Source organism: Cajanus cajan, chromosome 7 (assembly GCF_000230855.2).
Source record: "Cajanus cajan strain Asha chromosome 7, NIPB_CcT2T_4, whole genome shotgun sequence".
NCBI classification, from domain to species: Eukaryota; Viridiplantae; Streptophyta; class Magnoliopsida; order Fabales; family Fabaceae; genus Cajanus; species Cajanus cajan.
The window spans coordinates 6,717,519-6,789,607 of record NC_138523.1 but is presented as its reverse complement, the minus strand read 5'-3'; the positions used below and the strand labels follow the sequence as shown (position 1 = coordinate 6,789,607).

General features: G+C 32.8%; 3 protein-coding genes across 4 annotated transcripts; all 3 read left to right on the top strand.

Moving 5' to 3' along the window:
• The first annotated feature begins 8,136 nt into the window (after positions 1–8,136).
• On the top strand, positions 8,137–12,464 carry LOC114916892 (myosin-7-like). Of its 2 annotated transcripts, none has more exons than XM_083060468.1 (9): positions 8,137–8,847; positions 8,946–9,032; positions 9,130–9,265; positions 9,353–9,495; positions 9,575–9,721; positions 9,836–9,937; positions 10,259–10,316; positions 10,402–10,503; positions 11,153–12,464. In XM_083060468.1, the coding sequence occupies exons 3-9, from the start codon at positions 9,158–9,160 to the stop codon at positions 11,390–11,392; spliced, it is 900 nt and encodes a 299-aa protein (XP_082916594.1). In that variant the 5' UTR covers positions 8,137–8,847; positions 8,946–9,032; positions 9,130–9,157; the 3' UTR covers positions 11,393–12,464. The 2 variants fall into 2 exon arrangements, with proteins under 2 accessions (XP_082916594.1, XP_082916595.1); XM_083060469.1 differs by having other exon boundaries at positions 8,946–9,036.
• Positions 12,465–38,120: 25,656 nt separating this feature from the next.
• On the top strand, positions 38,121–38,423 carry LOC145949785 (putative lipid-transfer protein DIR1). The gene has a single exon (XM_083060666.1). It carries the CDS (start codon positions 38,121–38,123, stop codon positions 38,421–38,423), a length of 303 nt encoding a protein of 100 aa, XP_082916792.1.
• Positions 38,424–57,236: 18,813 nt separating this feature from the next.
• Positions 57,237–57,539, top strand: LOC145949784 (putative lipid-transfer protein DIR1). Its single transcript, XM_083060665.1, has one exon. The coding sequence runs from the start codon at positions 57,237–57,239 to the stop codon at positions 57,537–57,539; it is 303 nt and encodes a 100-aa protein (XP_082916791.1).
• The last annotated feature ends 14,550 nt before the right edge of the window (positions 57,540–72,089 follow it).

Below are 72,089 nucleotides of genomic sequence, written 5' to 3'. Positions count from 1 at the left end.
TATTATAGTGAGCTTTTCAAAATGAGAAAACACAATATAAATAATTGATTATTACAAGTGGATAATCAATTATTTTGAGTGACAAATTCAAATTCTTGATTTTTCAATTTTAAAACCAATTTAAAAATCTTTTCATCATCAATCACCATCTAATAAGAAATATATGACTAAGTTACTCACAATGCACAAAGAAAACATGCCTAACAAAGCATAAACACACATCAATACAATTTGCACTCTCTTAAACATGAGAGAAACTTTTTGTAATCATCAAAACATAAACTAAGTCTTCATTTTGAGCTTGCTCAACAACATCATCACAATCAAAGCCAATCAAAAGGTTACTGAAAAATGTTATGTTGAAAGCTTGAAGGTAGCTCCTACCAAAGTTGTTGAAGAAACAACTTCCCCCTCAATGACGACTCATGTTGAGACTATCAATTTGGTCAATTTAGATCCTTGAGTAAATATGCAAGATTACAGATCGAATCCCACTAATAAGCTTATTGAGTTCTAGATTGGAAAACAACCAAATCAATGCACTAAGATTAAAAATCATCTAGATCCAGACCTTAAAGGTAAAACCATGGCAATAATTATTGAAAATTCTTATCTTTTTGTTTGGTGTAGTGCGAATATGCCTGAGATTGATCCCAACTTCATTTTGTCACAAGTTGGCAATTTGTAAAGAAACTAAACCAATAACATTTTAAAGAAGGAATATAGGAGGAAAATGTAAAGAAGTAGTCAAAGTAGAAACAAATTATTAGACGCCAAATTTATCAGGGAAGTGAAATATATAACTTGGTTGGCTAATGTTCTAATGGTAAAGAAGTTAAATGCAAAATGACGCTTGTGTGTTGATTACACAGATTTGTAGATGGTGTTTCAGGCTTTTCCATTTTTTGTTTCTTGATACTTATTCTGGCTATAACCAAATTATGATATATCCTTCAAATGAAGAAAACACATCTTTTATCATTAATCAAGCAAACTTTTGCTATCGAGTTATGTCTTTTGGCCTTAAGAATGTTGGAGATACTTACCAAATGTTGATGGATAAGGTATTTAGCAATCAAATTGAGAGGCATGTTGAAGTATATGTCAACGACATGGTCATTAAGACAAAGTCTGCTAAAGAACATGTTGATAATTTGACCAACAACTCAAGAAACACAACAAGAGGTTGAATTCAGAAAAATATGTTTTCAGGGTTCAAGGTAGGATGTTTCTGAGATTCATGCTTACTTGCATAGGAATTGAAGCAAAATTAGACAAGTGTGAAATTTTAATAAAATGAAGAGTCCATAATGTCTCAAAGAGGTACAAATGTTGGTAGGAAGACTTTCCTGACTATCTCGGTTTATTTCCAAAATGGCAATAAAAGCTAAACCAATTTTCAATTTATTAAAAAAGCCTAAAGATTTTCATTGGTATGACCGATATGAGCAAGCCTTTTTTGACTTCAAATTTTTTATCAAGTCCTCCAATCTTAACCAAGCCAAATCACTAGGTCAACCTTTTGTTATATTTAGGAGTTATTGAAGAGAAAAAAGATAAACACTAAAAGAAGGTGTTGAATAGTGTAGTAACTCGTACATTTTGTAGTGAAGTAGTAACTCTAGTTAGATGGATTGTAAAAACCAGTCATATAGAACACTAGATATTTTTATACCTATTCATCTCAACCACCGAAACTATGTCAAGTTCTCAATCTAACTAGATTGAGTTCTGCTATCTTTAAATAAACATACAAGTATTCTTTTAAGAAGTCACTTCTGGCTCAACCCTAAGTATTCTTGGACTTGCCTCTTCAAGCAACTAGCCAAGTATTCTTTTAACAACAAGCCTCTCTAGGCTCAAGAATCAAGTATTCTTTTACAGTTAATCCTTTCCAAGCTCAAAAAGGTATTCCTTTTTAGATAAGTCTCTCTAGGCTCAACCTTATAGTAATGGTTAAGAAGGTTACACAAGTGTTATGTTTGTCTCACTTAGACCTTATACAACTAGTACAAAGCAATGAAAATTTTCAAGAAAGAACCAATTTACAAAGAATATGTTTCTATACAAAGTATATGTATCACTTAAAAATATTGTTTCTTTCCTTCTTGTGCTTTGAATCTTCTTATATAGTAGCTTAGGAAAGTTGACAATTGCAACACTTTGAGTTCATCTCACAAGTTTGTTTCATTTGTCTTCATCGTCTTTAATCTTGATGGTAGGTGATTGTTTGGTTTAATTAATGCAAACATTAATTGTATAACACCGAATGGTACCTCTTATCTTATCAATAAGGCTGCTTATCATCTTTTCATACCAAATAGAGCTTGTAGAGATAATGTCAGCATATTAGAATAACAATAGTGACTTTATCTTTTTTTCTCCGTGATTTTAGAGATCTTTGTCCTTGGTCTTGACCAAAGTACAATCTTGTTCTCCTTAACAGTTTTGTGAGTTTGGATATGATCTTCTAGTTCGATCTATTAAGGAAGGAAGCATTCAAAAGTCTATGTCATTAGTCTCAATAAATAGTAAACATTTAATATATATGAGACAGGCTATATGCTTTGCTTAATTTACAACATCTCGTAGATGATCTATGTCTTATACTTCATCTAATAAGTTTTTTAAAGATGTTTTTGCGGACATTGTCTCTTTATAAAAACTTTTTGTTTGTTAGTATTAAAACCCTAAGTTCAAGGGATCCATGATTATCTTTCGCCTTAACAAGTTTCCTTTGATTGTGCACAAATCTTTAAGGAACTTTGCATATTTAGGTATATGTTGGATGGCATCAAGGAGAGGAGTGTTGACTTCAACCTTCCTAAAGGTCTCTAATAGCTCATTATCTAGCTCAAATCTCTTTGGAAAAAGGAAGTGGAATCTATTTTTGCATGGTTGTTGGATTTTATTGAACTAGAATCAGGTTTTGCTACAAAGTTTTGTTGCTACATTTGGTTATGCATTATAGTATCTATAAATCACAACCAACTTACTCCAAATTCTACAAAGAGTTTAAAGAACAAGTTTAACATTTGTATCTTGATAGAATTGTGAAATTGGTGGAACATAGTCTGACTGTCCCACTATTCCATGTATTCATTTACCAAACCTTATTTAGTAATCATCTGAAAAGAATTTATGAGCATTTAATACAAAAGATACATTTTTAGAAGAAAGACCATATGTTAAAAAGCATATAATAATTAAAATAACATAGATCGACAAAATTCACCCCTAATATAAATTTATTGAGTGGTGTAATGGCTGATAAAAATTACATTGATATCATTTGACACTAGTGTAATTTTTATCAACTATTTCACAACTCAATAAGGATCAATTAAATAATTATTTTTCAAAACTCTATGTTAGATTTAAAATTCTTTACTCCTAGATCATATATAAAAAAATTCATATTAATCTAAAATGATTTGATACCCCATTCATATAGATAAAAAAAATGACATAATATATACATTTTAAAATATACTAAAATATGAACAATTTGATCACCTTCAAATTATTTTCAATTTTACTAAAATTTGAACATACAAGATAATTTAAAGTTATAATTTAATGATTATATTGACAATATTCACAACTAATAGAAAGCTATTGAGTAGTCTAATAGTTGGTAAAAGTTACATTGGTGTCATTTGATGGATCAAACGATGAAATCTATGTAACTTTTAAAGACTGTTACTCCATTCAATAACATTCAATTAATTATTAATTTTCAAAATTCAGCATTAGGTTAAAAGTTTGTTACTCCTTTATCATATATATAAAATTTCATATTAATCTAAAATGATTTCATACATTATCTATATAGGTCAAAATTGACGTAATATATACATTTCAAAATATACTAAAATATTTACAATTTGATCACTTTGAAATAACTTTTTCAATTTCAACAAAATTTGATAAACATAGAAGAGAATATGAAGTTATAATTCAACAATTAGATCGACAAAATTCACGTCTAATATAAAATTATTTAGTGGTTTAATAGTTGGTAAAAATTATATCGATGTCATTTAACTTGTCCCCTATAAGGAAAAAAATCGAATTACATTAGTGTAACTTTTACTAATTATTATATTACTTAATAATGTTCAATTAAATCATTATTTTTTAAAATTTACCATTGGATTGAAAGTTACTTATTCTTATATCATATATACAAAATTTTATATTAATCTAATATAATTTAATATTTCATTATTATACATCAAAATTGAAGTAATATATACATTTTAAAATATACTAAAATATGAAAAATTTTATCACCTTCAAATTATTGTTCAATTTTAATAAAATTTGACATATATATAGAAGGTAACACAAAATTATAATTTAATTTTTGGATTGACAAATTCATGCCTTATATAAAGTAATTGAATGGTGTAATAATTGGTAAAAGTTATATAAGTATCATTTGATTCCTTCCTAAGGAAATGATCAAATGACATCTAAGTAACTTTTATTAACTATTATACACCACTGAAAAAGGTTCAATTAAATAAATATTTTTCAAAACTCACTCTTAAATTGAAAGTTCCTGACTTCTATATCATATATACAAAATTTCATATTAATCTAAAATAATTTGATAGCTTATTCATATAAATCAAAATTAAAGTGATATATGTATTTCAAAATATACTAAAATATGAACAATTTGATCACCTTTAAATTGTTCAATTTTAACAAAATTTAACATAAACATACAAGATAATATGAAGTTATAATTTAATTTTCGGATTAACAAAATTCATACCTAATATATAGTTATTGAGTGATGTAACTGTTGGTAAAAGTTACACTGTAATCATTTGATCCCTCTCCTATATTGTGAGGGATCAAATGACACCTATGTAACTTTTATGAACTATTATAACACATAATGATGTTCAATGAGCTAACTATTTCTCAAAATTTACTATTTGATTGAAAGTTCATTATTGCTACATCATATATACAAAAAAAAAATATTAATCCAAGATTATTTTATATATCATTCATATAAATTAAAATCAATGTAATATATACATTTTAGGATATATTAAAATATGATAAATTTGATTACCTCCAAATTGTTATTTAATTTATCAAAATTGGATATAAGAATATAAAATAATTTATTTAATCCACACACACACCCACACACACTCACTCACTCACTCACACACACACACACACACACACATATATATATATATATATATATATATATATATATATATATATATATATACACTTTAATTTTAATTTAAAATATAAATTATTTTTATTTCAAATTCTTGACGTCTAATATCAAACCTTACAAAAAATTCCAAATTCCAAGTTCCTTATATGTTGCTCACAATGACAAGGACGTTATATGACAAATAAATGATCACACACAATTCCACGGTTCATAAAATGTGCGCCCAAAGTTCTAAGATTTCAATGGCGCGTGGGACCACCACCTCACAAGTGACAAGTGACAACAAATAGATCAAATGGTCTTAGCACGTTATTTTACTAATTGACCAAAGACTTATATTACATTTATAATCTACTAAATTTAGGGTATATATTTATTTGTTCTTTAAATTTAAAATTGTATTTTTTCTTAAAAATATAAAAAAATTATTATTTTGTTTTTTTAATTCTAAAATTTATTCTTTTTGTACCTATAACTTTAAAATTATTGTTTTAGTAACTAATATTATAACTTATAGTAACAAATTGAGGGTGATTAAAATAATATTCTTTTTAATATTTTTAGGATTTTTTTTGTTATATACAAGTTTAGATTAGGATAAGATACAACTATATGCAAGGTCAAAGTTAACCATTAACCTCTTTGAGAATTTTTAATGGAATTACGAATTATCTACCTCATCCCTATTGTAGATCCACATGTAAGGGTATATAACACAAGGGAAATCAAATTCAATCTCGAGTTCTAGTTAGTAGGAGTGGAAGGATTTAACTACTTGTGTTACTCTAGCGAGACCGATATTTTAAAGACTAAAAATACAGGTTTTATATTTAAGAAACTGAAGCAATATTTTTTTTTCCAAATAACAAATTATAGAGAATAAAATTACAAATTTTAAATTTAAGAAATTAAATAAATATAAATCCCAAACATTTATAAATGTTCTTATTGTTACATTGGCTATTTGGTGTAGATGGAAGAGATACCTACAATTATGTTCGCGTATGTGATTCTTTTCTCATATTTATAAGGAAGTCAACGCTTGTGTTGATATTATTGATATTTGTTGTTAGGCGTGTTCATTGCATTAAGAATTTAATTGATTATTTTGAACAATAATCGATTATTCAAGAACCTCATTTTTGAAATAATTGATTATTTTGTTGAATAATCAATTATTACAGCAACTGTTCCTCAGGTAATTGAAAAATAGAGAAAATAATCCATAACTACTTGAAATAACCAATTATCTTAAGTGTAAACTTAATATCTTGATTTTTCATACCATTTCTCTTTACAATTCAATTTTAGCACATGTCTCAATCATCAATCATCATCTAGATAGAGATAAAATGCTAAGTTACATACTGTCGAAACCTGAAAAATTCTGATATATGCCCACAGATGGTTTGGACCTCTTTTTTGAAGATCTCATTGGTTAGGGAATTCTTGAAAACCAGATTAATCCCTAATCAATGGTTTTTATAAATGTTCGAAGGAGTCGCCACCGATATTTTACTCAAAACATCAAAAAAAGAAAAGATTTTGAAAAGTCAATTATGGCCTTCATAGTCAGAATTGGGTCTGGGGTCACGTGTAAGGAAGGTATTAGACACCCTATAATGTGACACCCTCTACCTCAACATATATAATAATTATAAAAACATCTTCTTGAGTTAAATAAATCTTTAGAATTAAAACAATGGTTCCATTAACATAAAAGTAGAGAATTCACATTCGTAAACTTAAAACATGGTCAAATGCAAAATTTATAGGAAAATGAAACATGAGTTTTTCCAAAGCAAAATAACAATAATGAAATCCTAAACTAAGCCTAGTTATGCCCCGATGTCACATATCCTATCAAAGCATGCCCAACTGAAGCCTAAGCCTCATCACCAACATCCTCATGCTGATGATCACCTACAACACAATTTAAAAACATACAAAGAACAACAAGGGAGTGAGAAACATCTCACTCAATTTCAGGTGTAAAAATAACAGTTAGGAAACACACACATAAATCATAACAAGCACAACCATAGCTACACATTAATCAGGTGCAAATTCAAATTATACATACAACAATAACACATGCACAGTCATTCATCATGTAATGATGTCATGGACTCGACTCATAAATGCATGCATGTGGCGCCAGTCACGTGTCTTATAATCACATATCACGTGGTATGCTTCCAAAGCAACATACCTGGAGTAGTCTAGGAGTACATGTCATCTCAACCGTGCAGTCTCAACTAGAAGGATGTACTACTAGGGTCTCATCGGGATAGCCAAGCCGTGCAAGATACGTCCCATGCACACAAACGGCCAGAACAAGGTCTTTTAAACCGCACTATCCCCTAGGACTCCTCCAAGATGTTTCACACTTGGAGGGCCTTCCCTAACAATGTACTCCATATCGTACCCTGTCACATAAATGCATATGATGCATGTCACACATTCACAAACTCATGGACTCATCACTTTACTTCTCATGGAATTTCATGTCTTATCTCATTTCATCACTTTAATTCATATCAAAACTTATCTAATTTTGAAATCAAACACATATTTACACTCAACATCACACAAGGAATGCAACAGAACATTCATAAAGCAAAATAAAAAACTTTCATAAAGTGTCTGTTCCTATCAGGCAAGGGATTGGGGGCTAGTCCTGCTACCCAACAATTATTCCCACACCCCCGAGCGAGGTTTCTCACTCCCCCCTTACCTGGATAAGCAGAAGATAAAGCTAGAGCAGAATCTAGTTGATCTCTTTCTCTCGGTTCTCCTTGGTCTTCAAAGAGCGTGTCAAGGAGCAGTGCCTGAGTATGCAATTTATAGACGTCAAAAGTGGCTAGATCGGCCTGTTTCGAATCCTTAATGGTCCTTTCTGGATTTATTCGTCATGTGTCAACACTACTACAAAAAGCGCATTTTACATCGCCATATTTACATCGGTTCACCAAAAACCAATGTAAAAAATATATGCGGTGGCAATCTTGTAAATAAATACAAAATATGAGCATATTTACATCGGTTGTTCCTAAAACCGATGTAAATATGAAGTATTCTACATCGGTTTCCTTTTAACCGATGTAGAAGGGATGAGCAATAGTGACTTTGGCGCCTCTCAACACTTTTTCCTTTCTCTCGTCTTCGACCAAACCCATCTTTAGCGCCTCCGCAAACCCTAACCCTCGACCCTTCCTTCTCTAACCTTCCGTGATTTCTTGAAATCAATGGCCAAAGGCACTGATTCTGACGAGTTCGTCTTGCTCTCTAGGGTTCGCTCTGGCCTCAAGCGTGAGTTTGCCTATGCCATGAAGGCCCAGTCCGAGATCTACGCTGGCTCCTTGGGCCAGACGCGGGCCAGCAAGAACCATCTTGACCCACCGCTTCAGCTCGTAAGCGCTCCAGGAAGGCCGAGGAGACCAAGCCCCCCGAGGATGCCGCCATGAGCGAGGAAGAGGCCAAGAGCGACGTCGTTGATCTTCAGAGCGATGATGAACCCAAGATTCATGCCGGAGAGTCTACGCCAATGTCGGTTTGCGAAGAAATTGAAGGAACTTCTTGCTACGGGGATTCTTGAGGGATTGCCAGTGAGGTACAAGAAGGGGACGAAGGTATTGTTTGTTTGGTTCTTTTGATTGTCTTGGTTTTAGATTTGAATTGGGAGTTTCTGCTTGATATGTGAGTTTCATGTGTTTGAGGATTTTTGTAGGCACGGAAGCCTGGAGAATCAGCGCTTCAAGGAGTGATTCGTGACTCTGGGGTTTTTTGCTTTTGTGAGATTTGTAAGGGGGTTGAAGTAAGTAAGTTGAGGATAGGTTACTTTTTTTTGTGTTTTTAGAGTCTCAGATTATGGGTTTGTAATTTTTTTTTAATTTGGTTTTTGGTGTAAGTAGGTTGTCACGCCCACTGTGTTTGAGCTGCATGCTAGGAGTGCAAACAAGCGTCCCCCTGGATGGGTTGGATGATTCTAAAGAGTACATTGCTACTAAAAGAGCTATGGAGGTTGTTGGGATCAGCTCTGATGAGCAGGTGCCACTCAGTAACATCCCTGTTGGAGAGTGTTTTCTTTCTCTTTTTATTGTTTTCATTAGAAAATTTTGCCATCCCTCTTCTCAGGATGCTATATTTCGAATAGTAGCAGCAGTGCTTCATTTAGGAAACATTGAATTTGTTAAAGGTGGGGAAGAGGAACTGGATTCCTCTCAGCCCAAGGATGAAAATTCCCATTACCACCTAAAAGTCGCAGCTGAGCTTTTGATGTAAGTGATGTTGTTTCTCTGGAAGTTTAATCTTCAAATCTAGTATGTATATGGTTACTTATTTATTTGTTTATGGTAGGTGTGATGAGAAGTCCCTTGAAGCCTCTTTCTGCAAACGTGTTATGGTGACTCGTGGTGACACCATAACAAAATCGCTTGATCCAACTTCTGCAGCTCTCAGTAGAGATGCATTGGCTAAAATAGTTTATTCAAGGCTTTTTGACTGGTAATTTCTGTGGTGTTTATGAAAATATAAATAATTTTATATATCCTTATGAAAGCTTATTTTAGTATGTATGAGTTTCTGTTATTCAATTGATGCGAACATCTGTTGATCCAGGATTGTGGACAAGATTAACAACTCTATTGGGCAAGATCCAGATTCAAATAACTTGATCGGGGTTCTAGATATATATGGATTTGAGAGTTTCAAGACAAACAGGTGCTTAGCCAGTACCCTTTGCTTTCCTGCTGTTTATATGAAGTGGGATTATTAATCAAGGAACTTATATGCTTTGTGTCTGAATTATGAAATAAAAGTTGATAAAGATGTAAAATTTTTATTTTATGCATTAGTTAATATTGTCCATAGTTTTTGCTTTGCTTGATGGATACCCAGGATAAATGGTGCAACAAAAACTTTTTAGCCAAAAATGCTTTGTAATTAATGACTATAGTGTAATTTCTTGGATTGACCTTTTTCTGTGCCTATGTTACTAATATTTTGAACTGTTCTCTGTAATGTTTAAATGGTCCTGCACAGCTTTGAGCAATTTTGTATCAATTTGACAAATGAGAAATTACAGCAACATTTCAACCAGGTTTGATTCTTTTATTTTCTGTCTTCTTGGAATTCATTATCTTGTAAACAATTTCTGTTGACTCAGTTAACATTTTATTATGCAGCATGTCTTCAAAATGGAGCAAGAGGAATATACAAAGGAAGAGATTGATTGGAGTTATATCGAGTTCGTTGATAATCAAGATGTTCTTGATCTCATAGAGAAGGTATAACATTTTCATGATGCTTGTTTTCTTTCTTAAAACCTCCCATCAAATAAAAACTTGGAGTAAGTTAATCGGTTATGAATAGTGATTATTCTATTATTTTTACAAATACCTAGATTTTTTGACAAAATGTAGCATGGCTAATCTTGGTCATTTTGCTTTAAATATACATCTATATATATGCATTATGTAGTGACGTGTGCATATGCATAGCCTTTGAGATTGTAAGATTGTCCTGCTTATTCTTTGTAGCATGTTTCCAAGATCAACGCATGAAACATTTGCTGAAAAGCTATATCAAACATTTAAAGACAACAAACGCTTCAGCAAGCCAATAGTTAACATTATTGAAAAATGTTTTTGGTTTAGTTAATAGTTTGCTAAGAAGTAAGAACACTTTGCCTACGTGAGATCTTATAATCTTCATCAATGGCGCAATTTTTATGTTCACTAAAAAATAAAAACTTCAGGGTCATTTAATGAAGAAATCTTGATTGTTGGTTGATATTTACCAAGAGATGAATGATTCTTTAGTGGATGAATACTCTTTGGTTGTGATTTTCATTTAATTTTACTTGAAATTTATATTGCAAGAAAATTTTTGTTTTATTCTTGATTCTTATTTATTTGCTATTTGGACTGGATGCAGGGCCAAAATGCATTTACTAGATCACGGGGTGGTCTTCTAGTTGGAGATGGAATATCTTTGAATTCTGGTGTGCATTCTGTTTCTGGTGTGAATCGTGTTGTGGGGGGTGGAGTTGAAAAGTTTGTTTCAGTTTTTTTCATTTTCTTTACAAAAACAACTTTATTCGGAAAAAAAAAATTGTTTGCTGAGGTTTTAGTGGCCACACTTATATTTGTTGCACTCTTGGATTTGACTAGTTAGAATATCCACTTGTGTTTTGATACTTATTTTTGGTTTGTTTCTTTAATGATATACATTTATTGATTTATATTTAATGTCTGTAAGCACTTGAGTTCAACTTTTTTTTTTGGCGTTCCAAACAATTGCAAAGCTTATGGTTATGCAATTGCAAAGCTTTTTTTTTTTTTTTTTATATGCAATCTACATCGGTTTAAGGTAGAACCGATGTAGATTTGAATGCAAATCTACATCGGTTTTTCTGAGAACCGATGTAGATTTAAACGCAAATCTACATCTCTCTATTCTACATCGGTTTTATAACCGATGTAGATTACCTTTCAGAACCGATGTAGAACAGTGCTTTTGTAGTAGTGCAAATTCGCATCTAGAACGACCCGTTCTTAAACTAGACTGACCCGTTCTAGAGTTGAGTTTTAACTCATAACGACCATGTTTGGAACGCCATTCCTAACTAGGGTCTATAGGCCTTTTTAGTAGTTTGGAATGGCCCATTCCAGTTTGGAAACGACCCTTTCTGTGCTACTAAATCACCCTTATTAGGCTTTGAGCCTTCTGCTGTCATATCATGTTGTTTTCCCAGGCTTTGGGAGCTCTTTTCTTTGATACTAGAAGTCCATTTCTTTGTTTGTATACCCAGGATGAAATTAGGTGTCTACAATATTTATACAAAATATCAAAATAATTTCTAAAATACCTTAATATAATTTATGAAAATTGGGGTGTTACATATAACGTCCTAAATTGGTATCCTATGATCAAATTAGCATGATAAAGAATAATTATTTGAATATCTTATTCCCTTTTTTAGTGTTTATTTACATATTATTTTAAATTACAATTACTTATAGAATAGGGTTTTAAACCCCCATACGTTTAAAAATAGTACGTCTACATGATGATTTATTACTTGTGACAATGGTATTTGAATGAAATAGTAATGAAAAGAGAGAGAGAGAGAGAGAGAAAGAGAGAGAGAGTTAATAGTAATGCCTCTGAAGCGAGCTTTATAAAATTCCTCTTCAAATGTGGGGTCCAGGTGCTTTTTAGCAACCTTTCACAATACAAATGTCCTCTATAACACCACAATTTTCAAAGATTATACGAAAGCTCAAAGCCCAATAAGGGTTATTTAGTAGCCAGAACAGGCTGTTCCAAACTACTAAAATGGACTATAAACCCTAGTTGGGAACGGGGCATTCCAAATCACCAAAAAGGCTTGTAACCCTAGTTGGGAATGGGCCGTTCTAGTTTAAGAATGGACCGTTCCAAACATGGACGTTATGGGTTAAAATGAAACCCCAGAACGGGCCGTTCTGATTTAAGAATGGACTAATCTGGATGTGAATTTTATACATGACGAATGAGTCCAGAACGGGTCATTCCGGATTAAAAACGGGTCGTTCCAGCCACTCCTGATGTCTATAAATAGCATGTCTGGCACTCCCAAAAGCACATTTTTCACTTCTGACTTTTTTTTCCTTCTACACTCTCTAAAGACCAAGGAGAACTGAGAGGAGGAGACCAACCAGATCCTACTTTAGTTTCAGCTACTACTTATCGAGGTACGAGAGAAAAGGGGATTATTTGTATGCAAAGTTACATGAGGGAATTGGGTAGAAGAGGAATGTCGTAGGATTATGGGTAATTTTATAATTATTTCTGTTTGAGGAATTGATGATCCCATTAGATTTTGCATGTATTGAGGATTAGGAATATGCAATTATTTTGTAAAAATGATGATCTGGGAGAGATAACAAAATTGTAGAAAAGTGCCTGTGAGTTAGGTTTTGGAAAAATATGGGGTTTTACTATTTGAGTTAAGATTCTATTAAATTGGTGATCCAATCAGGTTTTATATTAATTTATAAATGTTATTGTTATATTATTTGGTAAAAAATTGATGATCTAGATGTGGATTGATGGCGAATTGCTTGAGGGGTATGTGAACCACTATTTTGTGTGGACTTATCTATTTTGTGTATGTGATGCGGAATTGAGTTATGGAATGTGGTGTGATGTCTTGGGCACAAATATATACATTATATCTACCGTTTTAGTATTGAATTGAGAACATGATGTGGAGAATGATATGTTATGACTTAATTGTTTAATTAATTATGATGTGAGTATGTTGACATGAAATGAGATGTTGTGTGGAATGTGAATGTGATATGATTGTGGTTCCTCACACTTATGTCGGGGGTAGCACGACCTTGGGCAAGAGATGCTACAGGGGTGGCGTGACCTTGGCACGACCTTGGGCAAGAGATGCTACAAGGGTGGTGTGACCTTGACATAGTGTTAATTGCAAGATTTGTAATGAATTGGTGTTAGTGTGAATTGTGATGTGCAGATGATGCATGATTGATAGAATTAGGATATATAGAAATGGTTGTGAATATTTCATTAAGTAATGAGTTATGATGAGATTATGTTGTGGATTTTCCTTGTGTGCTTTACATATAGATGTTTTCTTTTCTCACCGTACAATTTGTGGATGTTTTAGGTGAGGAAGATCCAGCTTTGAGTGGCATCTAAAATGCCAACAGTTGAATTTTGGGTGTGCTCTGATATTGTGACATCGGGGCAGAGGATTTCTAGGACATGGATTTTTATATGTTGTTAGAGTTGTACTTATTATTTTAAAAATAATTTGTAAACTCTTATGTTTATTTTCCAATTTTTATTTTCAATTATTTTGAATATTGAAGAACATTTATGAAGGTTTTTATGTGGACCCTTTTACCAATGTTGAAAATTTATTTCCTTAGTTTATTATTACAATATATGTATTGGGGTAGTAAGGGTGTCACATCCTCACAATACTCAAGAAATACAAAAGATAGAGGGAGAAGAGATTTGTGAACTATAACTACTACAAACAAGTCAAAGATAGCAATTTTTCTCTAAATTTTTGCTCTTAATGATCTAGTCCAAATATGCTCCCTTTGCATTGTGCACGAGGACATCTATTTATAGGTGTCAGACTAACTGGAGAGCCCTTTTCAAGTTTCATAACGGGTCATTCCAAGCTAGGGTTTCAAGCCAATTTTTGAATTAGGAACGGGCCATTTTGATTTTGAAATGGGTCATTCCCAACTGCCTTTCTACATACAAACTTATGGGCCAAAACTATTTGTTCTAAATTGGGAATGACCCATTTTGACCTAGGGTTTCCAGGCCTTTTTGTTCCTGTAGAATGGCCTATTCTGGGCTCCTAATTCTATCTTTTTGAGCTTTTAGGCCTTCTGATGTTATTATGGCTTGTTTTGATGTCATGTTGGGCCTTCCAAAGATTATTTGTCTCGTTCTAGTAGTCTTTTGTCTTGTTTTGGTATCCTGGACGAAATTGGGTATCTACACTTACCAAGCACAAAGCACAAAAGCAATAAAGCTTAAAACCACACAAAAACAAGATACAAGTTGCACTCTTATATCAAGAGGCTCAAAACTCAAAATAAACTACAAGTTTCATTTTTATCTCTAAAGAGGCTCATTTATGATCATTAAAACTAACTAGGATCATGCCTTCATCTTGAGCTTGATCAACACCTAATCCCTTTGGTTGTTTGTATGTGTGAAGGTAAGGGATTAAACCCGAACCTAGTATGTATTTGCCATGGATAATTGATATGTTTTGAATGATGTATGCATATAGGTATGTGTTTTTTTTTGTAATTCATATATAATTATTAAGGAATGCTTGGAGACTAGACTAATCCCTAATTAATGATTTTGAAAGTAGGTTCATGGAGTCGCTACTAATGTTTTACTCAAAATATTGGAAAAATAAAAGATCTTTAAAATTCCAATAAAGGCCTTCATAGCTAGAATTGGGTTCAGGGGTCGATTACGTGTATGGAAGGTATTAAGCACCCCACAATGCCCTAAATCGGTACCCTATGACGAAGTTAGCATAATAATAAATAATATTTTAAATATTAATTCCCTTTTACATATAGTTATTTACATACTTGAAATTTAAATTACACGATTTATCCTACAACGTCTACATGATTTTTTATATTCAAAAGTGCATTTATTAAAAATAAGGAAGTAAGGGAGGAAGAAGGATATTGATTGGAATATCTCTTAGTCGAGCTTTATTGAATCTTTGAATGTAGAGATCCTTTAGGCTCTTTTTGGCTACCTTACACACTAACACGTCTCACTAATCTCAAGAATTACAAGGAGAGGGAGAGAGAGAGAATTTCAAACTATCTAAGACTTCCTCAGTAAATATTTTGGTCCCTTGAGCAGTGCTTGATGCTGCTATTTATAGACGTCAAAACTGACCAGAATGGTGTTGAGATTCATGGTTGGTGAATCAAGTTCTGAGAGTTTTGATGATAACAAAAGTTCTGAGAGCCTTGAAGATAACAAAGGACATAAGCTAATGAAGGCATGAAGATCATGAAAGAAATATGTAATAGGAGTAGTTTATGTGTTCTTATATGTTGAGTTTATTGTTTATGCATGTGTATGCTTTGTGCATAAGTTGATCTTAATCCAAATGGTCTAAGAATGAGTATGATGATGTTTAAAAGTATCTTGGAAATTTTTTGAAGTGTGAAATCGAATTTTTGAAAACTAACTCAAAATAATCGATTATTACTAACTATAATCGATTATTCCAGCAAGAGGTTGAAAGATTCTTGCTGTAATAATCGATTATCTGTGAAATAATCGATTATTCCATAAAGTACTATCTGGAATAATCGATTATCTTGCAAAATAATCGATTATTTTGTTCTTGAGTGATTTATAGAATTCATGAAGAACAAAATAATCGATTATCCCTAAAAATAATTGATTATCTAGGTTTGGAAAACTTTATAAATAGTTGTCACACTTTGAAACAAGGAGAGAGAACAGAAGAGAGAAAATAATTGATTTTGTGAAGTCTTTGTGACCTTCTTGGAGTGTTTTCTTTGTGAAACCAAGAAGAAAAACATTTTGTAAAATGCTTTGAGAGAAATCATCATCATCACTACATTCTTGGGAAGAAGGATTAAGATTAGTTAAGAGTTTATAGTCTGATTTTTTCAGCTTCCAGGTGAATTCGTTCCTTTAAACTTTTGTATAATGTGTTAAGAAAATCTTGAGTAGGTTTCTCAAGTGGTAAGGAATTCTTGTAGTGGATTTCTACAAGAAGTTCTTTCTTGGGTGCAAGAAAGTGTCTATCTTGAGTGTTGAAGTGTGTGCATATGTGGTATGCTTGTATAACTTCTTCATTGAGATAGTGGTACAAATCTTGATCAGGTTATAATTGAGGATTGGATGTAGGTAAAATATGGAGTGAATGAACCAGGATAAAACACTTTGCACTCTTCTCTCATCCTTATCTCTTACATTGAACAATCTTTAATTGAATGTTAAAATGGATGGTCTTGATTAATATGCTTGTATGATTAAAAATGGTTTAAACTGAAACATAACCACATCATATTAGTTGTTCTTAAACTGAATTCAATAAAGATTAAGCAGGAACTCATATAGGAGTCATTCCCATTTACAAGATGTTCAAGAAACTTCATTGAAAATTTGTATTAGAAAAGTTTTAATTGAAATAAAGATCCTTAAACTCTGATAAAATTTTTAAGTGTCATTGAATCCAACTCACCCCCTTGGATTGAGCCATTCTTTTCTATCAAATGGCACGTTCCAGTTTTGGAATGGCCCATTCTGAATCAGTCTATTAAGAGTAAAATTTGAATCTGGAATGGCCCGTCTTGGAATCAGAATAGCCCATTCTGGATTTGAATTTTACTCATAACTACCTATGTCGGAATGGCCCGTTCCGAACTAGGTTTTCTAAGCCTTTTTAGTAGTTTAGAACGGCCCATTCCAAATTGGGAAAGACCCGTTCTGGGCTACTAAATCACCTTATTGGGCTTTGGGCCTTCTGATGTCATATCGTGTCGTTCTTGGGCTTTTGGGAACTCCTTTCCTTCATGCTTGATGTTCGTTTCTTTATTTGTGGGTTCGGACAAAATTAGGTGTCTATAGTGATAAATTATGAAGTGTTGGGAATCATATATTGATGAGTGATTATGCGTTAAAAGATCATAGAGTCTTGAATGTCATGCATCATATGCATATGTATTTTGTGATGTGTATGATTCAAAATACACTATTAGGGAAGACCGCCTTGTGTAAAAACTTCAGGATTATTCCTTAGCGATAGCTTAGTAAGCCCTAGTCTTGCCCATTATGTTTATAGGGTGTATCTTGCACAAATTAGCTATCTCGATGAGACCCTAGTAGTATGTACTTCTAGTGAGAGTGTTGTGACGGCTTGATTCGACATATACTCCTAGACTACTTAGCCTTTGGATAAGGATAAAGTGTTTTACTAGCATCACATGCATATAGTTAGAAAATTATAGTCTTTGTATAACCATAACATGTTGTTTGTATTTGAATTATAATGTGGTATATGTTGTAATGTGCTAAATTATGAATTGTGGAGTAGTGCTTTGATTTTCATTCTATATCTATATAGATTGATTAACATTATGAATATTCGCTTTAAAAGTGTTATGGAGTTCACATCAGTTTGTGTGTGGCTACTAGGCTTTATTTGAAGGAGTTAGGTAGGAGAAGTGAAATGAAGAACCTCCCTTGCCTTTCTCCTCACAAGATCTTCGTCCTTGATTGTAATGTCGGAGAAGGAAGACTAGATGATGACCAGATTTGGATTAATCCAAATCAAGATGGAAGCACTCATGCTTAAGAGAGCAAAGGATTGCTCACAGAATTCTCCTAAAAGTACTAGAGAGTCCTAAAGCTAAGCAAGGTTCACAGTGACTTTTGGAGAGAATTGGTTGAATGGAATTTTCATATTTCTCAATATATCAAAAGTGAATACAAGAGTGAAGGTGAGCTACTTAAATAGGCACAGATCATGCATCATTGGCGCCAAGCTACAAGACTCACATTTGGCGCTTAAATTTGAATTCAAATTTTCAGCTCCCATGTGCTTAGCCGTGAATCAAGGCTCCATCATGCATTTATATTTCATTTAGCAAGCATTGACGGTTGATTTGGGTGTGCACATGTTCAGCCACCCATGGCTTAAAACATGTGACCCAAATTTAACTTAAATGACTTTCAAATGAAACCTAGTTTTAACATTATTTGCCTATTTAAATAATCCTTCAATATTCCTATTCTAATGACCTAAATACAATGGCCAATCAAATGCAATCAATAGGAAATAATAAAAGAAGCAAAATAAACCCAATATTGGGTATTAAAAGCCCAAAGACCCATAAAAGCCAAAAATAGGCCCATGAAGCCTAAGGCCCAAAATCCTATTCTAATTGGTCCAAAATACAAGACCAAGAAAAGTAAAACCTATACTACTTATTAAAAATAGTAACATGGTGGTCATTGTAAAGCCCATGTGAAGAGTACCCTAGGTCCACGAAGCTTTGAAGCAGTCAAATCTTCAAGTAACCTCTTGGCCATGGCTCTAGTGGTTGGGTCCTTGGTCCATGCTCTTCCATCATTATTCCACATTGGTAACCAGAGTGAGAAATGTTCTTACTCCCTTGTTTTTCTTGTGATTGTAGGATACCTCTTTTTTGGAGGAGTTTAGTTCATAGAAGGGGAAACTTTGATACCTATGACATCGGGGTTAGTAGGGATATCTTTATGTTTTCTACACAAGGAATTTAGTTTATTTCCTTTAAGCACGTTTATGCAATTCTTGTAATAGTTTGGTTTAGTCTTTTCAATTTTGTATTTAGAATGTGAAACCTTTTACCTCTATTTTTAATTATTTAATACAATATTCTTTTCAAAAAAAATTATTTTTATAGTATTATGCATGAGGTGTAGAGGGTGTCATGGTAGAAGTTGTTCAATTTATATTATTTATAGATCTATAAATTATATATTTATTTATATTTGTAATTATTAGTAATCATATTAAAATGGAAATCTAATCTAATAAAATAGTAATTTTGATTGTGAATAACATAAAATATATAGTACTATGATGAATTTTATTTTATTTTAATATAGTTGAAAATTTTTTTAAAAAAATACTTTTCATTTACATATAATATATATTTATTTTTATCCAATTTTTCCTTTTATTTTACAGAAATAATTTTTATAATGTATAACTTGGATTTTGTGAAAAATAGTAATTGTTAAAATACTTTTATTCAACTTTTATTATTATATAATGATTATATTTTATAAAAGTCTAATAATGATTAATAATTATTAAAATATTTTTATCCATTCATTAAAATATTTTTCCATTTATTTTGGTATATTTATTTGTTTTTAATTATTTTTAGTTACAATTTATTTTATAATAATATTTATCTATTAAAAATATTTAGGAAAAAAATATTAGTAGAAAGTCTTAAAAAGAATGAAATTATTGAAGAGAATTTTGAAGGAAAAAAGTTGTTTTCTTTATTTATATATTTATATAATAGATACATTTGAAACTAAATATTCAATGCATTAATAAATAATGAAAATGATTGTAAAGTAGACAAATAAAAGGAATTCTGCCTTGTATTTTATTGAATGAAAATATCATAAATATATACAAGAGAGGGTATCCATAATTACGTTATCTTATCCCTATAATTATGCTATTCTGTTTCTATAATAATGCAAAACTATCCCTGTAAATCAGCTATTCTAATATGGACAATTCTAGTAATATTTTCTCTCAATAATCTCGGGATATGATTTATTTTCTAACACTCCCCTTCAAGTTGGAGAGTGAATATCAAGAACTCCCAACTTGCGTTTCATGGTAGAGAAAGCTTCTTTTCCCAGTGGTTTGGTGAACACATCCGCAAGTTGTTCAACTGAAGGTACATATTTAGTTGTGACTGAACCATCTTGAATCTTATCACGAATGAAGTGGCAATCCATCTCTATGTGTCTAGTTCTTTCATGAAATACCGGGTTGGCTGCAATGTGTAAGGCTGCTTTATTGTCACAATACAACAATGCCGGTTTAGGATGCAATATCCGTAAATCCTTCAACAGTGATCGTAACCAAGTCAACTCACAACAAGTACCAGCCAATGCTCTATATTCAGCTTTTGTTGAGGATAAAAAAACCGTCTTCTTCCTCTTTGTTCGCTAAGAGATGAGAGAAGATCCCAAACAAACACAATAACCCATAGTTGATTTTCGGGATACTGGGCAACCTCCCCAATCTGAATCACAAAAAGCACGCAAAGACAAATCATTTTGTGAAGGGAAAAATAGACCTTGACCTGAGTTATTCTTTAAGTATCGTAGCACACGCATTGCAGCTTTCATATGAGACTTACATGGAGCATGGATGAATTTGCTCAGTACGTGTACTGCATAGGTAATATCTGGACGGGTAATTGTCAAATAAATTAAGCGACCAACAAATCGCCTATATATTGACGGGTCCTTTAATAATTCCCCTTCATCGCAAAGCTTTATATTTTGTTCCATGGGCTTAGCTCCAAGATACCCACTGTAACACCCCGAACTTGCTACTTGATTATTAATTATTTTTATATAGTTATTTTTGTTAATTAAAGGGGTTTTATAGAGGTTTTTATTAATTTAAAATTATTTATGAAAATTTTTATAAAAATTCTATTTTTTTTACCTTGGAACGGGCTGTTCCAAAAGTGGAACGGGCCGTTCCAAACGAAGAAAATAAGTTATTTTTGTAGCAGCAGAACGGGCCGTTCCAAAAGTGGAATGAGCCGTTCCAAAGAAGAAAAAATGCCTATGTGGGTTTTTCCAGAACGGGCCGTTCCGAAATTCTAAAATTGCCTAAAGACCTTAGTTGGGAACGGACCGTTCCAACTATGGTCAATCAGTGTTAACGTGAACTTCAGAACGGGCCGTTCTGCTTTTTGAAACGGGTCGTTCTGCTTTTTGAAACGGGCCGTTCCGATTTTGGAACGGGCCATTCCAGTTGAAAAATTTGCCCATATTTAAAGGTTCCGGAACGGGCTATTCCGAAATCAGTACGGGCCGTTCCGGGTGCGCCAGAATACCTATAAATAGGGGCATTAGGGGTGAAAAAAAATAACTGAGTGAAAAGTGAAAATTTTAGAGAGAGAAAGAGAGAGAGAGAGAGAGAGAGAGAGAGAGAGAGAAAGAGAAAGAAAGAGAGAGAAAGGAAGAGGGAATCCAGAGGAGGAGGTCCTGCCCAAGTTCCAGCTCCGCTTATCCAGGTAAGGGGGGAGTGAGAAACCTCGCTCGGGGGTGTGCGGATAATTGTTGGATAGTCTGTTTGTCAGATTGGCCCCAATCCCTTGCCTGTGGTTCTGTTTGGTCTACTATATTCCTTGTTACTTTGTTCTTGTTACTTTGTTCTTGTTACTTTTACTTTGTTCTTGTTACTTTGTTCTTGTTACTTTGTTCCTTGTTACTTTGTTCCTTGAAAGTAATAAATGAATATGGAATTAATGCTAAAAATAAATAAGTTTTAATATGAAAAAGAATGTTCTCTTTCAATTCCTGTGCGGACCGTATGAGGAGTATTTATGACATGACCATGTGAAATATGGACAAATGACATGAGACCTAAGAATGGACTATTGAGACAAGTTATAATTATAAGAATATGGAAAATAATGACATGATATACTTGATGAAATTCTGTAATAAGTTAAATGTTGAGTCCATGAAATAATGAATGTATGACATGCATCATATGCATATATTACTCCAGGTGTGCCGCTGAGGTCGCATACCAACGATGCTAACTAGGTGTACCTTCGGGTCACCCACGACATAACATGCTAGGTGTATCTTCAGGTCACCCACGACGTAACATGCTAGGTGTACCTTATGGTCACCCACTTCGTAACATGCTAACAAGGTGTACCTTAGGGTCACCAGTGATGTAACCTGGTGTACCTTAGGGTCACCAATGATGAATTGTGAATCTTTCGTATGGCGCCACATGCATGCATTTATGAGTCGAGTCCATGACATCATAAGCATGATAAATGAGTATATATGTGATATTGATTATTTATGTGTATTGTTTACATGTAATTTATATATGTTGTGTGTGTGTGCTATCTAACCTTTATTTCTGCACCTGAAACTGAGTGAGATGTTTCTCACTCCCTTGTTGTTTTTTTTGTATATGTTTAAATTATGTTGCAGGTGAACAACATCATGAGGATGTTGGTGATGAGGCTTAAGGCTTCAGTTGGGCATGCTCTGATAGGATGTGACATCGGGGCTTAGCTAGCTTAGTCTAATATGGTATTGTATTAATAACTTCAATTTGTTTTCTTTTGTAATTTCTAGCAAAGAAATAACGTAAATAAAGTTGTAATCTTCTTTTGTAATTTTGAACGTCCTTGATAAATTCTTAACATCCTTGATAAAAGATCAAAATATGCATCTTTGTCATATTATTTTATTATATGATTTGAAAGTTATAGATTAGTTCCTAACTAGGAGGCACTGCCACCTTTGCTGGAATTAATCTATATTTTCCTTTTATATGATCTCTTGAATTTTGATACTTACAAGATGATTTTCTATGATTTATGAGTTACGAATGTGAATCTTCTACCTTACAATATTTGAGATATTTTTTTTATCATGAAAGATGGTATCAAACTATGAAAGGTTTTATTTACTCCAAAGAGAAAAAAAAAATTGTTTAAATTTATTGTGTATTAATGTTGGGGTAGAGGGTGTCACATTTAGTGGTATCAGAGCAGGTCGATCTAATCGACCGTGAGTTATGAGTTTACTATGCTTATTTGGTTTACTATGCTTATTTGGTATATGGATGATGGACTGAATTGATTATGAAACTTGTTGGTATGCTAGTATGATGATTGATTATGTTTATTAATTGTATTATTTTCTTAGACTATGGCTGGTAGAAATGATCATGCGATTGTTGATGCTCTTCAAGCATTAGCACAAGCTATGAATAATAACAATAGGGCTGAGGTAGCTCCTAACTGGTTGGAATAATTTCAACGAAATCACCCACCTACCTTTAAAGGAGGATATGACCCAGATGCTGCTATGAATTAGCTAACGGAGATTGAGAAGATCTTCAATGTTATGGATTGTCCCGTCACTCAGAAGGTGAAGTTGGCCACCTTCATGTTGACTGCTTATGCTCACTTTTGGTGGGAAGGAGCACTTCGGAGAATGATTGATGGAGGGGTGCACTTGAATTGGGACAACTTTAAGAAGGCTTTTCTTGAAAAATATTTTTCGGATGATGTGAGTAGTCGAAAGGAAATGGAATTCCTTGAATTGAATCAAGGGAATAACACAGTAGCAGAGTATGCTGCCAAATTTGATGCTTTGGTCCGTTATTGTACACACTACCATGGTGAGGGTGGTGAAAGGGCTAAATGCATAAAATTTGTAAATGGTCTGCGTCCTGAAGTGAAAACTACAATTAATTATCAGGAGATTTATCACTTTCCCACTTTGGTCAATAAGTGCAGCATTTATGATCGTGACAACCGTGCTTGTGCTGCTTTTTATAAAGGAGTTGGAGGTCCTATCCGTGCTGTGAGTTCTAGTACTTCGGGTAGGAGTAAGCCTTACTCCGCTCCTACTAGATTTCAAGGGAGTAAAGCTGCTGCTAATAAAAGCAAGTCATTTACTAGAGGATCCATTGTTACTGCTACTGGAAGTGTTGGAGAGTCTGTGTCCACTCCTTCAGGAAGATGTGGGAAGTGTGGACGTATTGGTCATAATCAGTCTGAGTGTCGTGACAAGGAGGTTACCTGTTTCAATTGCAGTGGTAAGGGTCACATTAGTACCCAATGTCCTGAACCACGAAGAACACGTGTTATTGGATCGGGTTCACAAATTGAGCGTCCAAAGACTATAGGGAGAGTATTTACTCTTAGTGGTGCGGAAGCTTCTCAGTCAAAAAATTTGATACAAGGTACTTGTTTCATAACTGAGACTCCTTTTGTTGTACTATTTGATTCTGGTGCAACTCATTCCTTTATTTCTGTCTCTTGTATCCAAAAATTGAATTTGTCTGTGTCTTTGTTAGATTTTGATTTAGTTGTTGAAACCCCTACTAATGGTCCTGTGACTACATCCCTAGTGTGTTTGAAATGTCCTTTGACAGTTTCTGATAAGCAGTTTCTAGTTGACTTAATTTGTTTGCCTCTTAGTCAATTAGATGTAGTTCTTGGTATGGATTGGTTATCTTCTCACCATGTCCTTTTAAACTGCTTTGAGAAATCTATTTCCTTTGGTGAATGTAAGAGTACGGAATTTCTTAGTGTTGCTGACATTAAAACTTTTTTAAAAGACAATGAAAGAGTGTACATGATCTTAGCTTCTATAACACTTGAGACTGATAGTAAGCTAGATGAGATTCCTTTAGTGAGAGAATTTCCAGAAGTATTTCCTAAGGATGTGTCTAGTTTACCACCTGAGAGAGAGATTGAGTTTAGCATAGACTTAGTACCAGGTACCTCACCCATATCTATAGCACCCTATAGGATGTCCCCTACGGAGTTAGTTGAGCTTAAGAAACAAATAGAGGAACTGCAAGAGAAACAATTCATTAGGCCTAGTGTTTCGCCTTGGGGAGCGCCTATTTTGTTGGTTAAAAAGAAAGATGGGAGCATGAGATTGTGCGTAGACTATAGGCAACTGAATAAAGTGACCATTAAGAATAAGTATCATTTGCCTAGGATAAATGACCTTATGGATCAACTAGTTGGAGCTTGTGTGTTCAGTAAGATAGATTTAAGGTCAGGATACCATCAGATTAGAGTGAGAGCTGAGGATGTTCCTAAGACTGCCTTTAGGACCCGCTATGGGCACTATGAGTATTTAGTTATGCCTTTTGGTGTGACTAATGCACCTGGTGTTTTTATGGACTACATGAATAGGATCTTTCACCCTTACTTGGATAGATTTGTAGTGGTCTTCATAGATGATATCCTAGTGTATTCCAAGACTAGGGAGGAGCATGTTGAGCACCTTAGGATCGTTCTTCAAACCCTTAAGGAGAAGCAGTTGTATGCTAAATTGTCAAAATTTGAATTTTGGTTGGATAGTGTGAACTTTCTAGGACATGTGATATCCAAGGGTGGGATAGCTATAGATCCTGCTAAGGAAGAAGCTGTGTTAGAGTAGAGAACACCTAAATCAGTATTTGAGATTAGGAGTTTCCTAGGACTAGCCGGTTATTACAGAAGGTTCATAGAGAATTTCTCTAGGCTAGCTCTTCCTTTGACTAAGCTGACGAAGAAGGACCAACCTTTTCTGTGGGATTCTAGGTGTGAGGAGAGTTTTCAAGAGCTTAAGAGAAGATTAACTAGTGCCCCTGTGTTAGTGTTACCTGATCCTAGTAAGACTTTTGAGGTATTTTGTGATGCTTCTAAATTGGGTTTAGGAGGAGTGCTTATGCAGGAGGGTAAGGTAGTAGCCTATGCTTCTAGACAACTTAAAATTCATGAGCAAAACTATCCTGCCCATGACCTTGAGTTAGCTGCAGTCGTATTTGTTCTTAAGTTGTGGAGACATTACTTGTTTGGGTCTAGGTTCGAGGTTTTTAGTGACCATAAAAGCCTTAAGTACTTGTTTGACCAAAAGGAATTGAATATGAGGCAGAGGAGATGGTTAGAATTCCTTAAGGATTATAACTTTCAATTGAATTATCACCCTGGCAAGGCTAATGTTGTAGCTGACGCTTTGAGTAGAAAATCTTTGAGAGTGTCTTCTTTGATGATTAGGGAATTACAAATGATTGAGGAGTTTAGGGATATGAGCTTAGGGTGTGAGTTGACCTCTAAGAGTATTAAGTTGGGAGCTTTGAGAGTGACTAATAGCTTGATAGATGAGATTAGAGAATGTTAGAAGGTAGATCCTTTCTTAATAAGTCAAGTAGAGAAGTTGAATCAAGGTGTGGAGAGTGAGTTTAGAATTGGAGTGGATGGAGTTTTGAGATTTAAGGATAGGTTGTGCATTCCTAGTGTGCCAGAGCTTAAGAGAGCAATCCTAGAAGAAGGTCATAAGAGTATTCTTAGTATCCATCCAGGAGCCACTAAGATGTACCAAGACCTTAAAAAGATGTTTTGGTGGCCTAAGATGAAGAGGGAAGTGGAGGAATTTGTGTATGCTTGCTTAGTATGTCAGAAAGCTAAGGTAGAACACCAAAAACCTTCAGGTCTGATGCAACCTTTAGATGTGCCTATGTGGAAATGGGATAACATCTCTATGGATTTTGTAGTTGGGTTACCTAAGACTGTGAAGAACTTGGATGCTATATGGGTCATTGTGGATAGATTGACTAAGTCTTCCCATTTTATTCCCATTAATATTAGGTACTCTTTGGAGAGGTTAACCAAGTTGTACATTAGTGAGATCGTGAGGTTGCATGGAGTTCCTAATAGTATAGTGTCTGATAGAGATCCTAGGTTCACCTCTAGATTTTGGGAGAGTTTGCATAAGGCTTTAGGCACTAAGCTTAGATTAAGTTCAGCCTACCATCCCCAAATAGATGGCCAAACTAAGAGAACCATACAATCTTTGGAAGACTTGTTGAGGGCTTGCATCTTAGAACATGGGGGTAGTTGGGACAGTTTCCTACCTTTGATAGAGTTTACCTACAATAATAGCTACCATTCCAGTATTGTGATGGCACCGTATGAGGCTTTGTATGGTAGGAGATGTAGAACACCTTTATGTTGGGTAGAACCTGGAGAGAATGTCATGTTAGGACCTGAGATAGTTCAACAAACTACTGAACAGGTTAAGATGATTCAAGAGAGGATGAAAGCAACCCAGAGTAGGCAAAAGAGTTATAATTACAAGATGAGAAAAAATCTTGAGTTTAAAGAAGGTGATCATGTATTTCTTAAAGTCGCTCCTTGGACAGGAGTAGGCAGAGCATTGAAATCCCGTAAGCTTACTCCACGTTTCATTGGTCCTTATCAAATTCTTAAAAGGATCAGTGAAGTAGCCTATCAAATTGCTTTGCCTCCATCTCTTTCAAATCTCCATAGTGTCTTTCATGTTTCCTAACTCAGAAAGTATGTCCATGATCCTTCCCATATCATTGAGTCTGACAACATTCAGTTGAAGGATAATATTACCTATGAAACGGTTCCTTTAAGGATTAATGACACGAGGGTGAAACAACTGAGAGGAAAGGAAATCCCTTTGGTTAAGGTCGTTTGGGGAGGAAATTTTGAAAAAAGTGCTACATGGGAATTAGAAAGCAAGATGCGAGAAGCTTATCCATTTCTGTTTTCAGGTAAATTTCGGGGACGAAATTTCTAAAAGGAGGGGAGAATTGTAACACCCCGAATTTGCTACTTGATTATTAATTATTTTTATATAGTTATTTTTGTTAATTAAAGGGGTTTTATAGAGGTTTGTATTAATTTAAAATTATTTACGAAAATTTTTATAAAAATTCTATTTTTTTTACCCTGGAACAGGCTGTTCCAAAAGTGGAACGGGCCGTTCCAAACGAAGAAAATAAGTTATTTTTGTAGCAACAGAACGGGCCGTTCCAAAGAAGAAAAAATGCCTATGTGGCTTTTTCCAGAACGAGCCGTTCCCAAAGGGAAATGGGCCGTTCCCAAAGGGAAACGGGCCGTTCCGAAATTCTAAAATTGCCTAAAGACCTTAGTTGGGAACGGGCCGTTCCAACTATGGTCAATCAGTGTTAACGTGAACTTCAGAACGGGCCGTTCTGCTTTTTGAAACGGGCCGTTCCAGTTGAAAAATTTGCCCTTATTTGAAGGTTCCGAAACGGGGCATTCCGAAATCAGTACGGGCCGTTCCGGGTGCGTCAGAATGCCTATAAAAAGGGGCATCAGGGGTGAAAAAAAATATATAACTGAGTGAAAAGTGAAAATTTTAGAGAGAGAAAGAGAGAGAGAGAGAGAGAGAGAAAGAAAGAGAAAGAAAGAGAGAGAAAGGAAGAGGGAATCCAGAGGAGGAGATCCTGCCCAAGTTCCAGCTCCGCTTATCCAGGTAAGGGGGGGAGTGAGAAACCTCGCTCGGGGGTGTGGGGATAATTGTTGGATAGTCTGTTTGTCGGATTGGCCCCAATCCCTTGCCTGTGGTTCTGTTTGGTCTACTATATTCCTTGTTACTTTGTTCTTGTTACTTTTACTTTGTTCTTGTTACTTTGTTCCTTGAAAGTAATAAATGAATATGGAATTAATGCTAAAAATAAATAAGTTTTAATATGAAAAAGAATGTTCTCTGTCAATTCCTGTGCGGACCGTATGAGGAGTATTTATGACATGACCATGTGAAATATGGACAAATGACATGAGACCTAAGAATAGACTATTGAGACAAGTTATGATTATAAGAATATGGAAAATAATGACATGATATACTTGATGAAATTCTGTAATAAGTTAAATGTTGAGTCCATGAAATAATGAATGTATGACATGCATCATATGCATATATTACTCCAGGTGTGCCGCTGAGGTCGCATACCAACGATGCTAACTAGGTGTACCTTCGGGTCACCCACGACATAACATGCTAGGTGTATCTTTGGGTCACCCACGACGTAACATGCTAGGTGTACCTTATGGTCACCCACGACGTAACATGCTAACAAGGTGTACCTTAGGGTCACCAGTGATGTAACCTGGTGTACCTTAGGGTCACCAATGATGAATTGTGAATCTTTCGTATGGCGTCACATGCATGCATTTATGAGTCGAGTCCATGACATCATAAGCATGATAAATGAGTATATATGTGATATTGATTATTTATGTGTATTGTTTACATGTAATTTATATATGTTGTGTGTGTGTGCTATCTAACCTTTATTTCTGCACCTGAAACTGAGTGAGATGTTTCTCACTCCCTTGTTGTTTTTTTGTATATGTTTAAATTATTTTGCAGGTGAACAACATCATGAGGATGTTGGTGATGAGGCTTAAGGCTTCAGTTGGGCATGCTCTGATAGGATGTGACATCGGGGCTTAGCTAGCTTAGTCTAATATGTTATTGTTTTAATAACTTCAATTTGTTTTCTTTTGTAATTTCTAGCAAAGAAATAACGTAAATAAAGTTGTAATCTTCTTTTGTAATGTTGAACGTCCTTGATAAATTCTTAACATCCTTGATAAAAGATCAAAATATGCATCTTTGTCATATTATTTTATTATATGATTTGAAAGTTATAGATTAGTTCCTAACTAGGAGGCACTGCCACCTTTGCTGGAATTAATCTATATTTTCCTTTTATATGATCTCTTGAATTTTGATACTTACAAGATGATTTTCTATGATTTATGAGTTACGAATGTGAATCTTCTACCTTACAATATTTGAGATATTTGTTTTATCATGAAAGATGGTATCAAACTATGAAAGGTTTTATTTACTCCAAAGAGAAAAAAAAGAAATTTGTTTAAATTTATTGTGTATTAATGTTGGGGTAGAGGGTGTCACACCCACCATCTTTGACAATTTGCAAAGTTTATTTCCTTTGTGATATGAAAATACCTTTCTTAGAACAAGAGATCTCAATACCCAGAAAAAATTTAAGATCACCCAAATCTTTTATCCGAAAACGATTGTGCAGGAATTGTTTAAGACTGGATATTGCAATAGGGTCATTACCAGTTATGAGAATATCATCGACATAGATCAACAAAGTTGTAAATGACTTGCCTTTCATACATGTAAACAGTGAGTAATCAGCCTTTGATTGAATAAAGCCAGCGGCTTGAATAGCTGTAGAGAATTTGGCAAACCATTGACGAGAGGCTTGTTTTAATCCATATAAGGACTTGTTGAGGCGACACATAAGATTCTCCCCCTGTCGCTGAAGACCAGGAGGAAGGGACATATAGATTTCTTCGAAAAGATCACCATGAAGAAAAGCATTATGGACATCAAGCTGATGAAGAGACCAATGTTGAGCAACAGCCAAAGTTAATAAACAGCGTACTGTAACCATTTTAGGAGTAGGTGAAAAAGTGTCATGATAATCGATACCTTCCAGTTGTGTATATCCCTTGGCAACTAGACGCGCCTTATACCGTTCAAGGGAACCATCGGATTTGCACTTGATTTGATACACCCAACGGCAACCAATAGCCTGCTTACCAGGAGGAAGAGTTGTGATAGACCAAGTATTATTGGCCTCTAAGGCATCCAACTCAGATTTCATTGCCTCTTGCCAATGAGTGTGAGAAACATCTTGATCATTGATAGATATATTTTTACACATTCTTTTATGTTTGGTTTATAGTATTTTAGACTTGTGTTGATGTTATTTTGATATTTTTTAGATTTGTTTTGATTTAGTAAGTCATTTTAGATATTAGTTGCATTTCCTAGTTAGTTTTCATATTTTTCCTGCTTTGAACAGTTTTCTTGCACAGGCCATATCTGGAGCTACAGACCTTAGAATTGAACGTTCTTGGTGTCCCTGGAAAGATAAGAAAGAGATTTACAATTTCTATGTTGGAAGAAAAGCCCAGTGCAGACGTTAAGGATGTCTAATTTTGCCTACAAAGTCGCAGCTCTGTGCAGATTTATTTTCTGTTTTTAGATTAGGACTTAATGAATTGTAATTAGTGTATTAGTGACTTAAGCTAATGGGCTGGATCTTTTTTAGTCAGATTTAGGCCCATTAAGTCGTTTACATATAGCAAAACTTACATTGATGTAAACAGAACACTTTTTCGGCACTTTTTCAGATTCAGTTTCTTGGAACTCAAGTTGTTTTTCCCTCCTCCATTCTCCACGAACTGTTTCTGCTTCTTGGAATTCTTGGACGAACTTCTTCTCAGACTTGAACACAGATTTGTGAAGCAAGGATGATGAAGATGCTCGGCTAGGTTTATTGCACCGATTCAAGTTTCTGATTATGCGGTAATCTGTTCTTTAAAATCTTTAAAATCTGGAATTCCTCTTTCTCTCTAATCTGTTCTTGATTAATTCGACCTAAATTCATGATTATGATTTAGCTCTAATTAATTCAAGAACAGATTCAATTCGTCTTGAAATTAAAACACCGAAATTGGATTCAATTTGGATTGGAATTTTATAAAACAGATTTGTGTCTAATTTTCCATAGAACACGATTGTGTTCTTCGTTCTCCAATTCGAATTGAATGATAAACAGTGGAATTCAGATTAATTCCTTATTACCGTATAAATTTGAGACTTGAATTGGTATTTCCATTTGATTAGATTTCCATCTTGTTTCAATTGATTTGAATTTATGATCTAGTATTCATTAAACTGTTCTTCAATCCCCTTGCTAATTGAACTGATAAAATCTTCAAACAAATTGACTTCTGTCTTTGAGATTCGACCTAGGTTAGCTCACTACATTACATTTTAATTTGGAGGACCTGGAATTATTTGATTTCCATAACGACGTGGATATCAATCATAACATGTAAGTTCAATATCATTAGTAATAGTGGCAATAAAAGAACGATGTTGAGGTGTGTAACGATCATAAGAGATAAATTGGAGAGAGGATATCATGTACCTTTATTTGGAAAAGATGATGAGGATGACAATGGGTCGGGAGACACTGCCTGATTGCAAATATAATCTCGCAAAGCTACAGGAGGACCATGAGATTGTTGAGAACGACGTAAGAGAACCATGGGTGGGGAAGTAATGGGAGGCACAAATATGTTTTCTGTATAGGTGCTGGTTGAGTGGATGAAGGAGTCTCAGAAGGAGGATTATCTTGGATAGCATTAGGTATGACAGGGTGTATAGTGGTTGGGAAAGTGTCAATGGATTCATACGGAAAAATATCCTTGTGGAAGACAACATCACGACTAGTGAAGGCTTGGTGAGTGTCAAGATCATATAACTTGTAAGCTTTTTGACCAAGAGGATAACCAAGAAAAACACATCTTTGGGCACGGGGAGCAAACTTATGAGAAACATGAACATTTGTAGCATAAACAAGACATCCAAAAACTCTAATGTGTGAATAAAAAGGAATTTTACTATATAGGCGCTCAAAAGGTGTTTGGCGTGAAAGAAGACGTGTGGGCAACCTGTTAATTATATGGACAGCAGTGGAGACACATTCTGCCCAAAACTGTAAGGGAAGATGAGCTTGAAAACGAAGAGCTCGTGCTGACGCAAGAATACGTCTATGTTTGCGCTCGACAACCCCATTTTGTTGTGGTGTGTAAGTGCAAGAATGTTGGTAAGTGGTACCTTGTTGTGTAAAAAAATCTCGCATAGAAAAAAATTCCCTTCCATTATCAACCCGAATATTGGCTATATTGGTATTAAATTGGGTTTTTACAAAAGAGAAAAAATTGGTAAGAAGGTGTTGGGTTTCACTTTTATGATGCATGAAAAAAATCCAAGTAAAGCGAGAAAATTCATCCACAACAGTCAAAAAGTACCTAGCACTAGAAAGAGAAGGAATTTTGTATGGTCCCCAAATATCACAATTAAGTAATTCAAAAGGCTTAACTGAAGAAATTGAACTAGATGGAAAAGGAAGTCGCGTTTGTTTTGCAAGAGCACAAACATCACAAGTTTTATTTGACTCTAAAGAGAAATTTAACAAAGTTTTAGCCATGAAATCTAATCTAGATGGAGATAGATGTCCTAGTCGTCGATGCCACAAGGTAGTAGAGTTGTTTGAAGAAGGAGATGACTTGGTGACATGGGCTGCTATCGATTGAATAAGAGTTTGTGACTTATTTGATGTCATTGCAACCAAGTAATAGAGTCCACCTTGTTGTTTACCCAAACCAATTGTCATCCTCGTCATCAAATCCTGCAAAATACACCTAGAAGGAAAGAAAGTTACTGAACAGTTTAAATCTCTTGTGACTCGACTTACTGACATCAAATCTACTTTGCAAGATGGCACTCCAAGCACATTTTCTAAGTAAACAATTGGACTTAAAGGTAAAGTCCCAGTAGAGATAATTGGGGCCTGGTCGCCATTCGGCATAACAACTGGTGGTAAAGAAGTGTTTTCTTTACTGTTGACAAGCAAGGTTGGTGAAGAAATAATGTGATCGGTGGCCCCACTATCAATTATAAGTTTGGGTGGTGACAAACCTGAAGAAACATTGGCAGTGTTGGCCTTAGAATTAGCTGACTGAGATGATTCATTACCCTGTATAACAGACAACATTTGTTGAAGTTGTAATTCAGTTAATCCAGTCATTGCAGACTGCAACTGTTGCATCATTGGAGTCGCTGTGACATTATTAGCTGAAGGTTGACTACTCCCATTGTGATTAGAATAAGTATTCTTGGTTGCTCCATGCTTTGGGTGTTCAGGAGGATAACCATGTAACTTCCAGCATGTTTCTTTTGTATGATGATCTCTATCACAATGAGAACAATGCAACGGCTTCCGATTAGATGGACAAGAAAAAGGGCCTTGTTTGCGTCGAACAACAAGGGCTGTTGATTCATTTTTTTGAACAGCCATGGCTGAAGCTTCTATTGCGTCACGTGTGGTGCCCAAGTTTCGCTATTTTTCTTCTTGAATGATGGGAGAATAAGCTTGTGTAACATCAGGCAATGGATTCATTAAAAGGAGTTGGCCACGAATATATAGTAATATAAGAGTCATTCAACCCCATAAGAAACTGCATCAATTTGTGCTATTTATTATCTGCTCCACAAGTGCAGATTGCATTACTATAGGAGCCTAACTCATCCCATAATTTTTTTAACTTAGTGTAATAGGCTGCGACTGTCATTTGATCTTGAGCCAAGCAAGCAATGTCTCTCTCAATCTGAAAAATTCGTGGTGCATGACTTTGAGAGAAACGATTTTGAAGATATTCCCAAACTTCATAAGCAGTGTCATAGAAAATAACACTGTCTACAATATCGGGTGTTAAAGAATTGAAGATCCAAGATAACACCATGTCGTTGCATTTTTACCATGCTGTATATTCTTCTGGTTTGGCCCTGGCAGAAGGTGCCTTGAGAGTTCCATCAACAAAACCCAATTTGGATTTTGCATTCAAAGATATGACCATGGCTCTACGCCAAGTCGAATAGTTGTCTCCATCTAGAGATTTGGAAACAAGGACCATTCCAGGATGGTCAGAATGATGGAGAGAATAAAAACTCTTGGAATTTGGTTTATTTCCATTGTCAGCCATGGAAACAAGGAAAGGAAAAAAATGATTTAGCAGAGGATCGTCCCTGCTCCTGATACCATGTAAAGTAGAAAAATAAAAGGAATTCTGCCTTGTATTTTATTGAATGAAAATATCAGAAATATATACAAGAGAGGGCACCCATAATTACGTTATCTTATCCCTATAATTATGCTATTCTATTTCTATAATAATGCAAAACTATCCCTGTAAATCAGCTATTCTAATATGGATAATTCTAGTAATATTTTCTCTCAATAATCTTGGGATATGATTTATTTTCTAACAAAGTCAATATTAGGGATGGCAAAAATGCTTGCACCCGCGGGTATCTGCGGGTAAAATTCGTTACGGATAATAAATGGATAGGCTAATTGGATACCCGCGGATAATGGGAACGGATAATTTTTTACCCATTTATAAATGGGGTGGGGGCGGGTATGATGATATCCATACCCGCGGATACCCGTTTAATAATATTTATTAAATATCCTAATTACCTTTGTACCACATAACCCTAAAACTACACTCTCTCATCTTATTTTCTTACAAAAGTGAGGTTGATGAAGTTACCAACATGTGTTAAGCATGATATAGAATTATGTTGGATCAAATTTGATTAATTTTCTAGCTTTGATTGGAGCAATAAGATTTATGTATTTTAAGTTGTTTACTTTCGTTTGGAATTATGAGTTTGAATTATCGTAGCTTTGTGATATGAGACTTTCACTTACTTGTGAGATTGATGTATTTTAAGTTATTGATTATCTTACATTTTTATTATTATTTCAACAAAATTAACGTTAAATATATACAAGTTCAAAATTAACATTGAATTTTTATTTTTAATATTTCAATGACATTAAATATAAACTTAAAATTATTTGTAATATAATTTCTTTTAATTTCTTAAAAAAATTATAAATATCGATGGATATTCGTGGGTATTCAAGAAATTCATGAATACTCGCTTAATAGATACTCGCGCAGATATGGGGTGGGTATGAGCTAATTTTCATCCAGCGAGGCAGGGACGGGTTTACTATTACCCGCCCCCACGGAGCCCATTGCCATCCCTTGTCAATATCTTGCGTTACAGAAGTTTTGAAAATAAATATTCAATGCATCAATGTTACCTCCATTCGAATTTATAAGAGCATTTTTTTTCTTTGTTTATATAAAATTCAATTCATAATGTTTATATATTAATTATTTTAGAAAATAATATTTTAATTAAAATATGTTCTTTTAATTTGATAGAATATACTAATTATAAACTTTTTAGAAAGACATGCATCCTAATTGGTAAGGAGAGTGATACTAATTAAGATAAATTGGTAAAGAACATAAATTCTAATTGGTTAAGAGAGACATGTGTATTAATTAAGAGTAAAGTAGTACAAAAATAATTTTGAAAAAAATATAAAATATAACAAATTTATTATTATCAACAAGATAAACTACTTTTCTTAATATTAATGAATTGGGTATGTGATTCTTGTATAGGAACAAAGGTAGTATTATACTACTTAGTTTTAACTATTACAAAACATTAATTTTTAGTTTTGACTTCCTTAAAATAATTAATGTTGTAAATAGAAAAAAGTTTAAAAAAATTCTCATATTGTTATCATGCAAATATTATGAATCATGGGCCTGAATATAATTTTTAGTTCTTATAAAATGAGGTTCTTTTTTAATTTTGGTCTATAAAAAAAATTTCATTATTTTTCTTCTTATAAATTTGTAAATATTATATTTAGTCATTAAAAATATTTTGGTCAATGTAAAATGAGTAAATTTTTATTTTGGTTTAGCAAAATATTTTATTTTAATTTTCATCATACTAAAATATAAAATCACTATTTTTGGTCCTTAACAATAATTTTAAGTTAGATAAATAAAATTTATTTAAAGATCTATCAAACAATATAGAAGTGTTATATACTAACTTTGTATCATTGACAGCAGTAAATAATACTTAAGATGGTCTCTTGACTTTTTAATAAACAAATAATAGTGAAAAATAATTACATAATAAAGACTAAAAATAATTGTTCTAGATTTTAGAAAAATAAAAAAAATCTATAAAGATAAAATTAAAATTTATCCATTGTACATAAATTTAAAATATATTTAAGCCTAATTCGAAAAATTTCTTGTATTGTCTTTCTTACCCAGCCTCTAGATTTTTTTTTCTTTGCTAACTTTTGTTTCCTCTCTTTGGTTGTGTCACACCTTTTTCCCTTATTATTTTATTTAATAAAAGTAAATATTTTGAAAACAAGTTTTTAAATATGAAATGTATTAAATACAATTCAAAATTCATTAATACCTTAGTCAAACTTAACATACCTAATTAATGCATTAAAAACATTTTGGAATGCATTTAATTATTTTTTCCTCACACTTCCAATCCAATAATTTTGAAAAGTAAAATGTTAATTGGTATTCTAAGAGCATTGATCAGTGAGGAATAAAAGTGAGTGCTTTTTTTTATTGAGATGTGCAAAAAATAGATTTGACAAAATGGACCACTTTAATTCAATCGATAAAATGAAAAACTTGATCTTAAGAATATAATAGTCCTAACTAGATAAAATACTTCTTATTTTTCTAGAATACTTCTTATTCTAAGGGAGAGTTAAGCTAAAAGAAATGAGATAAACTTTGGTCACTTCTCTTTATATATCATGTCATTTATTTTATTATATTATTTACAAAATAACAAATAAATATAACATATATAATATTAAATATTAATTTATAACATATAAAATATATAATATTAATTTATAATATATATATATATATATACAAATTTTGACATGTGAATTTAAACTATATCATTAAATATAATATTAAAATAAAAAAATCATTATTTAAATATTTTTAAAAAAATATATGAATAATAATTATAATTTTAAATTTTTTTTATATATTTTAAAGAAAATTATATTATAAATAATTTCATATTATGTAGATAAAATTATATTTTTAATATAAACATTTTAAGTAATTAAATTAAAAACTTATCTTTTAAAAATTATACGTAGTTTTAAAGAAACATAAATTTTGTTATTTGAATATAATTTATATAATATCTTAATAGAATATATTAAATACAATACACATATTGTAATTATATGTGATTTAGTTTATTTGTTATCATGATGTGCACTAAACATGTGATAAAATTATTATTTATCCTACTATTATCATATCATACTCTTATCTTATTCTACACTCATATAATATCCTACCTTATCTTGACTACCAAACAGTTCCTTAAAGCATGACCCTATTTGAGCTTAACCAAAAACATACTAAAAACTTCAAAAATTGGGCTTTCACAAATTTTGAGCTTCATTTTATAGCTCTAAATTATTTTTTTTTTGTTTTAGGCCCACTATTAAATTGTGAAAACATTATTTAATTGATTATTTAATTCAGTTTCAACTATGGGCACATGTGCTGAACATGTTATAAAGCCGCGATGATGCCATGAGTGACCTAAAAGGAGTGACAAGTTATCCTAGGGTCACAAGGAGGCTTTGAAATCCTTTGGTAGGATATAAAGTTAGGCTAAAAGATAACAAATAGAAATAGCAAAGAAAATGGATCTACAACAGAGAATGCTAGTGATGGTGATTGTGACATTAATGATTGGCATTGACATTAGTAATGGGCTAACCATATGCAATGTATCAGTAGATAATTTACTGAAATGCAAACCAGCAGCGACGCCTCCAAATCCAACACCGCCCTCCAAAGAATGTTGTGATGTGCTCTCACATGCCAACTTGCCTTGCTTATGCACTTACAAGAACTCCCCTTTATTACCTCTGTATGGCATTGATCCTGATCTCGCTGTTCAATTGCCTGCCAAATGCAACATTCCTAACCCTCCCAAATGTTAGTCTTAGTTACCCATTTTTAGTGTGGCATATGAAATAAATAAAAATAAAATTATTATCTTTTATGTGCTTCTTTTTTATCCATTTTATTTTCTTCTAATAATAATAATAATAATAAAGCAATTGATCATGGATATTACAATGCACTTGATGAAATGTCAATCCACATTATATGTAAAGTCATATAAAGATCATGTTGTTGCACCTTCAATTACACCGCCATCCTTAAAGAGAGAAAAAAAGTGACAATCAAGAAATGATGTTAATTTTTCATTAACTTTTTTTTGCTAAATTGCACTCACAATTATGGTTCCCCAATTTTTAATTATGAAATTTAAATGCCCCAAGTTTTATAAAGTTTGCAATTTTAGTTCCCACATTGGATTTTTTTCCGTTGATTGTTAAAATTGTAAGATTTATCATGGTCTAGAATTAGATACATTTGTGGAGAATAGATAGACACTAGAAGAGGGGTTGAATAGTATATATCAAAAACTCACATTTTCAAGATCATGAAGTAGTATCTATAACAAACAAAGGGTTAGTAAGAGTAATCAATAAAACACAACATTTTTATATTAGTTCACCTAAACCACCGAGGTTGTGTCCAGTTATCAATCCAACCAGATTGAGTTCTACTAACTTTCAACAAAGTTACAAGTATTATTTTACTAAGCCACTTTTGGCTCAAACACTTGTTCTTTGACTAATTTTTCAAGCCATTATCCAAGTATTCTTTTACAGACAAGTCTCTCCAGGCTCAAACCGAAGTATTCTTTTTTAAATAAGCCTTTCTAAGCTCTAACTCAAATATTCTTTTACAGTCAAGCCTCTCGAGGATCTACTTTATAACAATGGTTATGAAGGTATTACAAGATTGCAGTTGTCGTCTCTTTTAAATAAGACTTGTTCGAATTATGATTGTTTTACATTTATGTTTTTTAGTGTTTACTTGGTCTTCAAATCTGATCCATTTTAATCAACTTTACCAATATTTTATGCTAAAATAATTAGTTTTTGATAAGTATATCCATATTTTCTCTTGAGCTCCTCACGCCTATGTATAGAGTGACAAACCTACATTATAATGAGGGTGGATAGATGCATTATCAATTGCATTAAATTATTAGTATATGTTTAAAAATATTATATTTTGCACCCCCTAATTTTATATATTGAACTTACTGATGATTATATTTTACACTTATGTTTTGTTCTTTGTATATATGATGATAATGATTCTTACCTTTTTTTAATAAAAATTATCTTCGCTAACCTAAGGTCTTGGATCTACCAAAGGCCTCCACCTCACTATTTTAAACACCTCTTTCTCACACTTAAGCTCTTCTCTCACTCTCAAGATTTCGCTTACTTATATTTCTTGCCAGTTTTGCTCCTCAAGTTCTAGAGGTGTCAAAATGAGTCAAACCCGGTGGGTCAACCCAACTCACCACAGATTCAGGCTGGGTTAGGTTTGGAAAAAGAAAATTTATATCGATTTTGATTAAATTCTAACCTAGCTTACATAACCTCTAAGCTAAATGGGTTCGAGCTTAAGTGAGCTGGGATTGACTCATTTAACCCACTATTAAACAAATAATAAAAATATATTTATGTTTTATGTAATTTTTATTTAAACTTTTGATTGATATTTTCTTATGTATTTGCATTGATAGACTTGGTTTTTGGATATAAAGAATTATAACTCTTTATTTTATTTATTGAAAAAGGAAACATGTAATTAATTTTTTATTTTTTAAAAATTTGGTGAGTTAACCCAACAACCTGTGGTGGGTTGAGTCGAGTTGAGATTTTTCTAGCTCATCAAAAAGTGAGTTGGGTTAGGTTGACCTGTTTAAAGTACCATCCCGTGGTGAGTCAACCTATATGTGATCTGATTTGGCCCACTTTGACACCTCTATCAAATTCATTAAGACAATCCTATTTTATTTTGTGGGTCTTATGCGTACGTCATCGATAAGTCTTTAAGGTCAGTATCATCACACACCTCATGAAATTTTACTATTTATTTTGAATAAAATTCAATAACATATATTTTGTGTTACTCTAGTTTATACCTATAATTTTTAACAATATACCAACATATATCTATAGTCTATACTATAGGTAAAAATAGTTTTGAGCAACAAGTATTGTGTTACTATAGTTTGTCTTTATATGACATTTTTTGTAGTCAAATTAAATTAAATATTTTTCAATAAGATTTTAATGCAAAAGTTTTAAAGGTAAAGTTTTATTTAATAGGTCTATTCTAATGCTTTTCATCTTTAAGTTTTTTTACAGTTATTTTTGTTGACCATGTCATTATCTTTCTTCAAACGTTAAAGTTTGTTTATTAATTTTATTATATTGTGTTTAAACATTGTAACAAAAAGTGTTTTGAGTAGTTATGTGTGTGTTACTATAACTTATACCTACACTTTTTAACAATAAACCAATATATATTGTATTTGTAGTCTAAAATGGAAGTAAAAATAGTTTTTAGTAATAAGCATTGTATTAGTATATTTTGTGTGTCTTTAGATGACATTCTTTTGTAGTGAAATTAAATTAAATATTTTAAAATCAATTTTTAATGTAAAAGCTTTGAAGGTAATTTTGTTTTACTTAATAGAACATTTTTTCATCTTTAAAGGCAAACTCTATATGAGGTAATTACTCATCCCAAGATTTATGGTTTCCTTTCAAGACTTCTCTAAGCATAGTGGATAGAGACCTATTGACTACCTTTATTTGGCCATCAGTTTGAGGATGACAGGTAGTAGAGAAAAGTAATGTAGCCTTAACCATAACACTCTCCCAAAATGGCTTAGGAACTTGGTATCTCTATTAGATACTATGAACTTACGAAGCCCATGAAGTTTAACCACATCTCTAAAGAAGAGTTATGCAATGTTGCTTGCATCATTTACTTTGTGGCATGGAATAAAATGGGTCATCTTACTAAACTGGTCCACTACCACAAAAATAGAAACCATTTCCCTTTGGGTCCTTGGCAACCCTAGCATGAAATCCATACTAATATCTACCCAAGGAGAAGAAGCAACAGGTAAAGGTGTATAGGTGCCATGAGGCATTATTTTAGATTTAGCTTGTAAATAAGCTATACATCTAAGACAATGCCTTTGGACTTCTTTTCTCATATGAGGCCAGAAAAATTTTTCTCTAAGCAAATTTAGAGTCTTGTCAACTCCAAAGTTCCCCACAATACCACCTTCGTGGCTTTCTTTAGTCAACAATTTTCGCATGGATCCTTGAGGCATACATAACTTTCCTTCCTTGTATAAATACCCCTCAGCCATGTAAAAACCATTGATAGCTTTGTGTTGGCAAGATGAATAAATACTTGCAAAATCTAGATCTTTCTCATACATTTCCTTAATATTATCAAATCCAAGAATTTGGGTTCCTAGAGACACAAGTAAAGTATGTCTCCTTGATAAGGCAGCATCCACAACATTAGCTTTACCCTTCTTGAATTTAATAATATAAGGAAATTGTTCAAGAAACTCTAGCCATTTTGCATGTCTTTTATTTAATTTACCTTGCCCCTTAAATACTTTAGTGATTTATGATCACTATGTATTACAAATTCTTTGGACACTAAATAGTGTTCCCAAGTTTATAGGGCTCTGACCAAAGCATACAACTCTTTGTCGTAGGTGGGATAGTTGAGGGGGGCACCCTTTAATTTTTCACTAAAGTATGCAATTGGATGTCCTCCTTGCAACAACACAACACCTATACCAATTCCAACTGCATCACATTCTAGCTCAAAAGTTTTTTAAAAGTCGAGTAGAGCTAGTATGGGTTCATTTATAAGTTGTTCTTATAATTTTTGAAATGCTTGGTCTTGTTTTTCCTTCCATTCAAATGGTACATCTTTTTTGACAAGCTCATTCAAGGGTAAAGCAATTGTGGAAAAGTTAGGCACAAAATGTCTATAAAAACTTGCTAGTCCATGAAAACACCTAACTTCACCAACATTCCTTGGTTTTGGCTACTCTTGAATGGCTTTGATTTTCTCGAGGTCCACTTGAACCCCATTTTTGCTAATAATGAATCCTAGGAAAACCACATGGTCCACACAAAAGGTAGATTTTTCAACATTAGCAAACAAGTGGTTTTTCCAAAGAATCATTAAAACTTGCCTAAGATGACCTAAATGATCATCTTGACTCCTACTATAGATTAAAATGTCATCAAAATAATTAATCACAAATTTACCAATACAATCTCTTAAGACATGATTCATAAGCCTCATGAATGTACTAGGTGCATTGGTTAACCCAAAGAGCATAACCAACCACTCATACAATCCAAACTTAGTCTTGAAAGTGGTTTCTCATTCATCACCTTCTTTTATTCTTATTTGGTGATATCTACTTTTAAGATCTATTTTGGAAAATATGGTAGCACCATGTAACTCATCAAGCATATCATCAATTCTTGGGATAGGGTGCCTGTACTTTATTGTGATGTTGTTAATATCCCTACAATCACAACACATTCTCCATTTTCCATCTTTCTTAAGGACTAACAACTTAGGTACAACACAGGGACTCAAACTCTTTTGCACCCATCCCTTGTCCAACAACTATTCAACTTGGTTCTCTATTTCCATTGTTTCTTGGGGATTTGTCCTATAGGCAGACCCATTTTGTATGCTAGCCCCAAGCACAAAATCAATTTGATGTTCTATACGCCTAAAAGGTGGAAGGCCCTTTGGACCCTCACTAGGGAATACATCATCAAATTCCTTTAAAAGCTCTTGTACTCCAATAGGTAGAGAACTAGATTCAAGAGATAAGTTATGACATCTTAACACACTTCTACAAAGAAGAATGTAAGAAGGTTTGTCTTTCTTTTCTTCTTTTTGTTTTGCAATTTTCTTTCCTCCTCTCTTTTCAATTTCATTTGTACTAGATCTTCTATGACCTTGGAAAGGGATAGATGATGAAGTACAAATTTATTTTCTTTATGTGTGAAAGTTATCTCATTAGTAAGACCATTGTGCATGGTTTTCTTGTCAAATTGCCATGGTCTTCCTAACAAGATATGACAAGCTTCCATAGGTACTATGTCACAAATCACTTGGTCTTCATAGTTACCTATTGAAAACTTGACTTTCACTTGGTTATCTACTATGATGTCCTCATTTTCATTAAGCCAATAAAGTTGATATGGTTTCAGATGGCGAATTGGTGTTAGGTTTAGCTTCTCAACCAACCTAGTGCTACAACAATTGCAACACGATCCACTATCTATAATGAGAAAAAAAGCATTGTCTAAAATTTTACATCTTGTGTGAAATATGTTCTCTCTTTGTGAAATATAAGAATCACTAGGTTGACTTCCTAGAAGCCTCCTATTCATCTTGGCTACTATAAATGTCTTGTCCTCTCAAAATCATGACTTTCTTATTAGGATATTGAGAAGCTATATGGCCTTTTCCAAGACATTTAAAGCATTTGATGTCACTAGTTTTATTACTATGAGCGGAAGTGTTCTTTCCTTTCTATTTTTCATTATTCATTGTCTTTTGCAAAATTCTTGGAGGGTTCTTTATTACCATATTTTGAAAATTTTCCTTCCCTCTTGTAGTCTTTCTTGACAAAAGAAATAGTTTGAGTTTTATCCTTTTTGAAAGAATTTCTTCTTAAAGGTTGTTGTTCCACCCTTATACAAAGTTCAATATTTCTTCTTCCCTTATCCTAACCCTCATCAAATACAACTCCATTTTTTGTCCATATTTCTCCACACTCATATTCTTTTGTTGGAGTCTTTGGAGCTTATCCATAAGCTCCCTACTATAATAAGAAGGAATGCGCCTTCTTCTCATAGCACTCCTTAAATCATTCCAGTACTCTATGGGTGGGTCATTATGGAGTCTCCTTTCCCTAACTAAGGTTGTCCACCTATACATAGCTTGTCCTTAGAAAGCTAAGGTGGCTAAGGGAACCTTTCTTTCTTCCCCTACTTGGTGACAAGTGAAGATTTGCTCCACTTTCATTTCCCAATCCAAGTAGGCACCCACATCCTCTTTTCCATGAAAGGAAGGGAGATCAACTTGTGATTCCCTTACCTTAGGTTCTCTAATGACTCTTCTAGGGGTAGGTTGATAGTACTCATCTATATTCAAACTTCCTATATCCTCAAGGCTTGTGGAACTATAGGAACCTTTGCTATTTTTCTTTTTTTTTTATTTTGTTTTATTTTAGCCAAAAGTTTTTCTTCTTGTTGCTTAACCAATCGAATCTCCTTTTCAAGAATAGCAAGGTGTGCTTCTCTTTCAATTCTTTCTTTTTCTTTAGCAAACACCTCTTGTTTCTTCCAAATTTTTAGTGCCCTAAGCTCTTGAGCAATGTGAGAAATGGTTTTTGGAGAGCTTGAGTCACTACCACTTTGAGAATGTTTGCTCATGGTTAAGTTCTAAGAATTTTTAAATGCAATGCAAAACAAATTAGACTTTTGTTTTTGAGGAATAAAACTAAACACTTGGAGGTTTAAGTGTACAAATTACACTATCAACGGAGGTGAGCTATTAAGAGCCACTTAATAACCAAGCCTTTTCAAGTGGAAATTACTAAACCCCCTTATGTTAACTTTAATTCCAAAATCTTTTCACAAAACTTTGATGCTTATGATTTTTTTTCTTCAAAAATTTTCTTGAATTCTTTCTATCCGTGAAACAAAATCAAACTACACAAACTATTCAAATCTAAGTACAGTAATCAAGATATATATACAAAGAATTAAACACAATAGCTAAGAAGGAAAAATCATGAACTAATTGGATCCTATGTGGATGGTTGAATAACATATGAGATTTTCAAGCCACTTCCACAAGCTCTACACGTGAGAAGGCTATTAGGATAGAGTTATACCAGACTAGCTTCTTAATACTCCCTCCAAGCTATTACAGTTAATTTAACATATAGAAAATTTTAAGAAACTTTAAACTAGCCTAAAATAACAATTTGCGATGGAATTAGAGACGAATTTGTTGTTACAGATTTTCCAGAAACTAGAATTAGTCTCTAAATCCATCTTTAATATGGAATTCTTTTTAATTTTTCTTGACTTGCACAAATGAACAAACTATTCAAAGAAAACAGGCTCCTCACAGAGAAAGGTGTAATTACTCTTGTGAAGGAAATTTAGAAGGCTAGGACAACGTTTTGATCAAATTTCTTTCAAGTTCCTTGTCTTAGTGTTAACAATCCTTGCCTTCTAGTTTTTGTGAGTCAATGTTTGATCTCCTTGCAAGAGTTTAATACCACTTCCAACACTGGAATTTTATGAATTGAAAACTTGACAAAGACAAAAAGAAATTAGAGAGCTTATACCAAAAGGAGTAGATAAAATATTAAAAAACTCAAAGATAGCCAAACAAGACACCAAAGCTAGAAATTAAGACTCTCAAATAAATGGCTAGCACTCAAAAAAGAAGGTCCTAGAAAGGTTTTAGAGTAGATTAAGAAAACCAAAATAAATTTGAAAATGACACAAAGAATTGATTCTAGTTGCTAGATCCAACACTTAGTGAATTTTTGGTTTTGTGACACCCTCTACCCTAACATAATATACAATAATTGTAAGATAAAATTTAGAATGAATAAGAACTTTCCCAATTAGATAATTCTTAAATAACAAAGAGGTAAAGGATTCACATTCGCATGTATAATTATAATTCACTTGCAAAAATTATAGAAGAAATAAAGTTAAAGGATTTTCAAAACAAAAGAAAGAAACTAAATTCCTAAACTAATCCTAACTAAGCCACGATGTCACATATCCTTTCATAGCATGCCCCATAATGAGACTTAAACTTCATCACCAACATCCTCATGCTGATGATCACTTGCAACATAATAAAAATACACATAGAGCAAACAAGGGAGTGAGAAACATCTTACTCGGATTCAGGTGTAAAAATAACAATCAAGCAACACAGACACAAATCATAACAAGCACAACCATAGCTACACATTAATCAAGTGCAAATTCAAATTATACATACAATAGTAACACATACACAGTCATTCATCATGCAATGAAGTCATGGACTTGACTCATAAATGCATGCATGTGGCGCCAGTCACATATCATATATCATTGGTATGCTGCCTAAACAACACACCTAAGGTAGTCTAGGAATACATGTAGGGAGCTACTCATACACTTTCAACTAGAAAGATGTACTACTTGGGTCTGGTCGGGATAGCGAAGCTGCGCAAGTTATGTCTCGTGCTCACAAATGGGCAAAATCGAGACATCCATTTTGCACTATCCCCTAGGACTACCCCAAGCTATTACACAAGGAGGGTCTTCCCTAACGATATACTTCATATCATACCCCTCACATAGATGCATATGATGCATGTCACACACATTCACACTTCATGGACTCATCACTTTACTTGTCATGGAATTTCATGTCTTATATCATTTAAGCATGTTTCACATTCTCATAGTCATAGTATTCACAATAGCACATAATTCACATCATGTCTCATGTCACTTTTTCACATTTCACATTTCTCATAGTCATACTTATAAGATCATCATTTGGAGATTTTTGTCCTCATCATGCTCATAAAACACATCACTTATGTTAATATAGTAATAAGGCAATTCCCACACAATTTGTACCTTCAAACAAGATATAAAGCATGTAAAACATCATAGAGATCACGCCTGATGCGCCCCAACTCGTGTCTGACGCATTAAATGTCGTACCAAATGCGAAGAATCCTACCCAGCGCCCCTTAAGCGGGCCCGGAAAATTAAATGTCGCGCCTAAAGTGGAGAAATCCACATGGTGAGACTTTCCTGCGCATGGCTTAAAAAAATTGCGCCCAACTTAAAAAAACTAAGCCTGGCTTAAAAACTGTGCTCGGTGCTAAGAACTGCGCTCGGCGCCCCAACGCGAACTTGCATTACTTAACTTCACGAAATCTTTCATATTTCATAACCAATCACGTAAATATAGCATTCAATCGGTAAAAACACTTCAAATAACACCCAGAACACGAATCCATACTCAATTTTATGTAAATTACCTCAAATCTTGTCAAAAAATCATACCCCTAATTGTTTCTCATAGGGTTTCCCACAAGAACACACAAAGCACTCTAATTCATATCAAAACTTATCTAATTTCAAAATCAAACACATATTCATGCATCACATCCAACTAGGAACCTAATAGAAAACTCAGATAGTAAAACAGAAAACTTTCATAATTTGCTTGTTCCTAAAGCATGCATCAAGCAAGGGATTGGGGGTCAATCCTACTATCCAACAATTATTCCCACACTCCCGAGCGAGATTTTTCACTCCCCCCTTACCTTGATAATTAGAAGACGGAGCACATCTGATTGTTCCTCTTTTGGTTCTTCTTGTTCTCCAGAGCACAAAGCAGAAAGCACGTAATAAGGAATGAGAAGAAGTGAGAGCATGAAATGAGAAAATCCTTGATAACTTCTTCTGATAAAATAAATAATAATAATAATAATAATAAACAAAAGACTAACACACCCTTCCTTCCCTTCTCATAAATAATAATAATAATAATAATAATAATAATAATAATAATATTAAACATACCTTCTCCCTTTTATAAGATAACTTAAACATAATTATTAATAATAAAATACATTTCATAAAAACAACTCCAGCTCCACTAGTTAAAAAATAACTACAAATCATGTCACATAATTAAAATAAAGCTCATATAACTAATTAAATAATATTCAAAACTCTAAAATAAATACATTAAATGTGAAAATAATTTCTAAAATACTATTTATTATAAGATATGAAATTCGGGGTGTTAGAACTCTTCCCCCGTCCCCCTTTTGAAATTTCATCCTCGAAATTTACCTGTTAAGATTAACATCGAGAACTCTTGCATTTGGCTCTCAAATTCCCAGGTCGCACTCTCCTCGATCCCCTATCAAAAATTATACTAGTAATAAAACCCATGTAACCTCACTACCTCACTGATGTACAACTTTATCAATCTCTCTAAAGAATATCTAATATCAATAAGGATAAGGCGAGAAACCTTGGTGAGTTTATCCACTATAACCCAAATAGAATCAAATTTTTTAAGCATCACAGGAAAACCTACAACCAAGTCCATCGACACACCATCTCACTTCCAAACTAGGACGCCTAAAGGCTGCAAAAGTCCTAAAGGCTTCTGGCATACTAAACACGAGTACACAAATTTCTCTACTTCTCTCTTCACCTTAGGTCACCAGAACATCTCCCTAAGGTCTTGATACATCTTAGTTACTCCCGGGTGAATACTAAGAGTATTCCTATGTCCCTCTTGTAAGATCATTTTCCATAATTCGAGATTACTAGGCACATAGATTCTATCCCTGAACCTTAAAACACCATCAACTCCCACTCGAAAAGGGATATCCATACCCCTCCAATCCTCTCCACTTGGTTCTCTAAGAAAGTATCTAACTCTTGAGCTTCTTTAACCTCATCTATCATTTTACTAGTCACCTTTCTTTTCTTTCTACCTTCTTGGCTTTTTCAATTGTTTTGATTTTTTCTCTCTTTTTTTTAACACTTTGTTCATCTAATTTTGAGAAGAAAATCCATAGAAGTTAATTTCCTTTTACACCAAAAATTCACGCAAAAAATTATAGCAAGAATCGGATCTACAAGTTATAGCAACTTTCAAGTGAAAATCTCAAGTTCTAGTGCACTAGTAATGAATGTTGTTTTGGATTCTTTTTGTATTTCCTTTTCTTCTTTTTCTAAATCTTTTGAACTCAATTTTTCTCTATTTTTCCTCTATTTTCAGCCACTAAATTTTTCAGAATTTGAATCTAGCTAGATCAATGCACTAGAAGTAAAAGTTCCACTTAAACAATCACAAGAAATTTGATGAAATTTTTGGAAGCAAATTTGACTTTGAAAACTTATCAAACACAATGGAAACCTAACGCTAAGAATCCATTAATGATCTAATAATGGACATGAACTCAAGCATGTAAAATTGAAAAGCACCAAAGCACCAAGCAAAACAAGTCTCGGCCAAACTTAAAGTTCAATCAAACAATTTCAAAATGAGATCAACTAAGCGTATCTTGAATTTTCTTGACAAAATAAGGACTACACATGACTCTAGACAACTTCAAAGATTCAAAAATTAAAAAAAAAACATGCAATTAGACTTAAGTGACCGAATCAATCAAAACAAAGTAGAACAAGACTCAAACAACTCAAAATTGGCACAAGTAGATTCCTAGACACCAATGTGATTGCGGATTGAATCAAAAGTGCAATCACACTATTTGGATCTATAAAAAAAATTCCAAAAATTAGATCCAATCAAGGAAACTTCAAATGACAATTTAGAACACAATTTTCCAGAATTCAATTGGTGAAAAGAATCACCTAACCTCAAGGACTTCAACCATTCTCTAGATACAAAAATGATGGAGTTAGGTAGGAGAAGTGAAATGAAGAACCTCCTAAGCCTTTCTCCTCACAAGATCTTTGTCCTTTATTGCTATTCTAGAGAAGGAAGACTAGATGATGATTAGGTTTGGATTGATACAAATCAAGATGGAAGCACTCTTGCTTAAGAGATCAAAGGATTGCTCACGGAATTCTTCTAGAAGTACTAGAGATTCCTAAAGCTAATCAAGGTTCATGGTGACTTTTGGAGAGAATTGGCTGAATGGAATTTTCAGATTTCTCAATATATCAAAAGTGAATACAAGAGTGAAGGTGAGCTACTTAAATAGGCACAGATCATGCATCATTGACGCCAAGCTACAAGACTCACATTTGGCGCCTAAATATGAATTCAAATGCAAATTTGAATTCAAATTTTCAACTCCCATGTGCATAGCTGTCAATCAAGGCTCCATCATGCATTTATATTTCATTTAGCAAGCATTTAGGATTGATTTGGGTGTGCACAGCTTCAGTCACCCATGGCTTAAAACATTTGACCTAAATTCAACTTAAATGACTTCCAAATGAAACCTAGTTTTAACATTATTTGCCTATTTAAGTAATCCTTCAATATTCTTATTCTAATGTCCTAAATACAATGGTCAATCAAATATAATCAATGAAATAATAAAAGAAGCAAAATGAGCCCAATATAAGGTACCAAAAGCCTAAAGCCCCATAAAAGCCCAAAAATAGGCCCATGAAGCCTAAGGCCCAAAATCCTATTCTAAGTGATCCAAAATACAAGACCAAGAAAAGTAAATCCTGTACTGCTTATTAAAGATAGTAACATGGTGGTCATTGTAAAGTCCATGTGAAGAGTACCCTAGGCCCACCAAGACCATTGGGCCCACCAAGACCATTGGGCCCACCAAGCTCTAAAGCAGTCAAATCTTCAAGTAACCTCCTGGCCATGGCTCTAGTAGTGGACTCTTGGTCCATGCTCTTCCATCATTATTCCACATTGGTAACCGGAGTGGGAAATATTCTTACTCCCATGTTTTTCTTGTGATTGTAGGATACCTCCTTTTTGGAGGAGTTTAGTTCATAGAAGGGGAAGCTTTGATACTTGTGACATCGGGGTTAGTAGGGATATCTTTATGTTTTCTACACAAGGAATTTAGTTTATTTCCTTTAAGCAAGTTTATGCAATTCTTATAATAGTTTGGTTTAGTCTTTTCAATTTTTTATTTAGAATGTGAAACCTTTTACCTTTATTTTGAATTATTTAATTCAATATTCTTTTTAGAAAATTTTATTTTCATAATATTATGCATGAGGTTGAGAGGATGTCACGGTAGAAGTTGCTCTATTTATATTATTTATAGATTTATAAATTATATATTTATAGATATTTGTAATTGTTAGTAATCATATTAAAATGGAAATGTAATCTAATAAAATAGTAATTTTGATTGTGAATAACAAAATCTATAGTACTATGATGAATTTTATTTTATTTTAATTTAGTTGAAAGATTTAAAAAAAATAGTTTTCTTTTACATAAAATATATATTTATTTTTATCCAATTTTTCCTTTTATTTTACAGAAATAATTTTTATAATGTATAACTTGGATTTTCTGAAAAATAGTAATTGGTAAAATATTTTTATTCAACTTTTATTATTATATGATGATATTTTATAAAAGTCTAATAATGAATAATAATTACTAAAATATTTTTATCCATTCATTAAAATATTTTTCCATTTATTTTGGTATATTTATTTGTTTTTTTTAATTACTTTTAGTTACAGTTTATTTTATAATAATATTTATCTATTAAAAATATTATGGAAAAAATTATTAGTAGTAAGTCTTAAAAAGAATGAAATTATTGAAGAGAATTTTGGAGGAAAAAAGTTTTTTTCTTTATTTATATATTTATATAATAGATACATTTGAAACTAAATATTCAATACATTAATAAATAATGAAAATGATAGTCAATATCTTGCGTTATAGAAGTTTTGAAAATAAATATAAAATGCATTAATGTTACCTCCACTCGAATTTATAAGAGCATTGTTTTTTCGTTTATATAAAATTTAATTCATAATGTTTATATATTAATTATTTTAGAAAAAATATTTTAATTAAAACATGTTCTCTTAATTTGATAAAATATATTAATTATAAACCTTTTTGAAAGACATGTATCCTAATAGGTTAGGAGAGTGATACTAATTAAGATCTTTTTGAAAGACATGTATCCTAATAGGTTAGGAGAGTGATACTAATTAAGATAAAGTGGTAAAGGACATAAATTCTAATTGCTTAAGAGAGACATGTGTATTAGTTAAGTGTAAAGTAGTACAAAAATAATTTTGAAAAAAATATAAAATACAACAAATTTATTATTATCAACAAGATAAACTACTTTTCTTAATATTAATGAATTGGATATGTGCACTACTAGAACTTCTCTTATTACATGCGATTTTTCCTACGAATATTTCATAAAAATTCGCAAGAAAACTTTGTTCCTACAAATTTTTGTGCAAAATTTTATCTGCAGCTAATACCTTCGTGAATAATATGTTTTTGCGAATTTTAAAATTCCCAAGAAATTTTTACGAAAAAAAATCTGCAAGAATATTTTTTATGAAAAAATTAAAGAAATTACTATAAATTCTATCCATAATTCTTGAACTTTCAAATGCTCACGATCAATTCATCCGAATCATTTGTTTCCACGCCTCCAACATGTGATACATAATCTCTTAAATTCTAAGATTGTAGATTAATTATAACCCTAACACTCAACCATACAAATCAACTTGTAAAATAAGTGTTGTCCTAACTTATATACTCTTTAATTGTTTTATTTTCAATCGATGTGGAACTTGAAGTTTTTTTATAGGGACCAAAAAAAAAATCCTCATTTTATAAGAACCAAAAATTATATTCAAGCTCAAGATTTATAATATTTGCATGATAACAATATTAGAATTTTTTTAAAGATTTTTTCTATTTAAAAAATTAATAAATTTAATGAAGTCAAAATTAAAAATTAATGTTTTGTAATAGTCAAAATTAAGTAGTATAATACTACCTTTGTTCCTATACGAGAATCACCACTAGTAGAAAAGTGTCATTTTCTAGCGAATTTTCTTGCAAAATATATTCGCAAAATATTTTTGCAAATATTCTAGAGATAAAAATTTCACAAAAATATTTTATGAATTTATTTGCAAAAAATAATTTTAAAATATTTCTTACAAATTTTTTTATGAAAAATAATCTACAAGAAATTTTTGCAAATTTTGCTACAATTTTAATAGATTTTTTTTTCATGGTAAAAATTTGCAGAAAATATTTGAAGATTTTTATTTTGTTTCTTGTAGATTTTCTTGCAAAAATAAATTCGCAACTAATGTTTACTAAATCGTAGAAAACATTCGCAGGTAACTTTTCCTGCAGATTTTCCTGCCAATTTTAATTTGCAAGGAAAATAAAAAATATTTAAATTTATAAGTTTAATATTTAAAAAAATTCATTATTTTTCTTCTTATAAATTTGTAAATATTATATTTAGTCATTAAAAATATTTTGGACAATTTAAAATAAGTAAATTTTTATTTGTTTAGTAAAATATTTTATTTTAATTTTCATCATACTGAAATATTAAATCACTATTTTTGGTTCCTAAAAATGATTTTAAGTTAGATAAATAAAATTTATTTAAAGATCTATCAAACAATATAAAAGTGTTATATACTAACTTTGTATCACTGACAGTAGTGAATCATAGTCTCTTGACTTTTAAATAAACTAATAGTAGTGAAAAATAATTATATAATAAAGACTAAAAATACTTGTTCTATATTTTAGAAAAGTTAAAAAAATATATAAAGATAAAATTAAAATTTACCTATTTTACATGAATTTAAAATATATTTAAGCCTAATTCGAAAACTTTCTTGTATTATCTTTCTTGCCCAACCTCTAGATTTTCTTTTTCTTTGTTAACTTTTGTTTCCTCTCTTTGGTTGTGTCACACCTTTTTCCCTTATTATTTTATTTAATAAAAGTAAATATTTTGAAAACAAGTTTTTAAATATGAAATGTATTAAATACATTTCAAAATTCATTAATACCTTAGTCAAATTTAACATACCTAATTAATGCATTAAAAACATTTTGAAATGCATTTAATTATTTTTTTCCTCACACTTTCAATCCAATAATTTTGAAAAGTAAAATGTTAATTGGTATTCTAAGAGCATCGATCAGTGAAGAATAAAAGTGAGTTCTTTTTTATTCAGATGTGCAAAAAATAGATTTGACAAAATGCACTACATTAATTCAATCGATGAAATGAAAAAATCCTTAGAATATAATAGTCCTAACTATTTCTTATCTTATCTTATTTTTCTAGCATACTTCTTATTCTAAGGGAGAGTTAAGCTAAAAGCAATGAGATAAACTTTGGTCACTTCTCTTTATATATCACGTCATTTATTTTATTATATTATTTACAAAATAACAAATAAATATAACATATATAATATTAAATATTAATTTATAACATATAAAATATATTATATTAATTTATAATATATATATATATATATATAAATACAAATTTTGACATGTAAATTTAAACTATATCATTAACTATAATATTAAAATAAAAAAATCATTATTTAAATATTTTTTAGAAAATATGTGAATAATTATTATAATTTTAAAAAATTTATATAATTTAAAAAATATATATTATAAATAATTTCATATTATCTAGATAAAATTATATTTTTAATATAAACATTTTAAGTAATTAAATTAAAAACTTATCTTTTAAAAATTATACGTAGTTTTAAAGAAACATAAATTTTGTTATTTGAATATAATTTATATAATATCTTAATAGAATATATTAAATACAAAACACATATTGTAATTGTATGTGATTTAGTTTGTTTCTTATCATAATGTGCACTAAATATGTGATAGTATTATTATTTATCCTACTATTATCATATTTTATATAATATCCTACCTTATCTTGAGTCTTGACTACCAAACATGTCCTTAAAGCATGACCCTATTTGAGCTTAACCAAAAACATACTAAAAACTTGAAAAATTGGGCTTTCACAAATTTTGAGCTTCATTTTATAGCTCTAAATTGAATATTTTCTGTTTTAGGCAGGGATGGATACACTTGTTGGAGAGTGGGGGTACTTGCCCCCACTACTATTTGACACATACATATTTTTTTATTTAAAAAAGTAATATATTTTTAAAAATAAAAATTATATTTTAATAAAATAAATATGTATGTTTAAATTATCATATGTTTAAAATATAGATTCGAATAAAATGTTTATTTATTTGATGTCTATCAAATTTTTAAAGGAGATTAATTTTCTTATGTGATAAAGAATACTCTTTAATAATGAATCAATTTTAAAAAAAAAGTTTAATATATATATATATATATATATATATTAATACTCATATATATAATGTGATATATTAAAAAAACAATTTTTGATAAAATAAAATTTGTAGTATGTATGTTTACCTTTTGTGTTTTCTATTTATTGTATACGTTGATTAAAAAATCAAAAATAGTAAAATTGTATATGTTGATTAAAGAAAATCAAAACAAGAAAAATCGGAAGATTTATGTTTCATTTAGAATTGTTATTATAAAATATATTTTAAAATAAATTATCATCTAAAAATATATATTAGATATTAAAAATCTGTTTATATCATAAATAAATTAAACTTGATTTTTATAAAATTTAACAATTTATTTTTATATTTTGAATAGTACTAAATTATTATAAAATAGGTCTTTAAGATTGTACCCAAACATTTAAAAGATGTCTGATAGATAAATAAGTCATACTTAAGATCAGAGACGAATTTACTTAGACAAAAGTGGGGACACTTGCCCCCAGCCCCCCACTACCATTTTACATACATATATTTTTTATTTAAAAAATATGTATTTTAAAAATAAAAAGTTATATTCTAATTATAATATATATATATATATATATATATTTAAATTATTAAATATATAAAATATAAATTTAAAAAAATTGTTAATTTATTTGATATTTGTCAAATTTTTAAAAGAGATTAGTTCTCATATGTGATAAAGAGTATTCTTTAATAACAAAATAATTTTTTTTAAAGTTTAATTATAATATTATCTATATATATATATATATATATTAATGCTCACATATATAATGTAATATATTAAAAAAATTAATTTTTAATAAAATAAAATTTACAACATATATGTTTACATTTTCTGCTTTCTATTAAGTGTATATATTGGTTAAAAAATTAAAATAGTAAAGATTGTAAGATTATATACGTTGATTAAAAAAAATCAAAATAGAAAATATTATAATATTTATGTTCTATTTATAATATATTATAAAATATATTTTAAAATAAATTATCATTTTAAAATTTATATTAGATATTAAAAATATATTTATATCATAAATAAATTAAACTTAATTTTTATACAATTTAATATATTTATTTTTATATTATTATTAATATTAAATTATTATAAAGTAGGTTTTAGGATTGTAATTCTAACTAAACATTTGAAAAATGTCTATGACAGATAAATAAGTCATATTTAGAACATGTATTTTTTAAAAAAGTTAGGTTCAAACCTTATTAAATTATAATATAATCTAATTTGGCATAATTTATTTTCATCATTAATCCTAATCGTAGATATAAAAACTTATAAAAAAAATAATTATGATATATTTTTATACTTTTAAAAGTTATATGTAAAATTTTTAATATTAATATATGAATAATTATTGCTCCCACTATCTAAAATTTTTGGATCCGTCACTGCTTAAGATATATATTTTTAAAGAAAGTTAGGTTCAAACCTACTAAATTATAATAAAATCTAGTCTAACCTAATTTATTTTCATCTTTAATTGTAATCCTAGATATAAAAACTTGTAAAAAATAATTATGATATATATTTATGTCTATAAAAGTTATACATAAAAATTTTAATACTACAATATATAAATAAATATTACCCCGACTATTTAAAATTTCTGGATCCGTCACTGATTTTAGGCCTACTATTAAATTGTGAAAACATTATTTAATTGATTATCTAATTCAGTTTCAACTATGGGCACATGTGCTGAACATGTTATAAAGCCGCGATGATGCCATGAGTGACCTAAAAGGAGTGACAAGTTATCCTAGGGTCACAAGGAGGCTTTGAAATCCTTTGGTAGGATATAAAGTTAGGCTAAAAGATAACAAATAGAAATAGCAAAGAAAATGGATCTACAACAGAGAATGCTAGTGATGGTGATTGTGACATTAATGATTGGCATTGACATTAGTAATGGGCTAACCATATGCAATGTATCAGTAGATAATTTACTGAAATGCAAACCAGCAGCGACGCCTCCAAATCCAACACCGCCCTCCAAAGAATGTTGTGATGTGCTCTCACATGCCAACTTGCCTTGCTTATGCACTTACAAGAACTCCCCTTTATTACCTCTGTATGGCATTGATCCTGATCTCGCTGTTCAATTGCCTGCCAAATGCAACATTCCTAACCCTCCCAAATGTTAGTCTTAGTTACCCATTTTTAGTGTGGCATATGAAATAAATAAAAATAAAATTATTATCTTTTATGTGCTTCTTTTTTATCCATTTTATTTTCTTCTAATAATAATAATAATAATAAAGCAATTGATCATGGATATTACAATGCACTTGATGAAATGTCAATCCACATTATATGTAAAGTCATATAAAGATCATGTTGTTGCACCTTCAATTACACCGCCATCCTTAAAAGAGAGAAAAAAAGTGACAACCAAGAAATGATGTTAATTTTTTGTTAACTTTTTTTTTGCTAAATTGCACTTTTGGTTCTCCTATAATATGCAATTCACAATTATAGTTCCCCAATTTTTAATTATGCAATTTAAATGCCCCCAAGTTTTATAAAGTTTACAATTTTAGTTCCCACATTGAATATTTTTCCGTTGATTATTAAAATTGTAAGATTTATCATGGTCTAGAATTAGATACATTTGTGGAGAATAGATAGACGCTAGAAGGGGGGTTGAATAGTGTATATCAAAAACTCACATTTTCAAGTTCATGAAGTAGTATCTTTAACAAACAAAGGGTTAGTAAGAGTAATCAATAAAACACAACATTTTTATATTAGTTCACCTAAACCACCGAGGCTATGTCCATTTATCAGTCCAATCAGATTGAGTTCTACTAACTTTCAACAAAGTTACAATAAGTATTATTTTACTAAGCCACTTTTGGCTGAAACAACTGTTCTTTGACTAATTTTTTCAAGTCACTACCCAAGTATTCTTTTATAGACAAGCCTCTTCAGGCTCAAACCCAAGTATTCTTTTTTAAATAAGTCATTCCAAGTTCAAACTCAAGTATTCTTTTATAGCAAGCCTCTCCGAGATCTACCTTATAACAATGGCTATGAAGGTATTACAAGATTGCAGTTGTCGTCTCATTTAAACGTGATCACAACAAATCATTTCAATACATAAGACTCTTGAAGAAGATTTTCTAAAAGATGAGTACAAAAATATTTTTTTTCTATATTTACACTTTTGTTATCTATATGTGCTTCTCTATCTTCTTATGATTTTTAGAGTTTCTTATATAGTAGCTTTGAAAGAGAAGATCGTTGCAACTTCTTGAGTCTGATTTGTGACACCCTCTACCCCAGCATAAATATATAATAATTAAAAGAAATATCTTATTGGGTTAAAAAAATCTTTAAAATTAAAACAACAATTCTAATAACATGAGAGTAGAGAATTCACATTCATCAACTTAAAAAATGATCATATGCGGAAAAATGAAACATGAGTTCTTCCAAAATAAAATACAATAATGAAATCCTAATTATGCCTAGCTATGTCCGATGTCACATATCCTATCAGAGCATGCCCAACTGAAGCCTAAGCCTCATCACCAACATCCTCATGTTGATGATCACTTGTAACATAATTTTAAACACATAAAAAGGACAACGAGTGACAAACATCTCACTCGATTCCAAGTGTAGAATTAACAGTTAGGCAACACACACAATCATACAAGCACAGTATAGCTACACATTATTTAAGTACAAATTCCAATTATACATACAACAGTAACACATGCACAATCATTCATCATGCAATGATCTCATGGACTTGACTCATAAATGCATTTGGCACCAGTCACGTGTCTCATAATCTCATTTCTCATCATTTCATCACTGGTGACTCAAGGTACACCTTGTTAGCTTGTTACATCACTTGGTGACACAAGGTACACCTGTTACATCATTTGGTGACACAAGGTACACCTGATTATCTTGTTACATCACTTGGTGACCAAAAGGTACACCTGATTAGCTAGTTACATCACTTGGTGACCAAAAGGTACACCTGATTAGCTGGTTACATCACTTGGTGACCAAAAGGTACACCTGATTAGCAGGTTACATCACGTGGTGACCAAAAGGTACACCTGGTTAGCTCATAAATGCAAATGATGCATGTCACACATTCACGATTTCATTGACTCAACATTTTACATTTCACATCTCATCATATCTCATGTCACATTATTTTACAATGTCATATCACAGATCATATGTTCACCTTTCACATTCTCACATCATATTCACATAGTCTCATATAAGAAACTTCTCGTAATCATATACATCAAAATAATATATAAATCATACCAAGAACTTATCCAAAACATGAAGACATCATCAACTTTACATATAATGTCTCAAATCATCCATAAATCATATTCCTAATTTTACCTTAGGGTTTTCCAAAAGAACCCACAGAGCACTCTAATTTATATCAAAACTTATCTATTTTCAAAATTAATCCCATATTCATACATCTCATTCAACAAAGAGTACAATAGAGCAATCAGAAAGCAAAACAGAAAATATTCATATTTTGCCTGTTTCTCATAGGGTTTCCTGTAGGAACCCATAGAGCACTCTAATTCATATCAAAACATATTCATTTTCAAAATCAATCACATATCTACACATCACATCCAACAAGAAACCCAACAAAACAATCAGATGGCAAAACAGAAAACATTCATATTTTATCTGTTCCTAGAAGCATGCATCAGACAAGGGATTGGGGGCCAATCCAACTACCCAACAATTATTCCCACACCCCCAAACACACCCCCGAGCTAGGTTTCTCACTCCCCTCTTACCCGGATAAGCAAAAGATGACACTAAAGCTGGATCTTGCTGGTCTCTTCCTCTGGGCTCCCCTTACTCTTTAGAGAGTGTAGAAGAAAAAGAAGTCAGAAATGAAAAGTGTGCTTTTAGGAGTGCCAGAGTGTTCTATTTATAGACTTCAGAAGTGGCCAGAACGACCTGTTTCAAATCTGGAACGGCCCATTCTAGACTCATGCGTCATACTCAAAATTCACATCCAGAACGGCCCGTTTTGGGATTGCATTCTAACCCACAACGACCATATTTGGAATGGCCCGTTCTTTAAACCAGAACGACCCGTTCCCAACTACGGTTGTAGGGCATTTTAGTAGCTTGGAACGGCACGTTCCAATTCTGGAACGGCCCGTTCTGGGCTACTAAAATTCAAAATATTAAAAAATAATTTTCGTAAATATTTATTATTAAAAACCTCTAAAATATTCTATAAAACTCATTTAATTAATTAAAATAATTATAAGAAAATAATCTCCATAAATATAAAAATAAATAATAATTAACCATTGTGTTAGTAGAAAATTTGGGATGTTACATGATTCATAGAACTGCTTCGTCTTACTCCTTTGTCTAATCTTTAAAGAGGGGAAGTATCCATTGGTCCCTTAAATGCTTCAATTAATGCCTTTCACTTAAACCTACTCCTTATCTTTGATAAATCAAGGTACTTATCAGAGTAAAGTAGCAAAGCGAGAATAATAGGAAGCAAAGTCAGTGTATAGGTGAGAATGTAGTCATTTTTCAAGGCCTTTTCCATGAAATCCAGAATCTTTGTCCTTTATTCTACTATTCTTCATGCTTTTATACACTTTTTAATAGAATACGAGTTTCAAGACAACAAATTTTGATTTGTTAAGGTATAAAGCATTAATTTGAATGCTTAAACTCATCAGTCATAATAAATAATGATCGTTAGAGAAAGTTTGTATGCTTCGCCTAATTAGCTTCATCTTACAGATACTACTTCGCCTTACTCAGTCTAAAACAAAGACTTTTACAACTTGTTTATGTAGTTTTTGTCATCATTAAAACTTTATAAAGTATGAGAGATCTTCTTTTGACTTAACAACATTAAATGATAATTAATATTTAAAAATATTGTTGCTAAATTTCACTTTTAATTCCATTTTTTAAAAAAAAGTTATAAATGATGAAAATGTAATTAAAAATAGGAACTAAAATGTAATTTAGCTTAAATATTATTAAAAAAAATTAATTGTCACATCATTTATCCAATATCAGGTTATAACCAACATTATAATTTTAATGATCAACAAATGAAATTTTAATGAAAGGACCAAAGTTGTGAATTTTATAAAATTGAGGGATCCAATTTGTACAATTATAAATTGGGAGACAAAAAGTGTGGATTTTGTATTACAAAAGGACTAAAAGTAAGATTTAACCTTCATTTTTCAACAACAATGAAGATATAAAAAGAACATTCAATTATCGTTTATTAATAACATAATACAACTTAGTTTCAAAGGCATCAGAAATAACTGTCTATACATCTTGAGCCATTGTATAGAATGCATCCTATTGGTTGATATTGATGTGTAAGAACATTTTGTAGTTTCACAGAGTTGGAATTTTTTTTTATAATTTAAAATTTAGATTAAATATATTAAAATTAGTTTTTAATATAAAAGTCTTAAATGTAATGTCTTTAATATTTTAGGTCTATTGTAGTGTTATCATTGATAACCGATTTGGTTAAAATATTGTTTTAGTAGGTCATTGGTTAAATCAGTAGACCTAACCCACCTAACCCACCAAACCATGGTGGGTTGAGGCAGGTTGAAATTTTTCTAGCTCACCAAAAAGTGAGTCAGATTAGTTTGACCTGTTTAAAGCACCAACCCGTGGTGAGCCAACCCATGTGAGTCGAGTTGGCCTACTTTGGCACCTCTATAAAATTCTCTAAGACAATCCTATTGTATCCTGTGGGGCTTATGCATATGTCATCGATAAGTCATTAAGGTCAATGTCATCACACGCCTCAAGAATTTGTACTATTTATTTTAAATAAAATTCAATAACATATTTTTTGTATTACTATAATTTATACTTATATTTTTTAACAATATACCAACATATATTGTATCTACAGTTTATACTATAGGTAAAAATAGTTTTTAGTAACAAGTATTGTGTTATTATAGTTTGTGTATTTATATGACTTTCTTTTGTAGTGAAATTAAATTAAATATTTTTAAATAAGCTTTTAATGCAAAAGTTTTAAAGTTAATGTTTTCATTTAATAGGTCTATTCTAATGTTTTTCATTTTTAAGTTTTTTACAGTTATTTTTATTGACCAAGTCATTATCTTTCTTCAAACATTAAAGTTTGTTTGATAATTTTATTATATTATGTTTAAAAGTTGATACAAAAAGTGTTTCGAATAGTTATGTGTGTGCTACTATAGCCTATACCTACACTATTTAACAATATACTAATATATATTGTATTTATAGTCTACGCTGTAAGTAAAAATAATTTTTAGTAAAAAGTATTGTATTAGTATAATTTGTGTGTCTTTATATGACATTCTTTTGTAGTGAAATTAAATTAAGTATTTTTAAAACATTTTTTAATGTAAAAGTTTTAAAGGTAATTTTTTTTATTTAATAGAACATTTTTTCATCTTTAACTTTGTTATAGTTATTTTTATTGATCAAGTCATTATATTTCTTTAAATATTGAAGTTTGTTTTAATATTTCTTTTATATTATGCTTAAACGTTGTAGCAACGTTGTAGCAAATGTCTCCTTGTCCCCTTAGCAAGCCAAGTGGCAAGTGTGTTGGAGAAGCTACCAAAAATTCAGCCAAAAGATAAGTAAGGCGGCCTTACTTGCTTTCCTTCATCTAATCCAATCCAAAAATCCTGGAATTGGTTTAGTTAGGTTCACCAAATGATGGTGAGACCTAGCTAAATCAAATCCTTGGATTAAATGGAGAAAAACAAACCTAATATATAAAATTTGACCTAGGCCCACTAAAGGTCCAATTGCTAACTTCACCTACACATTTGCTATTTGCTACCTTACTACTAAAACTAAAAATATGAAAATCTATGACCTTTAATACAAGGTTGTTGGAGAAAAAGATACACACCAGAAGGGGGTTGAAGAGTATATATCAAAAACTCATGCTTTTTGTAACACCCCAGTTTTTATTTCACTTTTTATTTATTTTAATTGAGGGTATTTTGATAATTTTATAAAGGTATAGGGGTGATTTAGTAGCTTGGAACGGGCTATTCCGGAATTGGAACGGGCCGTTCTAGACTACCAAAAGGTATGTGATTTAGTGGCTTGTAACGGGCTGTTCCAGAATTGGAACGGGCCGTTCCAAACTACCAAATTTTATGTGAGTTAATAGACCAGAACGGGTCGTTCTCAAGTTGGAACGGGTCGTTTCGAACTATTAAAAAACTGCTTTAAACTTTAAATGGGAACAGGCTATGGTAGTTGTGAGTAATAAATGCACACCAGAACGGGCCGTTCTGGTTTGAGAACGGGCCGTTCTGGATGTGATTTTTACCCATGTTTTTATGGTCCAGAACGGGCCGTTCCGAATTTGGAACAGGCCGTTCTGGCGAAGCTTGAGGCCTATAAATTGAGCTCTCTGCCACTCCCAAAAAGCACACCTGTCATTTTCTGATTTCTTTTCTTCTGCTCTCTCTTCTTTTCCTCTACTTTCTGCTTTAGACCAAGGGGAACCCAGCGAGGGAGACCAACCAGATCTTGGGTAGATTCAGCTTCTACATATCCAGGTACGGGGAAAAGGGGATTATTTATATGTAGAGTTACATGAGGGAATTGGGTAGAGGAAGAGCCCGTAGGATTATGGGTAATTTTATAATTATTTCTGTTTGGAGATTTATTTGTCTGATGTGATTCTGTATATATTTAGGACTATGAATATATGATTAATTTGTAAAAATGATGCTCTGGGAGAGAGAACGAAATTATAGAAAAAGTGCCTGTAAGTTAGGTTTTGGAAAAATTGGATTATTTCTGTTTGAGGAATTAATGATACCATTAGATTCTGTATGTGTTGAGGATTAGAAATATATAAATTTGTAAGAATGATGATCTGGGAGAGAGAACGAAATTGTAGAAAAGTGCCTGTGAGCTAGGTTTTGGACCAATTGAGGGTTTTACTGTTTATGTTGAAATTATATTAAATTGGTAATTCCGTTGAGTATTATATTAATTTATGAATGTTATTGTTATATTATTTGATAAAAATTGATGAGTTAGATGTGAATTGTTTGATGTGTATGAAACCCATTATTTTGGACTTATTTGATGTGTGTATGGATTTGAGCTATGAGATGAGATGTTGTATGGATGTGAATATGATTATGATTGTGGTTCCTCACATCAATGACTATGGATGGCATGGCCCCTGGGTAAGTGATGCTACAGGGAGGGCGTGACCCTAGCATGGTGTGGGATGAGTAAGACAGTTAACACATATCACTTATGTCAAATATGGCAGCCCTGACATAGGGTTAATTGTAAGAGATTGTGTGGAATGTGGTGTGATTGTGGTTCCTCACATCAATGACTAGGGATGGCACGACCCCTGGGTAAGTGATGCTACAGGGAGGGCGTGACCTTGGCATGGTGTGGGATGAGTGAGACAATTAACCCATATCACTTATGTCAGTTGTGGCGTGGCCTTGGCATAGTGTTAATTGTAAGATTATGTGAATTATGAATGTGAAATGATAATGTTAATTGCAAGATTTGAGATAAATGGGTGTGATTGCGAATTATGAAGTGAATATGATGCATGATTGATAGAGTTATGATATATAGAAATTCTTGTAAATATTTTATTATGTAATGAGATTACATTGTTGTGTATGTGCTTTACATATGGATGTTTTCTTTTCTTACCGTAAAAATTGTGGATGTTTTAGGTGAGGAATATCTGGCTACGAGTGACATCTAGAATGCCAAAGGTTGAATTGTGGGGATGCTCTAATATTGTGACATCGGGGCAGAGGAGTTTTAGAACATAGGTTTTTATATGAATTTGGAACTGTAAATGTTATTTTGAAAACAATTTGTAAACTCTTGCGTTTCATTTTTATTATTGTGGTTATTGAAGAATAATTTTGAAGATTCTCATGTGAACCCTTTTACCAAAATTGAAAAATTTATTTGTAAGTTTTCATTATTACAATATATGTGTTGGGGTAGTAAGGGTGTCACACTTTTGCAGTGAATTAGTAGTGGAATGGCAGAAGCTATGACAAATGAAGTACTAGAAATCAACAGACGAAGTGGCATAAGTGTTTTATACTTGTTCATCTCAAACACAAAGACTACTGATAGTCATATTTTAGTACATATGTCTTTATATGTTTTTGCCTTATTTGATTTATTTTAGTGTCATATATTTATGTATTAGTTTATATTTGTGTTAGTGACTCATTTAGGATTTAGTTGTAAATTTTACTAAATTCCAGTAATAATTTCCTATTTTGACACAGTTTCTTGTGCAGATCATATATGGAGCCATACAACTCAGAATTGGGAAAACTTTGTGTCCCTGGAAAGATAAAAGGGAGATCTACAAATTCTATGTTGGGAGAAAAACCCAATTCAGACGTTTTCAGGCCCAAAACCGCGCCTCAAGATCGCTGCCCTGCATTAAAACTTTCAGCTTGTCTTGAAACTGTTTAGTTGTAGCTAATTAGGCTTTAGGAGTGTAATTAGTGGGCTGAGCCCTTAGTTTAGGCCCATTAATTTGTCTTTAAATATATGTAATGATTCTTTGCACTTAACTTTTCCCTTATTTTTCAGATTTGAGCTTACTTATGTTACAAGTTTCTCTCAATTTCTCTATTCTCTTTTCTTCTCTTCTCTCTCTCTCGCACGAAATTTCTCTCTTCTCTACTAGAATTGGCTGAAGCAACATGATTATGAGGCAAGGCTAATCCATTAATCGGTTTAGGATTTTAAGAATTACGGTAAATTTGAGTTCCTAATTTTTACTTGTCGCCACCGGCCCAAACGGGCCTCGGCGGTCGCGAAGACGGTCGAGCTCGCTTATTATTTTAGTTTTGAAAATGTATTGGATTATTAGAACGACTTGTTCTCAAACTGAGACCTTGTCGATCTTATCCAATTTATTTATTAAAATGTCTCACCAATCCATATTAATCCCAAGCGGGACCCTCCATGGATTAGTGGTTTTCGTAAAAGGAGGGTTCGTGGAGTCGCCACCAATGTTTTACTCAAAACATTGGAAAAAGGGATAAGGCAATTGATTTTATAAATCAACTTTGGCCATTACAACCAGAGTTGGGTAAGGGAGTCGGTTACGCGTGGGGAAGGTGTTAGCACCCCACAGCGCCCCTTTCGGGTTCCCTATGACAGATTATTTTCTAAAATAACAGCGTAAAATTACTAAATTACCCCTATTTATTATAAGCGATTATAAATTAACTATCTACATGATGACAGTTTAAATATGCACACAGAAAGCAGTAAAAGGAAGGATTTAAGAAGAAACCTCTTGAAGCGTGCTTTTATATATTGAGTAAAACTGGGAAGCTTTTTGGCGTTCCCTCGCTCTACAAGCTCGCTCGCTCTCTCCTATAAAATTTTGACTATGGAAATCCGGAGGATTTCCCTTCGACTAGGTTCGAATCTCCAAGCTAAGTGCTCGGAATTCCAGAACTTCGTCGGATCGACTCCCAGAGAGATTTCTAGGGCAGAACACTGCTCAAAAACCCCAGAATACTCAAGGAGGGAGTCAAAACTGAGTGAAAAAGTGTGGAATGACGTCCAATTGACGTCATATTTATAGGGAATAGGCGCAATACGGCCTACAGGAGCAATACGGCCGTATTGAAATTTTTGAACTTCAATACGGCCGTATTGAGTTCAATACGGCCGTATTGAAGTTCAGAAATTTCAATACGGCCGTATTGAGTTCAATACGGCTGTATTGAAGCTTCAATACGGCCGTATTGATTTCAGTACGGCCGTATTGAAGTTTCAGAAACTTCAATACGCCGTATTGAGTTCACTGCGGCCGTATTGAAGCTTCAATACGGCCGTATTAAGTTCAGTACGGCCGTATTGGGCTTCATTCCCTCCACTTCCTTATTTTGAGCTATTCTAAGACCTCTAGACCTACAGAGAACCCTCCTAGGGCCTTCCAGGAGTCCTTCTGGCTGATCTTCCTTCAGTCTTCGAGAGTCTTCAAGCTTTATTTCCGACCCGGACAATTTTAGGGGTCTACAGCTACCCCCCCTTTACTTAGTCGGACGGTCTTTTGGTGTACCGGCTGACAAGTAAAGGAGTTGACCCAATTGTCCGGGTGATGTGCCAACCTTCTGACTTGTAGCGTCTTCCGGTGGAAAATTATAGAGTAACCTCTTCAGGTTGTTGCATACCTCGGCGCTTCTGACAACCTCGGTAGCTAAGTTTAACACCAACGTGCCTCTGACGACGCTGATGGCTGAGTATTGTCTCTCCAGACCTTGAGTATTGTCTCTCCCGACCTTGAGTACTGTCTCTCCAGACCTTGAGTACTGTCTCTCCAGACCTTGAGTACCGTCTCTCCAGACTTTATTTGAGTGCTGTCTCTCCAGACTCTGTTTGAGTACCGTCTCTCCAGACCTTGTTTGAGTACCGTCTCTCCAGACCTTGTTTGAGTACCGTCTCTCCAGACCTTGTTTGAGTACCGTCTCTCCAGACTTTGTTTGAGTACCGTCTCTCCAGACTTTGTTTGAGTACCGTCTCTCCAGACCTTGTTTGAGTACCGTCTCTCCAGACTTTGTTTGAGTACCGTCTCTCCAGACTTTGTTTGAGTACCGTCTCTCCAGACTTGTGCATACCTCGGTGCTCTCGACAACTGGGTAGCTGAGTATTGCCTTTTAGGCTTTGAGATGATTTTGTCTCCACAGTCCACGATGCTGCTTCGACGGTTTTTTCTGATTTTGTGCCACTGAGGGCTGGATAACGCAGGGATCCGTCTAGGGGATGTGTAGTCATTCACAGGTTCCTGTGCCCCAATTTGCATTGCATTGTTGGTACCCATGGGGAATTTCTGACTCCTTGGGGTGTAGACACAGATGCTCTTTCTCTCTGAGTTGAGCGATGCCTTATGTTTGGCTGACGTCCTTTGACGTTGGTGGAGTATCCCGGTTCATCCTTATTCGGGTATCTCTTTTTGATTTTCTGATTTTTGCCTCTGTGTAGGCTGTTATCCGCTGGGGGATTTCGTCGTTGATTTTGATTAGCCTCTTCTGTTAGGCGTATCGGCTTGACGTTCGATGTTTGGCTAAGAGCCGGATTCCACTTGGGGAATACTTATTGATATTTTTGATTTTCTTCTCCTTTTTGCAGGGATGCCTCTTGAGTAGGCGATTGGGGATTTGGGGATCTTATTGTATCCCAGAGTATTATTTAGGAAGCCTCTACAGGCTTAGCCTCGCTCAGTGCTTTGAGTCGGAGAGCTATCTTCCACTGAGGAAGTGTTAAGTCCTTTGACTTGTATATACTGTTTGGATGATCGCACTTCCATTGGGGATTGCGTCGATTTTGCTTTGATAGCTCTCGCTGGGGATTTTTCCGTGAGCTTGAGCTGAGGTTCCCTCTGGGGAGTATTATTTCTGCGAGCCTCTCCAGGCTCAGTTATTCTGCATACTGTGGAGGATGTGGAGTATTATTTTGGTAAGCCTCTCCAGGCTTAGTTATTTGGTACAAATTGTTTGTTGGATTTTCTATATCCTTGCCTTTTTTATTTTCGGCTTTTTCTGTATTTTGCCTTTTCTTCTGATTTGGCTTTTTCTGTATTTTGCCTTTTTTATGTTTTTGGCTTTTGCTGTACAGAAATTAAAAGTGCTAAAGAAATTAAATTTATGAGAGAGTATTATTTCGGCAAGCCTCTCCAGGCTCAGTTATTTTGTAGGAGTATTATTTCGGCAAGCCTCTCCAGGCTCAATTATTCTGAAGGAGTATTATTTCGACAAGCAATTATTCTGTGGGAGTATTGTTTCGGCAAGCCTCTCCAGGCTCAATTATTCTGTACGAGTATTATTTCAGCAAGCCTCTCCAGGCTCAATTATTCTGAGAGTATTATTTCGGCGAGCCTCTCCAGGCTCAGTTATTTTGAGAGTATTCTTTCGGCAAGCCTCTCCAGGCTCAGTTATTCTGTATGATGCTGTTGATTTTCTGAATCTTTGTATTTTGCTTGCTGCTGTCATACACAAGCAATTTTCTATTTTTCTATTTTATGCGGTTGCCTCATGATAAGGTCTTTGAGTGTGCAACTAATGTGTGTGTGATGCACAAATGCAATACAATTTTTTATTTTTGTTCATTTATTTAGAAAAGTGAGTGGCTCTCCCTATCCTCTTCTTCTTGGAGGACTTTCTGTCATTGACGCGAGGGAGTATTTTTGTGAGCCTTTATGCAGGAGATTATGGATTTTACAGGAACCCCTCCAATTTTCTTTTATTGACCGATTAATAATGGAATTTCGTACAATTTTTATGAAAAACCAATTCAGAGGCATAATCACATGGTCAAGAAAGAAAAGAAACAAATGGATATTTTTATTGATATTCACAAGTGTTTTTTTACAGAAAGACATACAGAAGGAAATTTCTGAAGAATGGCTGGCCAAGGTAGGCTATATACATTGGGCTTAACAATTATATCTGTAATTGTTGCTCTTTACGTTCCCTTAATTGCTTCGGCCTGAGCCAGGAGTGTAGATACTGCAAGACGCTTGCTTCTAGAAGATTATCACTTGAACCACCTTTCGGTTTTCGGTTCAAGTGATCGTTGCTTGCTTTGTTTTTATATCTTATTCTTTTGCCCCTAACTTTTGCTTAGGACGTATCCTAACGGGGTAAATTTGCCTTTGTTTTGCCTAGTACCCTTGTACTGGCAGGCTTTTTATTTTGCCCTAACTTTTGCCTAGGACGCCCTTTTTGGGTTTTCATCCTAGCGGGCCTATGCAAGCAACGTCTTCAAGCATAGTACTTCTTTACCACGTCAGTGTTGACTAAGTATCGAAGTTCTTCTCCATCCATGTTTGTGAGGATCAATGCTCCTCCTGAGAAGACTCGTTTTTCCACGTATGGTCCTCCGTGATTTGGGGCATACTTTCCGATTTTGTCCTTTTGAGTTGGTAGTAATTTCTTCATTACCAACTCTCCCTCATGGTAGACTCGAGGGTGGACTTTCTTGTCAAAAGCCTTTTTGATCTTCCTCTGATAGGCTTGACCATGGCATATGGCGTTCAGCCGTTTCTTTTTGATAGGGTTTAACTGGTCATATTGGCTTTGAACCCATTCTGCTTCGGAAAGTTTTGTTTCCATGATTACCCTTAGATAGAATATCTCGACTTCGATGGGTAGAACTGCCTCCACCCCATAAACGAGTGAGAATGGAATAGCTCCTGTAAATGGACGTACTGAAGTCCTATAGCCATGAGGAGCGAAGGGTAACATCTCGTGTCAGTCTTTAAATGAGACAACCGTCTTTTGTACTATTTTTTTTTTGATGTTCTTATTGGTTGCCTCGACTGCCCCATTCATCTTTGGCCGATATGGGGAAGAGTTGTGGTGTTGGATCTTGAATTCTTGGCACAGTTCTTCCACCATTTTATTATTCAGATTAGATCCATTATCAGTGATGATTTATTTCTCCATGCTTCCACTAGATTATCCTAAAATCTTTTGGGACAAGAGAGAAAAGAAAAGAAAGATATTTTTATTCTGAAGTTTGTGTTTTAGAGGGGATTTATTTTTTCAAAAATGGTTTTTGTAAGAATGGGTGGCCAAGGTAGGCTTAAATGTTTAGGCTTGTTTGATTAAACACTTATGAAGTTAAAAAATCGTGTTGTGATTCGACAACTTGGATAGCTTCCCTTGAACCTTTCTTTTTGAATTTGGTTCATGGTACCATCATGGATTTCTTTTGTTTTTTGATTGTCCTTATTTTTGCCTAAAACACCCTTTTGTGGCGTTTTAGCGGACCTTTGTTTTTGTTTATTATTGTAACCCTAACTTTTGCCTAGGTCACCCTTTCGTGGGATTCTTAGCGGGTCTTTTGCTCTTATTTTTGCGCAGTCCCCTTTTTGGGTTTCCTGCCGAGCTTCTTTTATTTTGAAAGATTTCTTTTTACCCATGATGGCACTTGTCGAGGCCAAGGGAAGGTGCTCCAAGTTGTCACACACACCTCCACATAAAAATGATGTGGGTTTATTATCATTAAGATGATTTTAACCTCATTCATGTTTATTCAAACAGGGTTAAAAATAATGTGGTTTAGAATTTTATTATAAGCAAGAAAAGAAGCAATGAAGAATGATTTTATTATAATCATAGCGGAAACATGTGTCCTTATTTCATCACCGATATGGGTCCCAATATTGACCTTTTTTATCTTTCGGCCCTGCCCCAAATTCACGGTCTCCAATTCCTCTTGACATGGTTGGAGTAGACGAGTTTCTTGATCTAGCAATCTTTGCAGATCCGGAGAGATGGTCTCCTCATCACTGTCCAACTCAACCCGTTTATCCTCAACTTTCGGATCCCGGTCAGAGCGAGCAATTACAGACATAATTATTTTATTGGTTCTATTTAGGTTTAGAATTTATTAATGTTAATGGGGAAAGAGAGAAAAGAACAAAAAAGAGAGTAATGTGAAAAATGCCTCTTTATTGATATTTTAAAAAACTGTAAAACCCTTATTTACATGAAAAGGTTCTCATGATCTCGGGTACTGATCATGAGTCCCTTAAAAGAAAAGAAAAATATGAAGGGGCCCTATTGTGGCTTGCCATTCTCTACTCCTGCTTTGGTAGAGGATTCTTGCTCACGTCG

What these genes read in the sequence shown, in the direction of transcription:
- LOC114916892 (XM_083060468.1), top strand. Translation starts at nt 9,158, where the DNA reads ATGCTAGGAGTGCAAACAAGCGTCCCCCTGGATGGGTTGGATGATTCT. An exon ending in TACAGCAACATTTCAACCAG is followed by an intron (nt 10,317 to 10,401) that starts GTTTGATTCTTT and finishes TTTATTATGCAG; the next exon opens with CATGTCTTCAAAATGGAGCA. An exon ending in TTCTTGATCTCATAGAGAAG is followed by an intron (nt 10,504 to 11,152) that starts GTATAACATTTT and finishes GACTGGATGCAG; the next exon opens with GGCCAAAATGCATTTACTAG.
- LOC145949785 (XM_083060666.1), top strand. Translation starts at nt 38,121, where the DNA reads ATGGATCTACAACAGAGAATGCTAGTGATGGTGATTGTGACATTAATG.
- LOC145949784 (XM_083060665.1), top strand. Translation starts at nt 57,237, where the DNA reads ATGGATCTACAACAGAGAATGCTAGTGATGGTGATTGTGACATTAATG.